The following is a 70,394-nucleotide window of genomic DNA, read 5'->3' on the forward strand; positions in this document are numbered from 1 at the left end:
TGTCAGCACAGCCCATATGGAAAAAATAGACCTTTTCCATGGCATAGCAACATGTTTCTTCATAAAGGGGATTGCACACACATGTAAAATATATGTGCGGATGAGGAAAGCGCGCATGTAATAGATACTGCATCACTGCAGTGCCAGGTAGTTCCAAGATTATGAAAGCTGGGCAATTCAGTGCAGATATTTTATGGACTGTTGCTTCGAATGCCTTAAATATATTGTATAAGAGAAGATAGCCAAGGCAGTAATGTTTGCAGCCAATCTTGTTAAGGTAACGAGGAGGGTAACTGAATCCGCAGTCTTTAAGGGGCAAGTTGTTTGTCAGAGGGTCAGGAAGGGGTGGATTTTCCAGCGATGCCTGGCACGGGCAGCCATGGGAGTTACGGCATGGGAATGGCTGGCTCCAGCAGGGTTGCAGGAGCTGGCCACTGCTGGTGGCAGGCTACCAGAAGCAGTAGTGCAGTGGTCTGACTGGGAAACACAGCAAAACTTGCACTCTTGTCGATATATGGCCTCTGAAGACGCGGTCATCTCCAGCAGAGGTGGGTTATATCCATGGTTTACCGTGGTTCATCTCCAGTGGAAAAATGTCCCACCTGCCAGTCCCCAGCAGCCAGTGGGGATGGATGCTTCGAGCAAACTAAAACTGTGGTGCTCCTGGTCAGCCATCCTATTGCTTGTGCATGGAGAAAAGGGGGAAAAAAAAATCCCTTCCTGAGCCTTTGTGGCATTTGAAGGTGAGTGCCACAGTGTTCGGTCTGCAGGCGGTGCAGGGGCTGTGGGCAGGCTGGTGGGGCTGTGAGGACGCTCAGGGCAGGAGGCACCAGCCGGGCTGATACAGGGCGAGCGACTGCTCCCTGCCAGCAGCCCTTCTAGCAGGTTCCTTGACCCAGGTGACCGCAAGGCAGTGTTCACAACTTCTGGGTTTAATATCCGTATTTATAGTACATGTGCATTTATTTAACAGGTCTGGCCCAAACAGCCAGCATGTGCCAAAAAGAGACAATCATCCTTCATTTCACAGCTGTGACATCATCAAGTCATATTTCACGGATATGATGTCACTACTGCGCAATACAACTTTTTATTTTCAAAAGGTTTTTATTAATGCTGAGGGTTTTTTTTTTTTTTTTTTTTCCTCTGGTCTGGCCAGAACATCTGGAGCTGGGAAACTTCAGAGTCCAGAAATATTCACAAGATGTAGCAGACAGAATTACAACCCACAATATTTCTTTGAGAAAAAGAGAACAGATAAAAATGTGGGGAACCAGTAGTCACAACCAACTGTTAAAAATCAAAGCGCAGCATAGCCTGGGAGGGAGCGGGAGGCAGGAGGTGCGGTGGGCGAGGCAGGGGCGATCCTGCTCCTTTGGATGGGTCCCCAGCCATCGGTGAGCAGGCTGGGCAGGAGCAGGATGGGACTGGGTGCCCAGGTTATCCCTTCAGCCTGGGGGACAAGAGAGGTGTGTTCCTCTTTGTCATAAATAAAGGCATCGATCCTTCCTAGAGAGCAGAGGAACAGGGAAAAGGGAGGGGAAAGGATGCTGGGGAGAGGGGGGTGGAGCGGAGATTGTGCCCTGGGCAGGCAGAAGGGATCAGGGGCGCTTCTGGCAGAGGTGGGACAGGAGCATCCATGAGGCTGGGGCAAGGTTTGGGTGCTCAGCTGCTCCGCAGGGCTTGGAGGAGGTCCCGCAGAGGTGAGGGTGAGGGGTGGCTGGCCCCCGTGGGCACGCACACCTTCCCCCGCAGGACCGCCCATCTGCTGCAGGAGCTCAAGGTGGGAAAAGGGCCTGGGTGACTGTTCATCTGGAATCTCTAATTAATGCAATCCAGCTGCATCCCTTTCGGGTTGCCTTTCCAGCAGTGCTCGTGCAAGCGAGCACAAAGAGTCCCAGACAATAGATTTTAAATGCTTTTTCCATAAGCCTGCACAGCAGAAGCCAGAATGCAAACGCGTTACTGTCAGGGGAAAATACCACGTAAGTGATGTGACCGCACACCGCCCGGCTTCGGCTCCAAGCAGTGGGTCACCTCCCGGGTGCCAGTCCCGATAAATGTCACTGCCTAATTCTGCACGGTGAATAACAGCCTGAAAACAGCAGCCTTTGTGCAGCCAGCTCCGGGCAGGGGGGTGCTCAGCACCCAAGGGAGACACGCTGCTGCCCCATGAGCTGTGGGTGCAGAGCAGGAGGGCTCGGTGCAGCCGCCAGCAGCCCAGGAAGCTCAGGTGGCTCCCGTCCGCCGGGCAGAGGAGAGCAAGGCTGCAGAATTAAGACTGACAAGCTGACGAGATAAACTGGTCAGATAAAAGGATGACAGAAATAATTTTACACGGCATTACTGTGAAAAGCTAATTTATACACAGATGAGTCCATGACAGACTCAGTGGAGGGTGGCAGACGAGCAGGGAATGAAGAGCACTTCATTTATTCCCTGCAACAGGAGGGGGAGTATTAGGAGCTGGCTGCCTGGGACATCTCTCTCCCTCTGTCTTTCTCTTTCCCTTTCTCTTTCTCTTTTCAAAGTTATCAAACTTTGTCTGGTTTCTTTTCTGCAAATTAGCAATGTCAGAAGAAAAAGGAAACCACTGCCTCTGCCAACGTTCCTGCTCTTCCCAGACCCACTGGTGAGAGCTCAGGACAACCTTGCAGAGCAGAGCCCTGATTTTCCTCTACAAAACAAAACAGAAACCAGGCAGAAAGGCAACCATATTTTTGCACCACATGGAGCTTTTGCTTTGCTTTTCAATTGAGCCCCAGTCACCATTTCTCCTTCTTCAGTTTTTTTTTTGTTTGTTTTGTTTTTCTTGGTGGCAGTAGCAGGAGCTGGGTGCCTCTCTTCACCTGGCACTGCCCAGGCTTGGCTTCAGGGCTCGACAAAGAAAAACCTTCCTCCGTTTCTCCATCCTCCTTCCCCTTTCCTCCCTTTCTCTGGCAGTGCAATCCCCAGCAGGCACTGGCTGAGCCCCCAGCCCCTGATCCGGGGCTCCATGTCCCAGCCAGGCTCTGGGGGCTGCGCACCATCACCAGCCACCCCGTGGCCCTGCGGCTGCCTTCGCTCGCCCTTCTCTCGACACGAGCACCCTGCGCTGCTCTCCGTATTTCATGCAGACCTGACAGTTTCAGCCCTCTTGCTTTTCTCCCAGGCAGAAAAGCCGTGCCCAGCCCTCGCCTACCACACAGGCCAGGGAAAGCAGGGGAGATGCGGGGGGGATGCTGTGGTCCCCGTCCCCTCCCGTCGCTGCCCCTGCAGCCGCCTGGCACGGAGAGCGGCTCTGCTGCACCGCGCGCGCTTGCTCGGCCATCGCGAAGCAGGCTGGCTGTTCTGCAGCTGCCAGAACAATGGTAATAATACTAATAAACCCCCTTCACGCTGAATACTGTGGGCTGTTGGCAGGTCCTTCTCACACAATTAGCATTTCTCGTCGAGCAGGGGGCTCACAGATTGCACATGCTGGTTAGTGTTTTGCAGAACAGACTGAAACCAATATGGCCCTCCCTGTACCATCAGCTCAAAGTGGCTTCCCACCAGGACGGGCCCAGCACGGGTTCCCCCAGCACGGCCGGAGGGAGAGGCTGCCCTCCCGGGCTCCTCGGGGAGACGGCGGCTCTCCCAGCTCACCGAAATGCACCCTCGGCGTGGTTACACCTTCCCCCGCACGCAGATGCCAAAACGCTCGGTCTGCATGGTTTCAGCAAGGGACGTTTTGCAGGACTGGCTTCTGCCCTTGCAGGGACAAAGCTGGCCCTGCAGGCAGCAGGACGACTGCTGAGCAGAGGAGAAAACGCTGCTGCTCCTCCAGTTAGGGTCAGGGACTGCCCCTGTCCTTGCTCAGAGGAAAAAGAAGAGCATATTGGTGGGCTGCGGGTGTCGGGAACAGCGCGGCGCTGGTGGAGAGCCGAGGGTTGGGTCCCCCCCCGCGGCTGTCTGGGCTTAGCGAGGGCAGGGCGGATCTCTGCAAGCTACCGCTGCTTATAATCCTGCTGCTCATCAGCTTAGCGATGACAACGAGTCCTGCGTGGGCTCCGAGCCTGCTGCAAAGGCCGGATCAAACAGGTAAGCCACGGGGACGGCCGGTAGCTGTGCCTTTGCGCGGCTGCCATGGGCCCGGCACGTGCACGGCCAGCTAATGCGGCTCGGCGGAGGCTCGGTAACGCCTTAAACCAGAACAACCCCAACTCCATCCTCAAAGTGACACTTGAAAGGAGCCTTAAACTCGTGTCTGCCTGTGTAGGCTGGACCTGTAAATCTCGCAGCAGACGCTGGACTCCTCTCCACGCTGTTAAACCACTGTAAGCCCATCCAGACAGTAGCGTGCACCATGATTAATTGCCTTGCTTTAAAACTCCTATTTATAGACAAGCAGTACAAGCCCTGTGCCAGCGATAACAGGGCTGGCCAGGCTCCTCCTCTGCCGAGCAGCACAGCCCCGCAGCTAATCCCATAGCCTCAGGCCATCCCCGGGGCTCAGAGCAGCTTCACTTCTCCTGGCCCCGAGCCCTTACCTCCCTGCCTTGCCTTTGCTGGCACAGGCTGGGGGACTGGGACACCCCCTGGGCTCAGGGGGACAGCGGGGGGCTTGGGGACCCCAGGGCACTGCGTTAGATCCCAGCGGGGCCAAAGGGCTTCAGCCAGAGCTCCGTGCCTCTGGGGAGCTGGGAGCAGGGCCCGTGGGCACGTGTGAGCTCCGACCTTGCATCACCCAAGGCCATCAGCGTTCGGTTTCTGGGGAGGTTCAAGAACCAGCCCTGGGGGCTGCCTGCAGCCGGTGCAGGGAGACGTGCTCGCGGAGATGCGCCGCAGCCACTGCAGGCCCAGGCTGCGGTAAGCAGCTGGGTGTGCTGCTCGGGGAACAATGTGTTTGGGGAGCAGTGTTCCACATCAAACAGGTTCCTACCCTGCAAACATTTTTCTTTACCCTACATTTTTCTTTATAACCAAAAAAAAAAAAAAAAAGAAGAAGAAGAAAGAAATCCATTCCACCCTCTGCTTTTATTTTCTCGCAAGCCCCAGATCTTATCAACAAAGCCTCCTTCCTTCTCCTTCCTTTCTGGACAGCCTGCGGGCTGTTGAGTGACAGCACAGGGGATGAAAAGGACAGGTCCCTTTGAATGCCAGCAGCTGAAACGCACCACAGTCACTCCCAAGTTGATTCATACAAGATGGGTTTCTTCTTCCTTTTCCACTGGGGCAGATCCTGCTCCCGTGGGTTCTCTGGGAGGGACGGATGGGGCAAGCTGCCGAAGAGCATCCTCTGCCCCACAGATCCGACCACAGCAGTGCCAGCAGGCCTGCCAGGCTGAGGCTTTTTCCACATCAGCTGCCAGCAGCATCCTCCCAGCCCAAGGGGCACCGAGACTCCACCAAAGCTGCATTTCCACCCTGTGGGTTTGTTGCAAATAAATATCTTGTGTTTGTGCTTTTTGTCTTAAGAGGGATGCGAATGTGTTCGGCAGGGAATGGTCCCCCCATACACACACACACACAGAGGCTGGGGAAAGCAGGGGGGAGGGAGGCATTTACACACACACAAAACAATCCCTATTTGTCTCCGAAGACAGACCCCACTGTTGGGTTTCCTGGGGTCACGCAGCTGCACGAACATGTGGAAAAGAAATGTATCTCTCCTAAGCACTGGACATACATGTAATTCAATATATTGCTCCCATGTGCAAGAAATCCACCAAACTGGCCCCATTTCAAGTCACAGGGAAACGCAGAGCGTCAGGGACAGAGGCAAACCCACTCTTAATTCAATTCTTTACTTCATTTTAATTGGCTTGGACTCGGAGCACGGTGTCGGGGGCCGCGCGGGGGTCCCAGGGCACCGCTGCTCGTGGGCTCACCGAGAAGGCAAACCCCAGCTGCCGCCCAGCTCCCGATGGTGTCTGCCCATGGTCAGAAACTGGGGTCCCACCTGGCCTCGGCATCACCTCTGCCGTGAGCGCCGGGAAGCCTCCGGTCCCCGGGGTGCCCTCCCCGCCAGCCCCAGCACCTCGGCTGCGCACCTGCTCCCGCCCCGGCCGGGGTCTGGCCCCTCTGGGCGAGCCGGGAGGAAAACCTATTTGACTTGCACTGACGGCACGGCGAGGAGGCGAGCTGCAGTTACCTCATCTGAGCGTTAAATGGATTTTTCCATTAAGAGGGGATTTTTTTTGTCTTGTTTTATTGAAAAGGAATTTGCAGTAATTAGCTCTTACGGGGGATTTCACTGTTCTCTCTCCTCCTCTAAAGCATAAAACACTTATTACAACACATTGTTTAACATGATATCCACTCCCAGAGATTTTTCTTTCCTCGTGCGATGATCAAGCCCTGCCTTTGGACTTCAAGGCCCTAAATCTTCCCGCAGACTTGAGCCATGCCCTGGTCCCCTCTGGCTGGATCCGCATTTATCTTTCCCTTGCAGTCCTCTGAACTGCAAAAAATGAGTGAGCTTGCAAAATGAGGCTTTTTTATTATTATTATTTCCCTCTGCTTTGTTGGATTATTGTTGGTAGGAACTTTCCGTGTCTGCTTCCACCGTCACCAGGAAAGCAGCCGCCCATGGTGGAGACACAGAGAACGGATTTTCCCTGCAGCCATCTACCCCTCCCGGCGCCTTCACCTTTGATCCACTGCCCTATATTTAGACCGTAGGGCTTCATCCTCCTCCTGGGAGAGCGCAGGGAATGGAGCGATAAATCCCTGCCCGCGGCTGGCGCAGCCCTGCTGCAGAGGGGAGGGATGTGGCTGGCACAGCCTGGGGACAAAAGGACACAATCTGGGGACAGGGCCAGCTGGGGCGGGTGGCCAGGGCATGCTGGTGTCTCTGGAAATACCCCGGGGGGCTGGCGGGATGGCACAGCCCGCTTCTTACCTCTGTGTATATTTCCCTGAATATTCTAGTGCCTTTCTACTCCGCTCAGCTAGTGCAGACTGAAAGGCCTTGGAGACCTGGGGCACCTCCCGAGGAAGGGTTTCCTCTCTGTGCTCCAGCTGTGGTTGCAGTTCGCAAGCCCTCAGCATCTCGCCCATGGTTGCTGTAGCTGGTACCAAAAACCCTCTTTGAGAGGAAGAAGTCGGTTGTGCCGGCTCTGACAGCACCCACAGGCATGAATCCTTCACAGCCCGCAGCCAGGAAGGCAGGAGATCCCCAAACCTCGCCCGTCTCTTTCCAGCAGCCCCCGGCACACCCGTCCTCCTGGAGAGCCACACCACCACCAGCCAGGCTGTCCCTCCTGCTCCGGGACACCACCAGTCCCTGGTCACTGCGCTGCACCAGCAAGAAGTTCCTGATGTTCAGCCTACGTTTTCCTTTTCTCGTTTCCCTGTCTTTGTATCACTCACTGTAGCCCCTTGAGCTAACCTAAACAACTCCCCCCGCCTTGGCATTTGTGCTCCGAGGAGACTTGCAGATGGTTCTCATATCCCTCCTGCTATCGGCTGGCCCGGCTAGATGTAGTTAAGTTGTTAATGCAGTTGGGTGTAGTGTATGTTAGCTTCTTTTGAGTGCAAAGATGAAAAACACTGTGCTGTGAGCGCTTATTATTGTTGCTATTATGCAGCCCTTTTAAACTTGCCATATAAATCATGCCCTCCAGCTCCTTGATTATGTTCCTGGTTCTCCTCTGAACTCTCTCCAATCCATCAGCATCGTTCCAGCCAGGAGCACAATATCGCAGGTGCAGGCGGGGGAGCCTTGCGCCAAGAGCCTCTCGTCCTCCTCGGAGGCCGGCACGAAGCCTCCAGCAGCGGAGCCCGTGCCGAGGGGACCCAGCCCCGAGGTCCCGAGGTGGCTGCAGTGGCACCAGCCCTGCACCACGCCTGCAAACCGCCTGTGTTGCCAGAGCGATCTCAGACAATGCTCTGACGTTAACGGCTTCTCTGGTTGCACTGTCATTTCCCATTAGAGGCCTTGGTAACTAGCACTTCATGAGGCTTTGCAGAATAATTTGTATGTTTAATACACCTCGAAAGCCCATGTTGGGCTGCAATTAAGGCGGGGGGAGGGAGAGGAGAGAAGAGGAAAAGCCTACCTCCCGCTGGTTGCGAGGAACCTGCTGCTTTCTGCAGAGGGCTGCTTCAATTGAGGATGCCAGGGAAGCTGGAATTAGAGGCAAAGGCATAATTTGTCATTTGCAAGTGTAAGCCAAAGTCTGGGCTGCTCAGAAGAGAAACGAGAGACCTGGGAGCTCCTCCTGGGAAATCAGAAGGGGAAATGCCCTGTTTGAAGAGCTGCTCTGTCCACGGGGCCGAGCTGGTGGCCCAGAGCAGGATGGGGACCGCTGGCAGGACGGGGGCTTGGTGCCGGTCCCGGGGGAGGAGAGGCTGCAGCCTGGGCTGAACGCTGCCCCGCTCCGCACCAGGGATGGGAAATTCATCTTTCTGAGCGCTGCTGGGTAGCTCTCCCTCGCTTCATTTCTGCTTCTGTTATATACAAATGTTAGAGAAAATAAACAAAGGCAGAGAGCGGCCCTCCCCCCGCCGGGTCCCGCAGGTGCCGCGTTTCGGCGGCGCGCACCGGCGTTTATTAATTCATCCAGTCGGCAAGTAGAAAAACACCCGGAGACGCAGTCACAGGTAACCCGCACAGTTCTCCTTATTTCAGCAAACGCAAACACTGCTTCACATGAGGAATTATGAACTGCTGGGAGTAGAGAAGTCTCGAGTGAATTATTCAGTGTGAATTATTCTCTTAGCCCTACACCGATGCACTGCCAGTTGAAAGGAGTTTCCACTGATTTCAGCCAGCGCAGGGCTGGTGCCTTGGCCGAAAGGTGACAAATGCTGGGAGCAATCCACGTGTCACCAGAGGCAGAACCAGACCCTCAGCCCCTCCTCGCCTCCCCCGAGGTCCCAGCCCGGGATGCTCCAGTGTGTTTCAGGACACACGGACTGGGTCCGTCAGGAATCCCATCAGCAGCTCTCGTGGCTCCTGAGCAGCAGAGACCTGAGGCCGTTCAAAGCCAGGCTGCCACCAAACCTCACCAAACCACCCAGGCTGTACCACCCCTCCTTCCAGCCTAGGGCTGCTGTGGGTCCTGCACTCCTGATGGTAACACTGCCATCATCCCCTTAATGACTTGTCATGCTAATTAAAGGTAACTCAGGTCCCTGCTGGTGCTACCACCAGGTTGGGTGCAGGATCTGCCCCTGCACTTTGCTCCTGCCTCCTTCTCCAGCCCGGGAGTGCTCACCGGCTCTCTTCTAGGCAATGCTTTCCCTGTGCTCTACTCCTGGCTGTTGCTCCCAGTTAATCTCCCAGGGCTGCCCCACACAAATCCCCCGAGCTGTGATTTATGCCCCTCATATTCTTGTAGATAGTTATCGGATCTTGCCACGGATGTCGGGTAGCCTAGCTAGACAGATTTAGCTCTTTTAATCTCTCTTCATAAGTCAATCCCTTCAGCCGCTTAATCATTTTTGTTGTTCTCCTCCAAATTCCCAACGAGATGGTTTGTCTTGCAAGTGCCTGATGCACGGTCATATATTTACCAAAACTTCAGCAGCTTAACATGGAAACGGCCGCACGGAGCAGGTTGTTTGCTCGCCAGCAAACCCAAGGAGCCACTGAGCTCCCGATGAGATGCCAACGGCTCCACGCACTGCTGGCACGGGTCAGAGCCTCCGGGCAGCCTGCTGGGGAGGGCTCAGCTGCAGGAAAGTGGAAAAAAAAAAAAAACATGCCACTCGTGGCAGTGAGGATGTGCCCTGCGGCATGGTGCACAGGCAGAGGGACAGCCCAGCCCAGCCGGGTGACAGCCCTGCCCCGCTGGGTTTTGTCACCGTGCTCATTTCTGGGACACCCGGTGAGAAGGTGTGACCAGGGACTTGCTTTCTGACGGCTCCCCTGGCCCAGCTTTATTGCATTTCTTCTGGGAGGAGGAGGGCTGCAGATAGCATCTGAGGGCTGGGAAAGCCACCTGGCCGAGGGGCCCGGCTGATAGAAGGGCAGATGGAAAAAGCCGAGGCAGGCTTTGATCCCGGTGGAGCTGCCGGGGGGAGGACAGGCGGGTGGTGGGAGTAGCAAGAGCAGGGAGGGAGCCCGGACTGACTCTGTCCTTTCTCTGAAACCTCCAAAAGCATACTTAAGGGTTCATGAACAAACTCTTCCCCCTGCCCCTGCTGCCCCTGAATTCCCCGGTTAACAAACATGCTCATGCTTGAAATCACAGCCGAGGAGCCCACGGGATGCGGGCTGACCGCACTCGCACCTGCTCTTTTAGTGGAACAGCCTTCACCGTTGTTTTTTTCCAGCCTCTGAAACATGGGAGGGAAGCCACCAACTCCTAAAAGCAGGTCACGAGCACCCAGCCTGTGGAGCTGGGAAGAGCCCGTCCCCGGGCATGGTGCTCAGGGATGGGAAGGAGCATGGCTCAGGACCAAACTGGAGGCCAAGGGTGTCTCAGAAGTGGTTCGGTGCTGTTGAAAGAGAAAAAGGGAGGGCTCCAGCCATACAAAGGGAATTTTGGAGGTGTTTTTTTTTTCCTCACACAGACCCCACATGGCCATCCTGGCAGCTCAAGCCCCATGGAGCTGCAGTGCCCAGAGCCAGCTCACCCAGCCCAGTGCCCGGGGCTCAGCACCCTGATGCTGCCTGCTGGGGCTGGTGTGGGGCTGAACCCACTGAGGGCACGGGCTGGGCCCTGCCAATCCCTGCATCCCACCCCAGGACCCCAAAGCCGAGCGGAATTTGCCTCCGTTTGGGACAGGGGTGATTGTTTCAGCAGAGCAGGGTTAAGGTTTCACCGAGGAGCCCCAACAGCGTGGGGCTGGTGGCTGGCAGAGCTTACATCTTTCAGTAAAATCCCCCTCCCTCTTCCTTCCCTGTTCCCTGATATTTATTATTTCCCCTCATAATGCTTTTTTCATTATGAGATAAAAATCTCTCCCACTCCCCCTAATTGGAAACAACGGCTCCCAGCCTGCCGGCCCACCGCGGCCGGGGCTCGGTGCTGCAGCCGAGGCTCCGCTCCTCTCCCCGCACCATGCCCAGTCGGCGTCCCCAGCCTAGGACACCCATCTGGGCTTTTCACAGCAAAGCTGTAAGGGATGGGTAATTTCCTCTTTTCCAGGAGGCCAGAGCTTATTTAGGATGAGAGCGCTTTGGGGCACGCCCAGGTGTAATCCCCTATCTCGTGTCCCGAGCAGCACCCAGCCCAGCTCCCTGCCCGCCCCAGCAGCCAGCTCCATCCTGCACAGCCAGCCCAGGCCCCCCTCTCATGGAAACCCTATCTCTGCAAACACTTGCTCCCTTTATATCTTCCTCCTTCCTTCTTTCTTTTTTTTTCCTTTTTTTTTTTTTTTTATGGGGAGGCCTCGGAGGAGAGGGAAGCAGAGGGGGCTGGCACGTCCCCCTCCCCCTCGCCTCTCCAAAATAAAGGGATGCAGCTGGTGAGGCAGCGGTCTCTGGAGCAGTATGGATGGGGTGAGAAAGTCATTACCTGCCTTGGGTTTCACTGTGGGAATGGCTGCACCTTTCGCTGGGAAACGCCTGCGTCTGAGGGGGCTTCGGAGGGGCAGGGGGGGCGGGGGGGTGGGGGCACAGGGCAAAAAGAGTCCATCAATAAAAGAGGGAGGAAAGAAAAAGAAGGGGATTGCTTTTTTTTTTTTTTTTTTTTGCATGTAGACATGTAGAGTCTGAAATAAATTACCTGTCTCCAAAAACAGTGCATTAGGAGGAATAATCGATTGAACACGCCACAAACTCTTTTTTATGGTGCTGTAAGGCTGGCTGGTGCTGGGAGCCGCGGGAAGGGAGAAGCTGTTACACGCAGCAGAGGGGATACTTCGGGGAGGAGGAGGGGGTTGGCCTCCTTTTTCTTTTCTTTTCTCTTTCTTTTTGTTCCTCTCCTCGGTTTTATTTATTTATTTATATATTTATTTTATTTAATCTCCCCCTGGGGACTTTCCCCTTTGTTCTGTTGTGGGGGAAGAGAACTGGATTGTGTTTCTCCTGTTCCTGACTAAAAGAAATGACATCAGCCCAACGTGTTTCAGCATCTCTTCCCTTCTGCACTTCTTACCCCTTCCCTGCCCTGAACAGTTCGGTGATTTGGAATTTAAGAAGAGATTTATTCTCCCCCACTCCCTGTTTTAAGTGATCGTGGAAGAGGGAGGCTTGGGGTGGCGGTGGCAGAGAGGACCCAGCAGGATCTCCCATCTGCCTGTTTTTTCTCAGCACCCTGCCGTGGTGCTCGCCGTGGACCCGACCCCTCGCTGTGCCGTGTCCCGGCACCCCCAGCCCAGCAGCAGGGACAGCCTTGGCTCGCCTGCTGCCAGGGGAACACGTCCCTGAGCACCTCGAGCTCTCCCTGGTGAGATGGCAGCAGGACGGAGCCCTCAGGTGGTCCAGGGGCTTGGACTCTGTTCCTCTGGGACCAGGGAACAACAATGAAGGGGGAGGAATTAAAAGATGATTTCCAGAGCCAGAAGTAGATACATGAAAAAGAGCAACAGCACAGCAGTCGGGGGAACGTGAGGGTTTCTGAAAAGTTCCCAGCCTAGGGGTGATATTCGCCAGGAGGGTCATTAACTTCCCCGGTGGGAGGGGAAAATTAGCTTTTTTTGGAAGCCCTTAGGTCGTTTCCTAAGGTTTTTCTGCTTCCCTGATGCTCCTTCGCAGCACCCTGACGGCCTGCAGGGAGGTGGGGCTGACTTTATTCCACCCCGATGCTGTGTGTACGCCACGGCCTCGGTTTCCCTTTGAGCACCAAAGAAGAACCGGCCCTTTTCCTGCGGGTACCCTCTGCACGGGCAGATTTCCAGGCTTTGTTGCCAACTTGCTCGTGAACCTCCAGGTCCTCTAACACTACACAAGGCTGAAGATCTGGAAAAAGTGGTCGTGGAACCTCCGGTTGGCCACTCAGGGGTCACAGATGAGCTGTGTAGCTCACTGCTTAGCTAGAGCCAGCTCTGCCACCCGTAGGTCCATCGGCAGCTCTGGGCAGATCCCGTGCATCACCCAAAAGTGCTCCGCAGGAGACACCATTAGCCTTAGCGATGCAGCCAGCTCAATCCCCGGCTGGTGTTATCCATAATTAAAGTCGCACGGAAAAAATAAATCTTGTTCCCCACTAATATGACGGTGGAGCATGTTAAATTATGGTGCAGTTTATCAAATGATTGCCCGGTGCAGCTACCTTCTTTAATAACTTCTGATAAAACATGTCATAAAATGATTTGGGAATTAATACCTACTGGATGATGCTGTGACAAACGGCTATAATATGTTTCGCTACAGAAAGGTGCAAGTTCTTGTTTTATTTAAGAATCTCCAGCTGGATTTCGTATTCATGTAAATAAGGGGCTGATTGACAGGCGAGGGCTTAGGAGAGCAGGGAGGTGGAAGAAGGGCACTGCTGTTTTGCCAGCATTACCTTCTCCAGCAGCACGCTTCTCCCACACTTCTCCACCAACAGCCGGAGGAGACCGGCACCGTTTTGGTGCTGTTACATCCCTTCCTCCCGTTTTCCCCTTTCCCCCCTCCTGCAATCCAACCTCCGATAACCTCCGGGACTGCAGTACCCAGCCTCCAATATTTTCATGGTGATAAAGAGGTGAGGAAAGCTGGGTTCGGCTCCTTCCCACTGCCTCCCGAAGTCGTGTTACTGACTGCAGTTAGACACCGTGGTTTCCACCTCCTCCTCGCTTGGAAGCGTTTACAAGTGGTTTGAGAATCCTTGTCAAAATACAAGAGCTGGGAACTGCCAAAGATGCCAAACGGAACTCGAGAGAGAGGAGCAAACAAAAAAAAAATAAACAAATAAGAAAAAAAAAAAAAAGGAAGAAGGGAAAACATCCTGTAAAACTATCGCTCTGTTACACAGGTCACATTTGATTATCTCCTCTGAAAATTGAGTTCTCAGCAGGAGATGTAAATTTTTCACAGTGCAAATCTGCTGTCAGACTCTGCAGGGATTTCCCCTGCGGAGCCTTAATCGCGAGCCCACTCCTGCTCCGCGCTGAGCCCATCAGCAGCATCCTCGGGCTCTGTGATGGGCCAGAGGGGCTCCCAACATCCCGCAGACCCACGGCACAGGTCTGCAGCTCTCCTGGGCTTTGCAGCAGCCGTTGCCAGCACTACAACCATTAAACAGGCCCGGGCACAGATCCTGCTGCAGCAACGCAGCTCCCCTTCTCCAAGACGTGGTGCTCACCATCTCTCCTCCCACCCCTGCTGGGGTCTCGAGGGGCTCACAAGGGCACCCCAGTGCCACCAGAGCACCCGCTGCCACCAGGACCCCGCCGTGAGCACCCGGCCCTGCCGGCCCCCAGCTCACAACCGGGCGGCAGCAGCTGCCAGTAGCACCCCTATAAAGTCGCAAAGCAGCTCTCATAATCAGCCCCTGTTTTCCCACCCTCATAAATGTCCAAAGCATTTGCATTTTAGGCTGAAATTCCCCATGTTTAATCTCTGCCCAAAGGAGAAAATCTGCGGGGAAAGCCCGAGCAAATTTCCTTCATCCATTTGCAATTTATCAGCAAAAAACAGGGGAAAACCGACTCTTTTTCAAAAGTAAAAAATAGCCTAACCACATTTTTATAAAAGAAATCATGGCTGAAGCAAAACAGTAAAAGTTTGTAACTGGAATCCCAGATAGAACCACAGGCTTTACAAGGTTGGGGAGGGGAGAGGGGGGAGGAACATGCTTTAAAAAATAAATAAATAAAAAATCCCCACATTGTAAACTAAATTAGATAAATACCACAAAACAAATATTGCATGTACGCAAGTCCTCAAACAATCGGTTCAGACCCTGCCCCGTGTCCTGTTTTGTCTTTGTTACAAGTGAAAACTCTGGCGATTGTGCTCACTGCCAGCAACCTTAGCAGAAACAGCTAGATTTAAGTAAATATTACAGAATATCCATAGGAAACACATTTTGGGTTGATAAGCACACATCTATGCACTACTAACCTCACTCAACAACGTGCGCTCATCCGCAGGCGACAGAGCAGCGCAGCGTGGCTGGCTCGCCCCGCAAGGCTGCCTGAGCCTCAGCCGCCGAGTATTGAGGCAAAATGCTTACAGATGGGCCCCAGGCAGATGAACATTACTCGCTACAATCACTCAGTAAAAAATAAAATAAAATAAACAATTACTTTGATTAAAATCACGCTCCGCAGATGATTCACGGAGGAATGACCGATCCCAAACTTGGGATGCTCCGAGGTCTCCCCACGTCCTGGTGAGCCCTGGGTCCCCCCCGGCCCCATGGGTTACGGGGTGGCCGTGACACAGGGTGCATTGGGGACTGGGGAACAGGGATGTTACCCACCTACTGCTGCTGAAGGACTGGAGTGGAACCACGATGCTGGAAGGAAAAAGGTCCTGCCTGAACTGACACGAGGCTGGGAGCTCCTCCTGTGCTGCAGGGGACAGAGGGTGCACCCGGAGCTCGGTGTGGCTTGCTCAGCTTCCCGTGGGGACGTGGCAATGCGACCCACCAGCCCCTTCCCACCCCTCTGAAGCAGGGCTGGGGGCTCCCTGAGAGCCGGGGCGGGGGGGAAAAGAGGGTCCCGAGGGGGTCAGGCAGCTGTGCTGTGCCTGGCGTGGTGGCAAGCACAAGGAGGGCACCAGCTTCAAAACCTGCTCATGTCACAGGAGGACATTCGAGCGCTGCCTAAGTCCATTTAAACCTGATATGATCCCATAAACTCTGCCTACCTTAACGCGTATTAAATGGAATTGGCTGGGAGTGTGTTGTAATCGAGCTGTAAGTCAGTTCATCTAACTCCTTCCCCGTCTCTCCTAAATGGGGGCTTAGGGGAAAAAGAGCCATCAAGGAGCTCAAACCAGTAATAATGGTGTTATGTTGCAGTAGAGAAAATTAAAGTTAAACATTAGGGAAACCTTTATAACTCTAACTAGAGTTCAGACGTGGAACAGGCTGCTCAGGGAGGTTGTTGAATTGCTCTCCCCAGAGATATTCAAGGATAAGGCTAAGCACACATCTGACAGGGATGGTTTACTGGCCTGATGCAGGGGATAAGAGGGAGCAGGTGAGCTGGTGGAGGTGCCTTCCAGCCACAATAACTCTGTCGTTCGCGATGATCGGTGCAGGGCCCCTCTGCACGGGAACATCATAAAGCATAGCCTCGTTTTTGCATAGCCTCATTTTTCACCATCTCTTGCATAGAAATACGCTCTCTGAGCACTTTCCAGCGCTAAGTGACAGAGAAGCATGGATCAAGCACCACAACCGCTACGAGGCCTGCGCTCAGGAACTCGAGAGGGCTGCAGGAAACGTAAAAGCTCGGAACAAAGAAATCCACAGTAAAATGCATCTAGGGGAATTGCCGGGCAATGGGAACGCCTCCAGGAGGACTTTAAGCCTCTCCATCCAGAAGGCTGCACTGCTGGGGCAGTGAAAACAGAACCGGCAACCCGGCATGCGGAGCGGCTGAAGATTTTCTCCTGAAAGCACTTCAGTGAATATACAGCCCGTCTGCCTTCGCCTCCCTTTGTTTATAAGCTGCAAATACAGGCTGCAGCCGGCGCGCTGCCGGGGCTGCTCCCTGCAAGGAGCCCTCGGGTGCCGCCTGCTTCCTGCACCCACCAGAGCCGCCTTCTGCAGGGGGGGCACTGGGGAGCGAGGCAGGGCCCTATCCTGCTCCCACCCCAGCCCTGGGTGCTGCAGGGGCAGCGCTGGATGCTGCCTGCTCCCTAAAGCACCAGCCCCTGGGGCTGCCTGTGAGTCTGGCTGCGGCACCCAGAAAGTCCTTCTGGCTGAGAGGAAAGGAGAAAAGGGGGCTCTGGGCACTGCGGGGGCCGGGGCTGCACTGGGGGGCCAGCTCCCCACCCCGGGATGAAGCCCCAGCTCCAGCGACTGGTGGGCCAGGCGTGGAGGTGCTGGGGGGAGACTGGAGGCAGCAGGTAATCTCTCCATCGGCCCTAGCTAATTTGTAAGGCATTACTGAAATGTCGACTGTACATATGTTAGTGTTAAGTCAAGTGGAAGGTATGCTCAAAATGTGATAAAGAAGTGGCTCAAGGAAAGAGGAGGAGCACAGGAGATAAGGAGTGGGACCCAGGGCCACGCTGTGCCATGACCACAAGTGCCCGCTGACAACGTGACGGGGGATTTTGCTCAGGGATGTGCCGGGGTGTCCCAAGGTCCCTCTGCCTCTCATTCCTCCGCTGTTCCCAGCACGGACAGACCCCGGCCATCCTTGGGTACCCATCTGTGCCCAGTTTCTCCCAGAGAAGCATAAGAGACAGCTCAGATGTGGGTGAAGCACAGAGCGGGCTGCAAGCAAAGAGGAGTGTGGGTGAGGGCTTATCTTGCACACAGCTTTGGGGTATTTCTTCCGCTGTGACCTCCCCGGCCCCCGCCATCACCACACTGCTGCAGAAATCAGTGCCCTGAGCCCGGGAGCTCCGCGTGGGCTCCCCTTCGCCACGGCGGTACGGCAGACCTCTCCTTGGACTTATCCCAGCGCTGTGGCTTTGAAATGCTGGGAGAGAGAGGAGGGAAGGATTTGCCTGGCCAGCAGATCTCTCCCAGGACTTCAAAGGCTCTTGGATTCGTCCCAAAACAAAATAAGATTTCTTTAATTTTCCAGCAGGATAAGGGGAGAGACCTCCCTGCCAACCTCTGCTGAGCGCCTGTGCAGAGCCAGCGAGCGGGGCAGCTGCGTGCTTCCCTTTCCCTGCGTCTCCGAAGGGGAGAGGACATCGTCTCCTCCTCCCTCGGCTCAGAGCAGACGCAGAAGATTGAGTGCCAGAAAGATTGGCAGCAGGAAACTGGAGTTCTTCTTCATTCCAGCAATTTGATATATACACGTGCAGTCTGACTTCGATTTCGGCAGTGCGGGGATCCAGAGGTGGGTGTGCAGCCCAGCTTCCAGCTGCTCCAGAGGCAGGAGAGTGCTTGTGTTTAATGGCTGTCATATTAGCAGTTGCTATTTAATATTTGATGTTTAGTCTGGTTTGTCTGCTTTTCCCTTTAGATTCGGGTCTATTCCAAACAAACAGAGCCAAAACAGGCTTAGGGAGGAATCAGGTTCAAAGATAGACACAAATTGGTTTCAGGCTGGCCGGGCAGCTCGCGCTCCTTGCCGCCCGGAGCAGGGTGCAGCTTCTGGCTGCTGCCTTCTGCTGCTCTGACCTGTCAGGTGCTGCGGGGCACACGGGACACCAGGACCTGGGGCTGCCCGGCCTCCCCGTCCGAAGGCTCATGACCACAAAGAGGCACCAGATGGAGCCACTGGTGGGGAAGGCCTCGCCTGCCTTGTCCTGCCTGGGGCTGGAGCAACACAGGGAGTGCCCTGCAGCCTGGTCCCAGCTACAGACACACGTGTGATCCTGCAGGAGCATCGCTGGTGTCAGATGGTTCCTCCAACTTCTAGAAACCAGAGTTAAGAAAAAAAAAATAAAAAAGTCCTTGGCATCTCCTTGGCAAGGTGTGGAGGTGTAACATTAGTGTGTGTTTTACAGTTCATGAGCTGCAGACAGCTGGAAAAATAGTTAACGTTCCTGTTTTACATGCTCCAGCCTGGCTTTCACAGGGAGCAGGTCTAGCAGCTGAGCTCTGCCAAAACAGGCAACTGCAGGTATTTAACTTAGGGACGCGACTTGGACCGTGATGCACCAAGGTCTCTGGGGTTTCTTGGCACAGTGGAAATCAGAGAGCAGGTCTGGTCTCGGTAGGCTCAGCTTTAGGGAACAGATGAATGTAGTGCCTTGTGGTTTGGAGTAAGGCATAGGCATAGCACAAGTAGCAGCAAATGCATCAGTTTTAGGGGCCCTGGACTGGGAAGGTAACGCTGAGCCTGAGCCCCGCGTGTCCTGCTGCGTGTGGGACATCCCGTCCTGGAAGAGGCAGCAGCCGTTTGCAGGCCCACGTTGCCCAGCCCCTCTCCCCTACCCCTGCCTCCCGGGAGCTCAGGGGAGGAGAGAGGCAGACTTATTTTTTCTCGCCTAAACGAAGAGCTGGGTAACCCTACGTTGACCCCAGATGCCTGCGCTGACCTCCTCACCCAGCCAGCCTTCCCGAGCTGCGTTAAGCACCGGCCCTGCAGCCACAGCCAGACACCCAGGAGCCGGAGGTGGCTGGGGGAGGATTAGGAGCAGAAACGTCCCCAGTTGCTGCGGGGGCAAGGACGTGGTCAAGCAGCCCCTCGCCTGCAGTGTAGTGCCATGGAAGAAGGTACAGAGCCCGAGGCACAAGGCTCATCCTCACCTCTCCGTGCACACACAGGATTTGTGCTTCTGGGCATGATGCCTAAAGCCAGGCAGGATGGAAGCTCTGCACTTTGGGCAGCTCCATGTGGTCTCCTTAAGATGACAGACCCACCGTGGTGGCACTGCAGTCTCAGCTGCTTGTCCCAGTGTTCCTGATCCACCTGGAAATTGCCCTGTAAAAAAAAAAAAAAAAACAAAGATTCGATCAGCTGAAACCCCTGAAGCTCACCTGTGCTTTGCACAGCAAAGGAGAAGGCACATGGGGGGTGCCTTTGTTATTAGTACCAAGCATGGAGACAAACAATGTTCCTCAAGCAGTATCACAGGACAAATCAAACCCACAACAAGGAAAGCACTGCAAAGAGCCCTACAAGGCTTCAAAAGCTGGTTTAAAATAAAAATTAAACTAGGAAGCAACAGCATGAATCATGGCGCATTTCAAACAAGGAAAGGATATATTTAATTTCCAGTTTATGAAGCCAGTTTTATTTATTTATGATTATGCTCCAGTGTTTAGCTTATGTACAAAGTAATGACTCATTCCTGAGGCAGCTACAAGTCATATTCGGAATAGTACATTTCCTCCATGAGGAAATTAAAAAAACAGTAGTCCTTTCGGCCCCATCATCTGAGCATCACAGGGGAAAGGCTTGACATTTGCATCAGAAGATTTCCCTTGCCTCGTCCCTCCTTGGTGCGGAAACCGCCTGTCCTCCGGGGTAGGAAACTCCTGTGTTGTTAACCAACTGCACCAGGGAGCGACGTGTCAGCACTGAAGTGGGGCTTCTGAATGTTCTCCATTATGGAAAATAACATTTAATGATAAGAAATAGCTCCTGTCACAAATATGAATTTTTTCCTTCCAGTGAGGTGGCAGGGCGGTGGGATTCACCAGCCCCTCACTTCTCAGCCTTGTTCCTGCTCTTCTGCTGGCTCCTTGCTGCCCGTAAGCAGAGCCTTTCACAGCTTTTGCCCTTTGTCAGGGTGAAGTTTTCTGTCTGTTTCTGGAGATGCACATGGGAATATCGATGTGGGAGCCATGGATCCCACCCCAAGGGCTCGCAGATGCTGGGGGGGCTGCAGGAGCCTTTGCTGTGCGAGGCGGCACGGGGCAGCAGCACGTCCCCACCACCCTCCCCATCGGGGCACCCCAGGGCAGAGCGCTGGGCTCAGGGACCCCTCTGTACACCCCAGGGCATCGCCAGGAGGCTGCAGAAGTGTCCGTGGTCCCACCTCACCTGGGCCTTTCCCCCAGGATCGGTCCCACCCTGGGGTCCCGGTGGCCCCCCAGCCCTGGGAGCTGCTGCAGACCCCTGGAGGAAGCGCCATCAGGCTGCTATTTAAGGCTCGTTATCTCAGCTCTGCTACAGGCTTCCTGATAATTCCCTGAATTAGCCAGGCAGCTTTGTTCTCGAGTGTTTTTGTCAGATATCTTGGACTACACCTCGGGGAGGGGGCGGGATGGGACAGGGAAGGGGGGGTGACAGCACCACTGCTGCGTGTTTACAAGTTCCCAGGCAGGAACTACAACGCTAATTAATTTCTCATTAAGGAAGAAGTTGAAGGATAAAGAAGCATAAAACCAGAGCTCTGGGACATGCTGTGGAGTCCAAAGACACGCACACACTTTTTTGCCTTTCATCCCTGAGAATGAGGTTCCTTTCATAGCGCAAACACCTTGCTTTCTGCTTCTCCCTTTTATCGCCCGTGCTGCTTTCCCAGAGACCTCCTCTTCCTTACCACACGTTTTAGGGGCTGTGGCGCAAGGCACATGGTGAATCGGCACAGCCCCGTGGGTCAGCAGAAACAGGGGATTTCTGGCAAAATCTCGACCTTAGCCCAGGGTGACGCAGTGACAGTAACTGGGAGCAATGACTTGGGTGCAGCTGCAGCTGCTTCCTGCGAGCAGAGCGGGGCTTCAGCCAGCCCCGTCCTCCCCTGCTGCAACCCGAGGGGAAACGTGGGTGTAGCTGCTCCCTGCAGAGAGCCGGGACACGCCGGGGACGCCTTCCCAGCCTGGCTGACCCCTGTCCCTGCTGCTCCATGAGCCTTGCAATGAGAAATACATGCTTGGGTTTGCGCCTGAGTGCCCGCACTGTGCTGCTCTCTGGCTGCTTCATGGGTCAACCCCGGGAGTTTTCCTTCAGCGAGCAGGGGGCGAGCCAAGGGCACCAGCAAATGGGGTGGGAAATGGCTCCGAGCAGAGGCAGCTACAGCCTCACTGCCAGACGGGGAAGGTTTGGGTGCTCAGACAGCACCCAGAGGTCTTTGAGTCTGGTTCTTGCTTTATGGGAGATCGTTTCATGGCCTCACGGGAAGATCAGAGCCCAGGGGCCCAGTCCAGCTGCCGCGAGGGACAGGCACCAGCACCCTACTCATCCAGCCGAGCAGAAACTCCGTCCCAAGGCTTTTAGGGTTTTCTTTTTATTATTATTATTGTCTTCCCTCCTTCCTGTTACAAATCTCCCCCAGACAGTGTGGGATCGCACGGCCTCTCAGAGCCGTGGGGCGACACAAGCGGCCCAGCCACGCGTCCTTCTTCTAGATGGGATTTGCCTCGTGCCATAGCTTTTAAGTGCTATGAAAACTGGTCCATTTTATGGTGTTCAGCGGACTGTGTTTTATATTTTGTCTCAAACATTAATTATGCAAACAATAAGTTTTATCAGGCAAATAATGAATGTGAGGATATTGGGTATGAATTTCCTCCTCTTCTCGGCACGGGAATGGGGGAGCAAATGTTTCCTGTGTAGTCACAAAGATGCTGAAGGCAGCAGGGGTGTGAGGAGCTGTGGGTGGCAGGGCTCTGCCAGGGCCACAGCGGGGACAGTGGCCATAGGAGCACCGTGATGATGGGTAGGGAGCATGGGGTGGCACACGGGAGGGTCGCATAACCCGTTGTCCTGGAGAGCCCCTGCTGTCCCCAGGGGAAGGAGCACCGTCCCGCTGCACGGCTAGGTGGGTGCAGCCAGCAGCAGCCAGCGGGAAGGACTGGGAGCTCTCCTCCTCCCCACCACCCCCAGCCTGGAGCTCGTGAGCGCATATGCAGAGCTCATGGAACAATTTCTCCTCTCATTTACAGAAGGTTTTTCCCAGCTTGGAATTCAGTTAGCTGCAGTTTTCGTGCACAGCGTGCCTGAGTTGGCTGGAGTTCGGGGAGGTGCAGCCCTTCCCTGCTCCCCCAGGTGCGGAGGGAAATCACACAGTTCATTTTTTCTGGCTGCAGAATGCCTTTTCCTTTGCATTCTTCATCTCTCAGGTACTTAATCACCATGCTTCCTATTCACATGTCTGGTCATTTCACTTGTGTCAGGGCTCCTTAACTAGGAAATATCAAGATGTTTTCACCCTAGAAAGCTGAGAAGCGTATAATTAGCCACCCAGGTAATAAATTACCTGCACTGGCGACAGCCCACTGGGGGAACCTTTATTCTCCATCTCATCCTATTATGCTGAGCCAATTTAGCACATCTGTAGTTGTTTTAAAACAGTAATTTAGATGGAATCATAGCAAAAGGAAGCTTATTAACAACTTAGCTGCCAAGAGAAAGATGGAAGGGACAGAGGCTGCGGCGGAGGGCGAGGCTCGTTCCTGGCTGGAGGACAGCACAAACGGTGCCGCCAGCCACGCGCTGGGAGCGCAGCGCAGGAGCCGGGGAGTTCCCTCGCCAGCTTGGCACGTGGGTGAGTGCACGGCGGTGACATTGAGCTGGTGAGGCTCCCCGGGTCCCCAGCTGGCAGAGCCGAACCCCCACGGCCACCAGCTGCACGGCCCCGGGCACTGCTCCTTTGGCACCTCCTGAGCCCGGCACCGCAGCGAGGGGCGCTGGGCTCCGCAGGTGACAACGCAGCGGACAGCTGAGGCCACCGGCCACGTACAAATCACCAAGAGCAGCTGCTGGGAAGGAAAGAGCAGCTCCAGCTTGGAGGTAGAAGAGAGAAATAATATCAGTGCATGTATAAATAAAACAGTTTCTTTCTGCCTCCGTGGTGCCGCGCTGTAATCCCAGTGCAACCATCCAGGCCGGTGTTTGTCGTGAGAACTGCGCTCTCCAGGCTCCTCCCGCAGCCTCAGACACAGAATCACTGAAGCGCATTCAGCAGGAGAGCCAGCATTTGCTCTGGTGGGCATTTTGTCAGCCAGCAGCCTTACCTAATGCACCATGTGCAGCATTCGGGTGAGAATTGTTTAGAGTGCTCCATCATGATCAACAGGAGGCTTTACTTGGCAGCAGCCGAGGTTCCCAGCACTGGCCACCGATGCCAAGTGCAAACCCAAGGGCTCCATGCCTTGGCACTGGCTCCTGAATAGACAAACTGTTCATTTCACCAAGCAAGCTTTTCCTCCTTCCTCCTTGTTCTCGCTATCCACCATATGAGATCTGTTAGGCACTTTCCTTTGTTACAATGGCCAGGGCTGTGTCAAGAGCCATGCAAGATCCTTCCGCCCCGGACACGAACAAGCTAGCTGCTGTGAAACCTCCCCAACCCAATCCTGCCTGAAATTCAGTTCCTCCCCACACTGCTGTGGGGCATTTCATGATTATGGCAGGGTGAGAGGGAACACAAACCAGTTTGTAGCCTGGAATAAGGGATAGGAGAGCCCTCAGCTTCACTTTGAATTCAAAGCAGACGCTCATCTGGACATCACCACCCTCCAGCAGCAAACAAAGAGGGCTCAAGACCTTTTTTTTTTGTCTCTGAGGCCCCTGGCACCGCTCAGCCCATGCACACCCAGCCAAGCTCTCGCCTTCCAGAGCAGGGCAGCTGCACCCAGCCCGTGGGGAGCTGCAGAGCCTGGGGCTTCCTTGCAGCTGGGGTGGGCTGCCCAGGGGGCCAGCAGCCCCCCGGAGGGTGGCCACAGGCAGTGGGTGCAGCTGGGCTGCTTGGAGGCTTCGGAAGTGCCTGTGCCCTCTCCAAGGAGGGGGCTGCAGCTTGCCGTGGCACTGCCAAGGCTCTGGGTTTGGTCAAGGGCTGGGAGGCGGCAGGACGTGGAAAATCAGGGTCTGGCATGCAGGGGCACTGGGCAGCACGCCTGAATCTCCATCCCACCCCTCTGCCTACCCATACACTGCCAGCTCCAGCCAGGCCCCCCGGTAGGAGAGCCCGGGCACCCCCAGGAGGCTGCTCTCAGGGCTCTTACCCAACGGGACACTTAATCCTACCCCAACTCCTCACAACAAGGACCTAAACCCACATGAAAGACATTATTTTTCCAAATTCCTTCGTCATCTGGCAGCCCGGGGAGCACATCTACCTTGAACAAAGCATCCTGGCACTTCCTCTGCCATCACCTAACCGCTGACTGCTGCTTCAGCTCCCTCCGTGCCTCTTCTTGCTGCTGACGGAAGCCTGGCTGTGCAGGAGACCTGGCCTGGCACAGCAAAAGCCCCTCCAAATAAATGGGCTGTCAGTAACTGCTCCAAGCAGGCAGGGCCCTGAACATGGGGCACCCTCCCGAGGCCACGTACTGTTGTTTTTCTTCCTCCAAACACAATGCTTAACATATCTTTCTGATTATGTAAATAAACAAAAAGAATATGCAAAATATTTCACTGCAGACCTCTTCAGAGTACTGCTATAAGGTGGTGGAGCCCAACCACTGCTGCAGGTTGCCTTCAAAGTGGGTCCCCATGCCGTGAAACTGCATCGTCCCCAGGTGGTCGCCTGAGCACAGGGGGCTCCCGGCGCACTGGGACCCCACAGCTCGGGGAGAGCTTGGAGGCGGCACGGGCCAGCAGCAGATTTGCCTAAAAAAGGCAGAGCAAAGCATGTGAGGGGAAGCTGTTCCCTGCGGTTTTATTTTTCCTTTCTTATTTCTTATTTACACAGGTTTTTCGAGGTCTGCTCTCATATTTTTGCTCTTTGCAAATGGAAAAGAGCGACACAACATACCAAAGTCCTGACCCCGAATGGCTGCAATAACCCTCTGCTTCAGCCCACCGAGCTCACATCCAGCTAATCAGCTCCCAGAAAACCAGGCCATACATGAACATCCCCCCTCTAGATTCCAAAGAAGATTTTTCTTTCATTTGGAGGCCAGCAAAGGCACCTCTTCCATGTAACCCCAATGCCTCGGCTGCGTGCGTGCCCGTGTCGAGCAGCCGGCAGTGCCTGCAGCCCCAGAAGCCCACCCGCGGTGCCCGTCTCGCACCCCGGCACTCGCACCCTGCCTCCTGCCCAGATGGCTCAGTGCGGGCCGTTGTCAAATCACCGCTCTCCGGAGCTGCTCAATATATCATTTGCCTTATGCTTTCATTGAACGGATCGTTGACCCCACTTCTCCTCATTGTCTTTGATTATCTGAGGACATCCCATTCGCTGCCTCATGCATAGCTCCCAGGAGGATTCCAGTCCCTTCCACGTAGAAAACCAAAGCAAATGCCCTCTCATTTTTTGGAAGGCTGGCTGCGTCCCTCTGATGAATCACCCATCCCTCTGCGCCCACATTTCACTGAAGGGCAGGGAGTGGAGGAATGGCTGTGGGTTTAGTCAACTGTAGATTGAGGAAAACAGGAAAAAAATCTAGTTGACTCAAGCATTAGTTAGCAAATCAGATTACTCTCCACTTCATCTATATTATTTAGGCTTAATTGTATTACTGGGGCTGTAATACAGTGAAAATACAATTATTGGCAGAGAGATTGCAAGAATGGCATCTTTAGGAAGGCAGGAAGAAAGGGCACGTGGTTGCTATTGATGAAGAAGAGGCTGAGACCTACCCTGTGCTGAGACAAAGACTCCTCTCCTTCAGGGATTCCAGCTCATATCCTAAATTAGGTTGGAGCTGAAGCGAGCTGAAGGCTTTCCCCCAGTCGCCAGATTGCACCGGATATCACTGAGCTGCCGTGTGGCCACTGGTAGCCGGGACTCTGCAGAGGACCAGAGCAGGACAGAGTTTGCCTTGCCTGACGAAGGGAGACCCTATCAAACACCTTGGCTGCAGTGCCAATAAACATCCCACTCCATTACAGCCTGCCAAGGACCACGAAACACGCCGATCACTCTTCCACGTACAGGTATTGAACGTGCCATTGATTTTGCCATCCTAAGCACCATCGCACAAACCTTTCCGTTGTGCAGTCATTACCACAGGACGCAGCTTCGGTACTTACCGCTACTCAGGAGGCAGCACACCGGGGGCTGTTTTCCCCTCTTGCCCTCACCTAGGGACCAGCAAATCCCACCCCATCTTAACAAAAAAGCCTTCTTCCTAGGAGCGACACTGGTTTCCAGTGGAAAGGGGCTTGGCCCTTGGACCTGCCCTAGTCAACGCTTGCGCCAGCACCTGCGAGACTGTTACAGTCAGGGGAGAATTTCGTCTTCGGAAGTTTAAAGACAAGTAAGACTCAGAATAATTAAAATCCCTTCTGCAATGCCATTAAATATAAATACAAATGGTGTTAATATCTCTGGTTACTACGAGAGCATTCCCAAGCACCCTCTAATTGTCTAATTAAATCACTAAGGGCTTAGGTTAGTGACAAGGTAATCCTTAATGGTGCCTTGCTTGTACATTTATATAAGGTACAGTACAAGATTGTTGTTTATCTAATTAATCCCCAAGGTCAGATTCAGAGCTGGTGTGCAAGGTAATGTAATTTAGGTCCCTTGTATTTTGTCAGGCTTGCTCAGACCTACTTACACCCAATTGCTGCACAGAAGGAGATGAAGCGACGCAGCTCGCGTGCCGCGGAGCAGGAAGGCAGCCCCAGAGCGCGCACACCGAGCTGTCACCTTCTCTGCCCCACTCTTGGCCAGGCCCTCCATTTCTCCTGCTTGTTGCTGTCCTTGCACTGGGGTGATGTAGGGGGCAGGGGGAGCAGCACACGCCGCAGTTTGGGATGCCTGTCTCAAGCCAAAGGAGGAGGTGAGGAGCAACATACTAAGGAATCTGCATCCCCCTGCCTTGCTGCATGGGCAGGATGTGCCACACTGGATTGCTCCTGTACATGGAGAGGGGCAGATGGAGAACCTCTCTCCTGCAAGGCAGATAATTACAGGAGCAGATATTTTCTTCCAGAATGAGCTGCAGAGGCTGAACCTACTCCTGCCCACCTCCCCTCCCATGGCAGGGCCAGCTTTGAAGCGTACCAGCTCCTGTTGCTCATGCTCCAAACACCCCCTCTTGCCAGATAAAGGGAGTCTCTAGTGCTACTCATCACAAGTGCCAATGGAAAAAGAAAAAAAGGAAAAAAAATAGGCAACTTCTATTTCCCTCTCTTTGAAATAACGAACCCCTCCCTCCCCGCTTCTAATGTTGGATCAGACAACGCTGATGGCTTTGGATAGTAACCGCTCGGTCTGAATTCCTGGGCAGGCTGTCAAGTTGTCACAGACCGTACATGTGCAGCGAGTGGATGGTGCTCCATTGTCCACAAATCAGGAACAGATGTGAACATCCTGACAGCCACGGGCTCCCGCGGCAGCCTGCCTTGGAGGAAATAAAAGAGCAGCCGAACTCCCAGAGATGCGGCGACTGCTTCCCCCCTTCCCGCCCCATTTCTCACAATGAAATATGCAAAATGTTAAGAACAATGGGCACGTTATGAATAAAGATGTGCAGCTGGGCAAATAATAACCCCTTCCCCATCGATGCCAGCCTTGACCCCCAAATCATCCCCAAACCATGCTGGCAGCGCTGCTGGAAAATCCATCCCTGCGAAAGGAAGGGATGGATTCCTTCCCCTTCCCCTCGCACCCTGACAAGGCCTGGGAGCCCCCCGAGGCTAAGGACAGCATTCCCAGCACACGCGTATAGCACCAAATTCAGCACGGTCCCGATCCTGACAATGCTGAGAGCTGCTACAACAAACAAGCACGGCCCAAAGCCGCTGGCCTTGCTCAGGAGAAGCAGCTCACGGCCCTCACAGCCCCACGGGGAGACCTTTCCGACCACCAGATCCAGGGCTGGCCTCAGCCCACCCGAGTCAGAGTCACAGCTTGGCCCGCTATGAATGCGGCTCAGCCGGTGCTTTCAGAGCCACGGAGCCAGGGCTGCGTCTTCATTTCCATGGTCAGGGTGTATAATTCCCTCTTACATTCCTGGGCTTTCTGCTTTCTTTTCATTTGCACCGTTGTAAATTAGTATTCGCTCCACTGGAATCTGTGGCAATGTAAACACTCTGTTTGCAAGAAGAGGGCTGGCCTTTTTAAAAACTTCAACTGGTATCTTTTACCGGGACGCATAAAGCAGAGAGCAGATTTCCGCTTATATTTGTTGTATTTCAAACAGAAGCAAATGTTTATAGCCGGGCTGTAAACCATGATAATGTGGGACAGATACTTTACAGAAGCTGCACTTGTAGACAAAGGAAAAGGAGAACCCGTGGGTTAACTTGGAAGTTTGGCTTGCCTCTGCAACGCTTCTCCCGCCTTAGACGCATTTACCAAGCATCAGTCACATCCTACACATTTATAAAATTACACACACACTGAAGTCATGCACCGACAAAAATACACATACACTGAGTCACACTCCTGTGAAATTTAATTTGTGTCCGGTCCCACATTTATGCAATTTCACACACTCGTGAATGGATATCCTGGCAGCACAAAAGCCACCGACACGGCCCCTCAGCCCCCTCGAGCAGGAGCCTGCACACCGTGTGCTTACAGCACGGAGCCGCAAGCCTCGACACCGACATCTGGCAGGCGATGTGAGAGCAAGTGGACAACAAGGCGAGATATCACTGTCATCCCATGCAGCAGGGCAACTGCATTCCTGGGAGACAGATGCGATTCTCCAGGATCTCATCAGAGAGCCACAAAGCGCTAGGACCCTCGCACGCCTATGATATTTGAGCCAGCGCATCCCCAAGTCCGGCTGTCTCTTCGAGACGCTCCCTGACAAACAGTTTCGGTGACCCAGGAATATTATCTTAGCAAATCAAAAACGTAAACATTTGGGTTCAGGACTGTGCTGAATGGATTTGAAAATGAGTTATGGTAGGAACCCGGCGAGGAGTCTGAGTTTGGTTTGGCAGTTGCCTCCTTTGCCTGGAACCTGCTTTTCAAGATTAAATACGATACTCTGCAATACATCCAAAATGTCAATTACTCCAAGTCTCTCAGGTTTGCAATTACAGAATGCAAGTCATGTTCAGCATTTTATGAAACTGCTTTTTTTGGCATGGACCATCTTTCTCTTATTGTAAAAAATAACTCTCAAATCAAAGCATTAAATCAAGGCAAATACACTAGAAAAGGACGCTGGGCTGTAAACCCTTATAACGCCGTAACTGGAAGGGGGCTGAGCGAGACGATTTCTGTTCATGGAAGGAGAGCACCGAGTGGTAAATCAGGGAGAAAGAATGTGAAACCATCTTTGTTGAGGAACGCCTAATCCCCCCATCACGGAGCTAAATCCCACAGTCACCCTGTTGGACACCCCCATGGGACAGGGGAAGCAAGCCTCCAGAAAACACCTCTCCCACTCCCCTGCAATCCAAGAAGTACTGTCATGTCTCGCATTTCATCATGCTGCAGAAGCAGCTGCAGGCAATTTCTTTCAGGCTTTTCCAAGCTTTAGGTCTCTGCTGCCAGAGGCGCTCTGCCCCCTTTCTTCCTCCACATCTGTAGGGCGAGTGCAGTGGATTTGGGAACGCCGCCTGACCTCGTTCTCACAGCACTGGGGAGGACTCTGGCTTGGAAGTGGCTGCAACACCAGAGTGCTCCACATCCCTCTGAAGGTCAGGCTCTGCTTTGTGTGGACGCTGCCTGCACTGCAAAGGAAAGGTGAAGCTCCTGGCAAAGCAGTGATTACAGGGGAGTGTATTCGTCTCTGAACCAGCGAGCCTGGCTGACAGGGAATCACCTTCCTTCCGCTGTGAGTTCAGCTGCAGCTTCCCAGCCTTTCAAGTCCTGTCAGATCCTCCGAGGTCAGGGGAAACCTTCAGCGCCGGATCTTTAAAGACACTTTAATTCGTGTCACTCCCGAAGGGAAGAGCCAGCAGACCTGGTAGGACCTGTGCTTCGGGAGGCACCTCAGCTGGGTGACACCTCACCTGCACATAATGCGTGCGGGTGCTGACACCCACCCGCCTCGCAGCAGCCCGACCGGATTCCTGGCCGGGCAGGAGATCTGTCCCACTGGTTTCGGTCCCGTTGACATTCCCATCCCGGCTGATGGCGTCTGGCTAAGCCGGGGCGGCTCCACACAGGGCTGGCCGCAGCCGTCCCAGCCTCGGGATAAGCACATTTTCATCCGTGCGCACGTTTTGTTATTTCCGATGAGGAGCTTTGGCAGGGGATAGCCGGGAGCTGTGAGCTCACCGTGTTGATGGTTCCAGGTCAGACCCGGCTGCTGAAAGCCCTCAGCAACATCGCTGTCCCCATGCACCAGCATTGCACGAAGCACGCCGGTGCTGCTGTGCCAGGCAGCCAGGCACCGCCAGCCCCCAGCTCCCAGAGCTGCCACCTCGGTGCTTTTCTGCAGCACAGAAATCCTTTACTGCAGGAGAGGGAAAGGGAGCGTGCATCTGGCAGAGGCGCAAGGCAGGAACCAGAAGCTGAGCGAGGACTGGAGCTGGCCAAGGAGTCTTAAAAATCCCTGCCATTGGACTCGAGAGCGCCATTCCTCTGGACCCTGCTGCGGGCTTGGGCCCCTTTTGGATGTTATTCCTGGAGATGCAGGTGCACAGCGTTAAGAGATCATTTCCTGTTTGCGCTGCAGCTTCAGGGGATGGATTTACCACTGGGCTCAGCCTGCCCTCCTTTGCTCTCCATCCCCCTTTGTGCTCACCTCCGCCTCTGATCCCCGCAAGCACCTAAGAGCCGGGCAGATCTGCTGCACAGCTGGAGATGTCCTGTTCTGCAGGGAAAACCCAGCCGCTCTCCCAAAAGGCACGCTTCCCATCAGGGGAAGAGGCAAACAGCTCCTCGGTGGGGCCTGTGCAATAGATAAGGACCCGAGCGAATATTAGAAAATGAAAAAGGCAGAGCAAGCTGAAGGAGGGAGATACAAGCTGAAAGTCAGGCAGTAGTTCTCCCTCAGCTGAAAAGGGTTTTAATTGCCAATCACACAAAGGTGATCTGTAAAACCAGCCTGAAGTGGGGAGTTCATTTGAAACACATGCAGGGACTGCTTAAGTTGCCAATGGAAGTGCAATTAAGCACAGGAGCTGCGGAACAGGACCTGCTGGAGCCAATACAGATGGCCCCACATTACCAGCACTCAGAATAAAAACCTCCCTAATTGCAGAAGTTGATGGAGAGGGAGAGACTTGCCTCCTCTCCCCAGATCAACACAAATCTTCCAAAAAAAAAAAAAAGCCACTCTGAAAACTTTGGTTACTAAGTGAGCAATTTGACTCAGAAGTTAACTGAGTTTTGTCTGCCCTTAGCAGCCTGTTTCCATGTGTTTCACCTGCTACACATGTATGAAAGGGGCAAGAATTTGTTACTCCAAAAGAAAGATTTGAGAGAGAAATAGACGGGTTTGTCTGTGTCAGATGAACAAAGGCAGTACAGTCACACCCTCAGATCTCTCCTTCCCTCTCCACCCTTTGGTTCATCTCCCTCCTCATGGGGCAGTTCTCCTGCTGGGCCCGTTTTCTTTTCAGATTATCCAGACTTTTGAAATGCTTGGGACTGGTCACTCATCTGCAATAATGCCTTTGCATTGCAAAAGCAACGAAGGTTAATATCTGATTAAGAAAAAATGAGTAGTATAATAAAAACAGATAGTATCTGTCATTTAGATCACACTCTAATTTAGGGCAAAGTTTAAGAACTGTGTTAACAAGGAATGCCATATAAAAAGGCATTTCTTACAGCAAAAACTCACCTGAGAGCTCTTTGTACGTGCTAAAGGAGGAAGGAGTCACCTCAAGCTCCCAGTCCTCAGTGTGAAAACCTGAGTGATGTAAAGTCACAGAGCATCTCCTGGGATTTCAGAGATGCTGGCCTGTTGGAACAGCGCTGCTGTCCTGGAAAAGTCATTGACCACAGCTGCCCCCTGCAAACAGGATGCTCTGCTGGGGTCCCTGCCTCGCTGTGCTCCATGCAGGACACCTTGCAGAAGCAGGAGCAGGCCCCGCTGATGATAAGTGCAAGGCACAGAGGAGGCTCTCCAATTACCTTCTGGAAACTTTATATTCTTGTGAGCTCAGCCTTCCTTTATCAGCAGAGATTCAGGTCTTAACAGCAAAGTGAGTTACGCTTGGAGGAAACTGAAACCCTTGGTAAAAAACAATGTTATCTCAGTGAAGAACAGCCCTCCAGCAGGGCACGCACCAGCAAATCCCAGCATTTGCAAGCACCTGACACCAGGGATATTTCCCCTGTGCTGCTCTTCCCCTCCCTCCGCCAGGAAGCCAGTGCTGGTGGAAGGGGCAGGCTGGCAGCCCTGGGACAAGCCCATCCCGAGGTCACTTCCAAAGGACCATTCGCTCCTCGGGCTCCGGGGTGTTCCTGGCCCACCAGCACCAAGAAGTGACACTTTTGAGCTGCATTTCCCTCTGACAGAGGATGGATGCCCAGTGTGGGAGGGCCTGGCAGGCTCCACAGCCCGTCTCCCCACACTGGTTGATGGCAAGGTTGTACCAGCGAGCTCGGCTTCTTCGTCCTTCATGGCAGGATGTCAGCACTCACCAGCACTGGCCATGAGAAAACGGGGGCAGCCCTCAAGGACCAGCACCGCCCCACAGCAAGGATCAGGCATCATTAACCTCCTCATGGATGCTTGTCTTCATTTGTGCTGAAATGGCGAGAACTGGTGGTCTTCAGACACCGGGCCCCCAGGTCCCCTGGTACAGGGGAGCAGCAGTGCCTCGTCAGCCCGTGGTCACAGGGAGATGCTGGGAGAACTTTTTTCCTTTGGTATAAGTTCCTACAGTGCATTTAGACTATTAAACCAAAAATCAATTCCCATTTGATGTTGCGTCCCCAGAAAGGCTGCTCTGACAATCTCCAACCACCGAGGGCTCAGACAGGGAGGCGAGCCGGGCTCGCTGCCCCGCGTCCTTCCACCACCGTCGCTGCCATTAGCTGTTGAACGCGGTCCAACAGCGCTCTAAGAGACGCCGAGAGCCTGTCAGTCGCAGCATGTGCTCTTTCTCATTCACTCCCCAAGAGAGATAGCTGTGGATGGAGTGGAAAGCTTTCCGAGTAAGGCTTTTGGTTTGTTTTCTGTATACAAGTTGCTGTGTGTTTATACTGGGCTGGAGAGGGTGTATTAAAACCGGGGCTATTGCATGCTCTTTAAGCATGTAATTACTAGAAAAGATATTGATACACTGAGAAGAGTTTAAGGGGAGGCTATAATGATCCAGAGGCTGGAGGAATCCAGACAGAAGTATTTTAAGTGCAGCATCTGCCTACTTTAAGCAAGCAGCAACCAAAGGGCGAGATGACAACATCCTGCAAATAGCTAAAGTGCATAAACACTGCAGGGAAAAAGGCTCCTGGTACACGCTGCTGAGAGCCAGGGATCACGGTAATAAAGAGAGCCGCGGCTGAATATTGTTAAGCTCCCTGAAGTGAAGGTGTGTTGAGATGGCAGCTCCTCAGGGAAAGCCTCAGAAAGGACGGGGGTTCCCTGGGCAGCAGGCTGCTCCTCCAGCACAGCTGCCAGCCACCACGGCCGTGGGGCAGGGAGAGGGGAGCTGAAGGGTCACAGGCACGATCCTGGCCTGCAGCAGTCCTGCTGCTGCCATCGGAGGTGGTTTTCTTGGCTGCAGAAACAACCTAGGGAGAGGGCATCAGGTGAGAACATGCCATTGCAGCAAAGGAGGGTGCCCCATCTCTGAAAACTCACTGTAATTCCACGGTAGCCCCCACCCCTCAGGGCCAGACTGTCTACAAAGGTCTTGCATTTGGCATGGGAGAACAAAATTAACCCTTGAAATGAACCTTTGCTTCTGGCTAGGCCTTTGTAACATCCATCTCCTCCACAGCTTCTAAGGAAGAGCCAGGTCCCAGCTTTAATTAGCTGCTAAGAGCTCACTTGCTCTCTTCACCCCAACTACCCCTGTTCACAGAACTTGTAAAAGTCTAATTATCTTCAAATCTTTTAGGCTGTTAAAGGTTTTGTTCCAAATCTGCCACCAACTCATGTGATGTCAGTGGGTCTGTTTTCTCCTGGCCTTTTCTCCCTGGAAATCAGGGCAGGAAAGGTGCCTGTCCCACAGGAAACCAGACGTAATGAGCACTGCAGGTGTCTGAAGGTGGCCACCTCACCTTCGGAACCTTCTTTTTTGCTGACTTTCATTTTCAGCCCCAAATCATTTTAATAAAGTAAGAGTTCAGTTTGAAGAACAATGGAAGGGAAGATTTTGCACATTTGAATTAAAGAATTTTATCACTTCCCAGAGGTGATCAGTGGAAGTCTGCAACGCAATCGCATGCACAGAGCCACACCAACCACCACCCCCAGCTGCTCGCCCTCCCAGCCCTGCTGCCGGAGTCCTCCACTGGGCAATCTTTTTGCTTTGTAATCCTACTTGAACACTTTAAACGCTATTAAGTGCGGACACCAATACTGATACAGCACTGCTGATTGCACCAAGGAGGGATTCATGGCTATTTAGGACCCTATTAAGTAAATACAGTGAAAGCAGGCAGTCATAACCAGGTAATAAAAAAAGCATCAAATTATTTTTATAGTTAGAGCTACCAGAAAGTTCCTGTTCATCCCAGTACAAGTATTGTTCCCTGATGGTAAAAAGATTGTTTGGAGAGGAGGGACAGCTGCTGCCTTTCACACTGTTAATTATGAAGATGGGCTAAGAATTAATCAGGTAAGGGGAGGGATAAAAAACCAGGATGAGGAACTACTGAATTTGTCCTTTAAAGTAAGTTAACCACCTATTGAAACTTGTCAGGGACCCAACATATACATCCCCACATACGTCCTCCGCTTCCAAAAATGTTAATCTACAGCTCGTTTTCTAACCCTATGCAAGTATATAGGGTGCATTACATTGAAATTCGGCTGGACACCCAGGAAGGGAGAGGTGCAAGGCAGAAGGCTGGTGCCCACTCACCACCTGCCCTGCGGAGCGGTGGGAGGCGGTGCCTGCAGATCCCTGCAGATCCCCTCCGCCCTCGTACACCGAGCACAGGAGCTGCCAGCTGCAGTGTGAAAACTGCTCTTCCCCAGCCAGAGTGCCAGAAAGCCAAGCAAAATCTCAATCATCAGAAGCGAAGAATCAAAACCCATCTAGCTGGCAGCCGAGCTTCGGAGCTGCTGGTCTCGGAGATGGGATTGATAAGATCCCTGGGAGGCGCTGCAAGATGGGAAGTCTGCGTGCCAAACACAGCCAATTAATGTCAGCCCTTTTCCATGCCAACCAATTAAGCTGTGTATACTTGTCACCAGCAATTGAGAAGGGGGTGGAGGGCAGAGAGGACACGATTCCAGAGGAGCCTTGAAGATATAAAACCTGCTTAATTTATGGAGGGGAGGGTGAGGGCGTAGACACCCAGCACTAATCCAAATGGGACCTGATTAATGTCTTCACTAATTTAGGAGCTGCTTGGCTCTCATGACCTGGTGAGGCTTCATTTAACAGAAACCAGGCTGGCATGGGAAGCAAAGAGCAGCTTAACAATGTAAGAAGCAACAGATGGGGTCTCCAGCCGCCTTGCCAAGCACCAAAACTGTTTTCTGAATGCTTTCTCTTAAACCTCCAAAAGGGAGAGAGGAACACAGAGCGATAATCACAAACATAAAAACGTGTGGCTTACCCACTAAGTGGGCAGCCAAGGGCTCTTTTGGCCGGGGAAACAAAGCTGTGGCAGCAGGAGCTGGTGCTGAGCCCTGTTCCCCACATCTCCAAGAACAGTGGACAGCAGCAGGGGCACAGAAGAAAGGCAGCTTTTGACCTGCCTAGCCCAGTAAAAGCCGTGGGCTGCTGCGAGGCAGAGGAGGGTGAAGCCCCCGGGGAGCTCACAGCACTGCTGGGAGGTCAGAGGGGTGCTCTTGGCCAGGCAATGCCTTCCTGGCACATATAAGCCAAGCTGCTGTCCTGGAAAACAGGCAGCCTCCCTCCTGACATAACCAGTGCTTCAAGCTGCAAGGAGCTATTTTGGAACGTCTTGCAGCAGAGAACATCGCTGTTTTGGAGGTGTCCCCAGCACCCAGCAAGCCCCCTTCTCAGGGCGAGCCACCTCCGGCTGCCTCCCCAGACACCCTGCCTTGGCTCTGTTAATTGCATGGCAAGGAGCCTTCGGGCACGGGTTAGCAGCGGGCAACCACCAGCGTGTGGTGGCAAGTTACCTGGCTGACTGCAAGAGAGATTGAAAGATTAAAGCCATGGAAAAAATGCATGGAAGCAGGGAAGTCAAACGGAGCACCCAGTTCAAGCCTCAGACAATCCATTTATCAGACGGGGGAGCAGAGGCACCAATAAAGCACGGAACAAAGCAAGCCTGCCTGCGTCTGGAGCTTTTTAATAAAGAAACAGTAAAAAACAAATAACAGAGCAGCCCCACTAGCTCTTGCCAAGGGGTTTCAGGAATTGCACCTGGCAGAGGAGAACGGCTCAGACAGTTGTATCTCCTCGAAGCCAACGCTGTGAGGAGTGAAAGGTGTCGTTCTTGTACACGCCATATGCCAGCATGTAGATGCTAAAAAAATACTGATGTAGGGGTTTTGTGGTTTTTTTTTTTTTTTTAGGATTTCTTATTCTTTCCACCCAGGAAATAATATCCGTTTCCACAGATCCTGGTTGTACTTTGTCTCTGGAATACTTAGTCTGCAAGCAAACAAAAATAAGGAATGACCACTGACCTCCTCCTCCCTTTTTGTTTGCATTTAAGAAGGCATGTACATTAAAAACAGAGGATATTTATTGCAATTTCTTGCAAAGCCTTCATAAAACACCACATAGCCTGAGGAGCACAATAACAAAAGCAGTGTTCAAAGTCAAGTCAGATAGTCTCGCCTCTATTTGAACAGGGTTTTTTCACCTTTTCATACAAATGCTCCAGGATAGACAGAACAATGCCTGACATTTCCGAAGCCTGCATCAGGTCCATTTAAAAGCCTGGCGTGCACAAACCACGTTGTTGATCCCCCAGTCTAAGCCAAGTATGAAGACAAAAAATAAAGAAAAAGTTTTCCTTCTTTTCCCCCTGGATACAATAGGCACCAGAAGGCCAGGCTTTCTCCTGAGCTTTCTGATGCAGCAGGCACCGTGACCCTGCCGCAGCCGTGCTCACCTCCACCAGCATCCAGCCAGGTTTTGGGGGCGTTTCTGGGACTGAGCTGCAGCCACACTGCTGCTCAGCACGGGAACAGAGCTGCTGAAACCCACCAGAGGAGCTGGATCCAGTGACCCACACCTTCATAAACCCAGCAGGCAGCATCCCGCCTCCAGCACCCCCAGCAGCCCCCTCCTCCTGAGTCCGAACACGCCTTTTGGCTCGCTGGAGTCCACCCCTGGTATTTACCTCTTCCCTCCACAAATGCCAGTCCTTTGGCCAGCCGTGCCCTGCCGCAGCTCGAGCTGCTGTGCTTCAAAGGCTTGGAAAAAGTGACAAGCAGCAGCTGCCTCTGCTGGATATGCTAAAAGCAGGGAGTGCCATTACCTAATCCTAAATGAGATGTGTGTTTTAGAGCAACAGCTAAAGTACGTGGCTGCCTGATACACTCCCTTTAAAAGGGCTTCGTCTCAGCTGGCTCGATGGGAGATAAGGTGGTTGTGGAAAAACAGGGGAGTGTCAGCAAGGAATGAGCTACCCCTTCCTGCTCCGCTTTTAATTGATGAGGAGCAGCTCCTGGCAGAGATGCCCTCCCCAGGAGTTGCAGACCTAAGATTTACACACAGTCTCAGCGTGCACAAACGCAGACGTACCTGGCAAGCAATTCACAGCGGGGAACAGTCAGAGCACACCAACAAGCCCCACAAATGAATTTCTGTTAAGTGTTGCCTGTTCCATCATGAATGGCTTATTAAAGAAGTCCATGGTGTTGCTCTCTGCACGTAAAGTAGTTTATTGCAAGTGATTTATTAAACTGCTCTAACTTGTCAGCAGCCACTTGAAACATCCACTTTCTTTTCTTCCTTCACGTTTGCTAATGTCTTTATAAATAGCTGAATAAATAAATCTCCAACACTTGTGTCTGACTGTCACATACCCAAAACTCAATCGATATCAGCCCAGATTAGGAATGAGGTGAGACTGAGCCCTCCCCACTTATAACCAGCCCCATCTGTTGAGGTAAATGGATGGTAGCACACTTCCAAAAGACGTATTTTGTGCCTTCTCGCAGAAGAGCTGGGCTTGACAGTACCTAATTCTCCCCGTTTCTGGCCTGGCCAGTAGGTGCCGGATCCCTGGGTGAGATGAATGGCACTGCTGCAGGACTCCTCTCCCGCATCCTTCCAGCAGAGCTGCTCATGGGCAGACCCTGCTGGCTTTATAATCTACGGAGCTAATAGAGTTCAGATGCTTTCAGCTCAGTTCCCACTAGACAAATCTTTCCAGGACAGGACTCCTTCCTATCATTAGTTTTACCAGTCTCAGCTCATCAGCCTTAATTTATTTGCTGCAGAATCACTGTTATTTTAATGATTTGCTCTGAGTTGAAATTCTGCCCGTTCCCTCCTAAAGTTTATCCCTGTTTTGAAAGAGCCCAAGTGCTGCTTCTGCTGGTCCCAGCCCACAGAGCCCCCTGTGCCACTCCAGAAGTGTCTCTACAGCACACAGAAGCCAGGCTAAGGGTGGGTTTCCCCCCGCCCAGATAAATGCTTGAACATAACACACCACCACCATGCATTTGCTGCTCCCAGCTCAGGTGCCATGGGCAGAGCAGGCACCAGAGCCGCTGCAGCCTCTGCAGCCCAGCCGCGGGTGCCGGCCTGGCTCTCCATCCATCCTCCTGTCCCGGTAATTTAGCTCGAAGCTGCAAACCATATGCTCTGGATGCGCCTCTCTCCTCTTGCTCTGGCTGTTGCCGCTGAAGTCCAGGGAGATTCTCTGGAAGAAGCCACTTTTAATTTGTAATCTGATTAAGCCATTAGAGGCGAATAGAGCAGTAACTAACACAAATTGCCAATCGTTTCCATCAGCAAATCCCCCCAATTAATCCTGAGATTAACCCTGATTACACGCAGTAATGGTGATCAATGCACCCTAATGGGGTAAATCCGCCCACTCCACTTTCTTCCACATCCCAGAACGATCAATTTTAAATCAGCATGATTTATCTGGCAGGATCCGAGCGAGGCAGGGAGTGGAGATGGGGCACCGCCTGCATCTCCAGAAACAATCAGAGGAACGCTACCTCATTAAGCTAACTGCCTCCCTTGGGGAAAAGAAAGCCAAACTCGGAAAAAGAGCTGGATACAGAGAAACAAAGTGCAGGGGAACGCGAGACATTTCATCCACCTGCCTACTACACGCCTGCCCGTTTGAATCCTCCCGGCACTAAAAAGCTCCTGCGAGGTGATGAGACCAAATGGCTCAGAGCAAGGCTGCACTTCTCAGGGATTCCTCTGTCAAAGCGAGGAAGTCAGGCTGCAGAAGAGCTGAAAAGGAAAAAGCCTTCCCACTTTGTGATCCAAGCCTCTGTTCTTCCCTTTGCTGCCGAAATCAGAAGTTACCCAGGACCATCCATTCCCGAGGATCCCCAAGCACTTCGCAAGCTTCAGAGCCTGGCTTAGTTCTCACTTACTTCTGTGTTATTTATAGAGCAGCTGATATCCAAATTCTTGCTTCAATGGGGATTTTGCCTTTGTACAGACTAAGAAAGGACTAAGTCAGAAGCTCAGGATTTGACCTTTGGTATACAGAAATCAATTCATCCTGCACTGAAATGCAACCATCTCCAGGGTGAAATGCAGCAGTAGTTTAACAGTGCATGGCAATAAAGCAGGTTGATTTATACAGCCTTCTCCTCCAGTACTACTTCCCCTACTTTGGCAAAGTAGAAGAGGAGCAGAGAAAAACTGCTGGGAGATGTGCTAGGCTCCATGCAGCATCGCGCTGCAGCCCCTGGGGCAAAAGAAACTCCAGCGGCTCAGGGCAGTGTTGTACCCAAAGGCTGGGGCCTGGGCAGAAGTCACATCAGTAATGGATTTTGCTGTCCCCAGCAGCATGTTTTGCAGGTTTTGTGATATGGGAGGGAGCACCTCAAGGATTACAGTTCCTCCTGCTTTAACCCGAACTCTGACCAGGTATATTCCAGGTGGACCCTTTCCATTATTCCCCCACCAGCAGCTTGCCCTGTGCTGAGTCAGCTTTCTTCCACCAGCACCATTAACACTCAAAGTGGCATAAGCCCTGGGTTCACACCCTGCCTCACACCTCATTAGGATGATGGGGCAACATGTCCTGGCAGAAGTGAGAATCCTTTCCCATCCTTCATCTGATGGGTGAGGGGAGAGAGGCAGAGGGACACCAGAGGGACTGCAGAGCTTCCACACCCCCTGCTCAGCTCTTCCCATTAGGATTTAGGGAAATGCGATGGGAGCTGCACTAGATGTACCCCTAACACTGTCATCTCTAGATCCAGCCATGCAAAAACTGAGCTACGTGCTCCATAAAAGCAGAGGGTCTTTTCCATCCCATTGCACCTAGGTCCTGAGGTGCTGAAGCCACCAGAAATCCAGTCCCTGTGCAAGTATCACAGCACATCCTGACCCACCTAAATGCTGAGGAGGGGGTTACACAGCCCCTGTGGCTCCATGCCCATTGCAGGACTCACACTTTGCTGCACAGACCCAGCTTCTCCTTCCCCCAGGAGGGAAAACCAGTCCCCTCCTGTCCAAAACACAGCAGGGGTTCCTGTGCCAGGACTGGAGTTCAGGGAAAGCAGCCGTTCTGTGTAGCAGCTCCTCTGCCCGCACTGCCTGCTCCAGGAAGGCTGTCAGAGAGGAGAAAAACGCACAGCAAGAGGCTGCCTAAGTATCAATCAGCCTTACAGTCCCCCAGGGAGGAAAGGTTTAGTTCCCCTGCAGAAGCAGCGGTCAATAAACACGGCACGTGCTTTATCGCCTGTCACAGCTGCCCTCTCCCATCAGCAGACCTGACACCAGCCCAAGGCAGGAGAGGAGGCAGGAGCCCAAGAGCCCGGCCACCTCCTTTCAGCCCCTGCCTCCTGCAGGGCCACAGAGGATGGCAGAGGAGATGTGCTGTCCTGCACACCGCAATGGAAAACAGAGCAGATCCCTGTGCTGACACAATACAAGGATGTCCTGGGATAAGGAGCATCTCACAACCCAGACACAGCTTTAGGCCGGCAAGCTCTACACAATCCAGGGGATTTTTGTAGTATTTTTCCCCCAGTTAAGCTAAAAAGCCTGGGACACTTGAGTTCTGCCCACACAGCACATAGAGAAACTGTAGCTCTGCTGCTCAATAATTCACTTTAACATATATGGGATCAGTGACCCCTCAGCCAGGCTGTGTCCAGCCCAGCCATGCCCCAAGCCCCCATCAATCTACACGACCCCGTGAATCAAGCTGGCAATACACAACCCCGTTCCCCAGGGCAAGATCCTGCAGCTCTCCCCCTGGAGGCACTTCCCAGCTCAGGGGCAGGCAGAGGAGCTCGTCCTGCTGTCATTGCTGGGACACCTCCAAGGCAGGAGGACACAGGTGGCTGTGCTCCCGCTGAGCTGCTCGTGGAGCAGGAGACACTCACGGCAAGTACCAAAACTGGGGAAAGCCTAAGGGAAGTACTCTGGCAATTCAAAGGCTGCGAGAAAGCAGGCCAGGGCCATTTCTCCAGAGCCCTGCCTTTGCAGCCAGCAGGCTGGGTTTGCACCTTTGCACGCACAGCCCCAGGTGAGCACTGTACAAAGCACACCAATGCTGTCAACATTTCCAGCTAGCACTACAATATCATCTGCCATCATTTGAGACATGGATCAGACCCCAGACACACATAGGCACATCCTGCAGGTGATGTTTTCCACTGCTGGCTACGAGGGGTTTCAAAGCACTTTGTTTCGGGATGAGGTGCAGGGCCCCAGTGCCTCAGCTGCCCCCTCTCCCCCCCGACTCCTACAGCCTCTCTCAGAGGGGCTTTTTCTCTCCTTTGATGTTCAGATGAATCAAGCCTCAGCCGTGAGAAGCCCCACGGATTTATGAACTCCTCCTCTATGATGTCTTTCCAATAGCATCCCCCAGCAGAGCATTTGCTCTCCCTTCCTCCCTCGCTGTGCTGAGCCAAGCATTCCTTTCTCCTCCTCCGTCCCCTCTCCGCCGGCCGAGAGCTGCTCTGCTCGACCAGAGCACAGGCTCCGAGCAGAGAGCTCTGCAAAGCGGGCCACTGTCAGCTCATTTTCCTGATTACAGCAGGTTTGATGCCTCCTTGCTGTCAGCCCCACAGAAGGTAATGCAGGCTCACTTGACAGCCAGAGATGAAATACTGCAATTCAATCTACTCCCACCCCAAATCATGCCAGGTCTGCAATTCTATAGAAGTTGCCACAGACTTGAAGAGAGAGGGACAAATAACTGTGATGGAAACCATTCACTGGAGACTTCTAGGGGAAATTATACACCCGCAGGGGGAAAAAGGATCATTAGGAGGTGACAGGAGAAAGCATTTGCATTGCAAGTCAAACCAGCTGGAGGCTTGGAGGGAAGCATTGTGGTCACTGCCCTCCCCAGTCCAATTCAATCAACTCTAACAATTGGGAAAGCCTGGAAGACAGCCCCACTAGCTATTTGACCCACATCCCCCAAATATAGAAGTCAACCTTTACCTATAAACAGAAGTGGAGTGTTGCAAAGGTCCCACAAAGTTCACCTCCTGCATTAAACCCAAACACAAAAAAAGATCTGTGCCTGTCTCCTTTTTAGCAGTCACCTCCACCTCGACAGCTTCTGAGAGCCATAACTGCATGGGGAGATTGCTTTGCTTGGCAAACAAACGGAGATTAAAGCGAGTTCACCAGGAACATCTCTATTTAGTTTCTGGGCTGAGCATGCTGATAATGTGATGGCACATTTAACTTTCGCTGCTTGAAACAAGGCACAAAGAGGTGGAGGAGACGTAAAAATGAAGGAGAGTTTATCCCCAGCATGAGCATCACACCAAAAACCCTGTCCCCAGATGCAGCCCAGGCCATGCAAACGTACACAGGTGGGCTCCTGAGCCACTAAGGCAGAAGCAGCAGGCAGGGAGAGGGGCTGAGCCCACCTCCAGCAGCAAGCACACAGCAGATCCAGAGGGGTGGAACAAACCCCCCAGGACAGAAAGGCTTCACACCCCACCCCTCGTTTCTCTGCCAGAGCATTAGCACAGTTCTCCAAAACCCAGGAGAGGAGGTTCAAGGAAGGGGAGTGATGAAAGAGGGGCTGAGAGGGGCCGCTTTCCAGCCAGCTGGAGCAAGGGCTCCTCATCATCCCCTGTGGATCCACGGGCCTCTCGCTGCATCCACGCTCAGGATGTGCAGAGAAGCCTGCCCTGACATTTGCACGCAGGCTCAAGCCAAAAGCACTGGATTTGCAGCTCTGCCTTGGCTACAAGTACAGCATGGAGGTTTGCAAGGCGGCCTCCAGCACGTCCTCAGATGGCCGGCGCAGCATTAGCAGTCTCAGCACAGCCTGGCAGAGGCAGCTCTCCCCGGTGGGCAGAGCAGGCGGGGAAGGAGGTGATATACTCAAGTGACATTTGCGCCTGGGCGCGACGGCGTGTCACTCAGCACAGCCAGACCACGCGGCATCTCTGGGGCACCAAAATTACACAGCCGAGTAAAGCCTACAAAATCCATCTGCCCTTTTCAATATTTGGAGATAATTAACTCCTCCAAGCTGAGATATTACAAAAGAAAGCTGTTAGTGAATCTGTTCAGCCACAGGCCTGGCTGGATATGGAGCTTGCAGGCACCTGGGACACTAAAAGGGCGAGGAGGACATTTCATATTGCCACGCATTCCTGATTCCCTTGTAGATAGCCCACAGGGGGACACACACACCACAATAGGCCAGAAGAAAAAGACCAAGAGCAGACAGACTTACCAGGAGAGAGAGATGTCATTGCCACCCCCTCCGCTGGTACCATCTGAACCACAGACATCTCTGGATTATTCTGGCTCCAACAACCCACCTGCAGCTGACCAGCACCCAAACCAGCCAGAGCCCCCTCCCTGCGGTATTTATATGGCCTGCAGCTGGCCCAGCCCTGCCACCAGCAAATCCCAGTCAGACCAGTTGATTGCAGCTGCTGGAGGGGGGCAGTTAACATTTTCCCTTCCATCCTCACCCCGGAGCTATACACCCACCGTGGGGTGATGTCAGGGAAAGTGAATTCAAGGGCAGTTCTGCTCTCGTGTCTGCTCTGTTCTTCACACCCATCCCGTTCATGTTTACCCCAAGGGTGGGAGAAGCTCGGCGGCATGGGGTGCCTGTGGGGTTTGGGAGCCTGGCACTGCTCTGGGTGGGCACCCGGAGCTGCAGGCTCCCCGTGCATCTGAGCAGATGTGCAGGCTTATCTTTGAATAAAAAGCAAGCCAGCGGCCAGCAAACAGGGCAGGAGGGGAGGCACATGCCCAGAGTGACTGGGAGAGACACAAACTGAGCAAGCAAGGGAGAGAGATGTGCAGAGCCCTGGGTGAAACCAAGAGCCTCCCGGACAGAGAATTCAGCAGGCATCTCCTCCTGTGAGCCGTTATACTGGTTTTGACAGACTTTTCTCACCCTACAGCACGAGGGATGTGAATCATTCACAGGTACAACGTTTCGGCTGCCTGGAGAGCTAACACGCTTTACTAGCTCCCCAGGCCGCAGGTTTCCCAGCCCTGAGTGCTGCATGTGCTGCTCGTAAAACCTCGGGAAAGCCTGGGGAGAGGATGAGTAGGATGCGTGCTGCTGCTCACCTCCCCACCCCGCACCTCTGCCGCCGGCCCTGGGAAAGCACAGCATAAGGCCATTAAGAAAGAACCTGACGAACTCAGGATGAGGTCCTCAAGCAGCTGGCAAGGTTTTAAGACTCTGCTAATTGCTGGAGCGGTGCAAAGGCTGCCAGTCCCCGGAGCAGGGCAGACGCTTCCCGCAGCAGCGACCCCGTGCAGAGCCGCCGCTTCCCGTCCCCATCCCCGGCCGCTGCTGCCTCTGCGGGTCATGGGGGCAGTAAATATTTGCACAGGGCTGGACAAGGAGAAAGCAAACAGGGTTCTTTTATTTATGGGGCTTGGCAGCCCGCTCCCCGGGCAGCTCCACGGCGCTTCCGTCCTCACCAGCCCCTGCACACCCCGGCTGCTCCATGGGAGAGGCGAAGAAGTGAGAGATGTGAGGCCAAATCGGGGAGGACAGGGAGGAAGCGTGTGTGACAGAGAGAGGGAGAGTGTCAGAGCCGGGATTTGCAGAAGCAAGTAAAGTGGTGTTGCACGGGTGTTTTTGAAGCTGTGTTTATTTTACCTGCAGGCTGGAAGGAGGGAAGATGGATGCATCTGCTGCTCTGGCTCCCTCCCACTCCCAGGGCCCCTCTCGTGCAGCCAGACCCACTGCGCTGGGTCCCCAGCAGGATTAAACACTTTTTCTGTGCCTTTTCCTCCTGCAGAGGGTGGTTCCTGAGCCCAAGGGTCTTCCAAGAGGGACAGCAGGAGCCTGGACCCTTCCTGCATGGACACAGGTTTGTGCCGGGACACGCACACGCCCGCACACGTGTGTACATGTAGGTGACCCTTGCACAGGGCAGGGCTCATTCCCCTCCCCGGGGCACCCCCCTGAGATGCTCCCCAGCCTCCAGCACGTGCTCCAGAGACACAAGCCATGGAAATACCTTCAGAGCAGCTGGGTGTCCCAGGAGAGCCTCATCTGCTTCGTATCATCCACCCGGAGACTGATGGCAGGAGGCCGAGGGGAAGGAGCTCGGGGTTCACTGACCCCTCTTCGTGCTGAGTGTCTGGGTTTAGGAAGGATTCAGACTTATTACAAACCTCCGGAGTTGTTGATTTCTTGGATTTCTGTCATGTCATGAGGAGCTCTCTCCGGGCTGGAAAGGGCAAGGGCATGTATCTCATTCCATAAACTCCTCTGAGATGAAGGTAAGCCCATGAGGCCAGGGGTTAAAAAGACCCAGACCAGGCTGGAACTAATAATGTGGAGGAATACGTGAACAACAGGATCCTGGTGGCTCTTCGGGAGAGGTCAAGATGGTTTGCTGGTGATGGACAATGTTTGTTATTACATTGGTGCCCGGCGTGAGGGGCTGTGCCGAGACAAGCCCCATCCCTAAACCTACTAATAGCTCGGAGGGATAATCTGTCCTGGCCTGTCAAGCCTGGCGCTGCCCATCGGTTCCTTCAGCATGGTTGACAAAGTGCTTTATTTATGCACCATGACCAACACGGGGACTGGTCAGTCCATCGCTCACTCCAGCAGCACAAGCAGGAGAGTTCCTTCTGACAGAGGGATTGATGGCCTCCAGCTGGAGGTCTCCGCAAGCTGCAGGATTGATCTCCCTCTCCCAGGTAAACCACAGTGCTTCTCTTTCAGGCGGTCGTTTCTCGAGCCAACAAATGCACAGTAGCAGGAGTGGGGGAGATCACAGCGAGCAGGGGCTGTGCTCCAGAGGTGGAAAGGGGGAGTCAAAGCAGCACCCCTCTTGCTGCACCCACGGAGCGCACCTCTTCCGAACCTGCCTGCCTGCTGCCACCCGCCAGCTCCAGCCCCCAGCAAGGGTTGGGCTGCACCCTTGGGTGTCTGTAGGAGGACAAGGCTGGCATTCCTCAGGGCTAGGGGAGGTAACGTCCCTGGAACAGCAGAAGCAGGCTGTCACACAGGGTGTGAACAAGTTTTGGGCCAGAACTGGTTGATTTTCAAAATCTCCAAACCGGCAGCCCTGGCTGGGTCTGACTCTCTGCCTTGCTTCTTCTGCCATAATTCATCCTGCAGCAAAGTGAGGCTAAACGGTTACCATATGGGTTCGATAGCACGCCGCACCTGTTTTCCCCCGTAGATAACCACATGTGGTACAGCATGATGGAGAGCCCGGGCTGTGCACACACATCAGCCCCAAGGCAAGCCTTGTCGTGCCGCGGGGTGCTGCTGCCTGCAGCGGGGACTCCTGGAGCCGCTCATCTCCCTCGTGGGTCTGCTGGGCTGGGTTTGGGGCCCCAGGGAGCAAGCCCTAAGCCATGAAGACGTCCCCAGCTCCAGACACCACTGGATCCTGCCCAAAGGTGCCACAGGTGATGCTGCAGCCTGCGCCCCCAAGCCAAACAGCGATGGGAGGGCGCAGAGAACAAAACGCCCCGTCTCCATCAGGGGAAAAGGAAAGGAAGTCAGGGGCATCTTCCTCTTGCTATCCATGCATTTTCTTTCAGGGAATGTAAATTTCCACGAGGAAACAAACCATCGCTGACCTACAGAAGCCATCTGACTGGAGGCTGGGAATCTCTGGGACGAGTTTACAGAGCTCCGCATAAACACGGCAGACGAGGCGCAGGCCTGTCGCAGAGGCGTTGCAGCTCACACGTACGCATGTTTGCAGATGCCACTGTTCAGAGCACATCTCTGTGGCACAGAGGGGCTGCTGGCCACGGGCAGAGCGATGCCGCCCACCCCGCCGGTGGCTGCGTGCAGGCAGAGCCTCCCTAACCCTGCCGTGCCTGGCAAGGAGCTGCCGAGGCTCACACTTTGGCTGACTTTTTGCAGTCAGAGGTCGTTCTGTTTTAAAGGTCTTGCAGAAATAATGAGCCAAACTGATTTGCTTAATGCTGAAGGCAAGCCAGCACGTATCAGCTCTGCTGCGAGCTCACAGCACTGACAGAGATGGAGCACCCGGCCAGGCAGAGCGCAGCAGCACCAGGGTGCTGGCCCCAGCACCGGCAGCCCTCGGGCTGTGGTGGGGGGCTCTCAGCAGCACCCCCTCCCCAGGAGCTGTCTGCAATGCCTGCCATCCCCCAGAGGCAGGGATCATCCCCCTGTGCCGTGTCCTGGGAGGTGCAGCAAGTGATGGCATGGATGAGGTGCTGCCAGCAGTATATGCTCGGTTTAACCCACCCTAGACATCACTCAAGAGGGGTTCGTGCCCTGTGTTTCTCTGGTGCTGGTTCAGAAGCAGCCCGGGACAAAACAGAGCTCTGTGCCCACACTGATGGGTGCTTCCCGGGCTCGGAGCAGCTGGTGACATCCTGCAGGTCCATGGCCGGGTTTGGAAATCCTCACTGTATTCTTGGTCAGTCCTCGCTCCCTAAGCAGTGCTGCACCTTAGGCTGGAGCCTCCTCAGACAACCCAGAAGCCGGGCACGTTCCCTGCTTCCCACTCCCTTCCCCACGGTGCCCTGCAGCCGATGCAGCACCCAAACACTGGCAGGGGAGCTGCACACCAGCCCCAGCTCCAAGAGGGGCTGCGGGGCCAGCCACAGCCTGGGTATCTGCCGGTCACGGGGGGCACAGAGGTGGCTGCTCGCGCTCTGCAGCCCGAGGGGAAGCCCCGGGTATCTCTAACCTGCTTCCACTTTTTCCCTCCCGGACTGCTAAAATATTTATGTCAAAGGTAGACATTAAAATTTAAGGAAAGCTAAATAGAATTTAAACTTGTGTATTTTGAGAGGAAATGAGTCCCGTAAGGTGATCATGCTGCTATGCACAGATGATTGATGTCGGTTTATTTATCTGCTACCGCTAAATGCTTGCAAAGGAGACAAGAAAAGGATACAGCCGAGCTCTGCGGGGTGGGGGCAGCTCCTGCCACTGTGGCAGCTCCGAGCTGGGAAGCGCCGAGCGGCTGTGCCGGGCCAGCCTGGGCACCACAGCCCCAAACAGAGCTTTGGGCTTGCACAGTGCAGGTCTGGGCTTCTCCCGTCCTTGCTGTGAAACCACCAGTGAGCACGGGGATGGAAGAGCAGAGAGAAACTGGGGCCTGTCGCTTCTGCTCAAGCACCAAAGTCTTTTCCTTTTTATCCTTTCCCTTTTCCTTTCCTTTTCCCTTATTCCTTTTCCTTTTTTCCTTTTTTCCTTTTCTTTTTTTTCCTTTTTCTTCTCTTTTTCCTTTTTTCCTTTTCTTTTTTTTTCCTTTTTCTTCTCTTTTTCCTTTCTTTCTTCCTTTCCTTTTCCTTTCCTTTCCTTTCCTTTCCTTTCCTTTCCTTTCCTTTCCTTTCCTTTCCTTTCCTTTCCTTTCCTTTCCTTTCCTTTCCTTTCCTTTCCTTTCCTTTCCTTTCCTTTCCTTTCCTTTCCTTTCCTTTCCTTTCCTTTCCTTTCCTTTCCTTTCCTTTCCTTTCCTTTCCTTTCCTTTCCTTTCCTTTCCTTTCCTTTCCTTTCCTTTCCTTTCCTTTCCTTTCCTTTCCTTTCCTTTCCTTTCCTTTCCTTTCCTTTCCTTTCCTTTCTTTCCTTTCCTTTCCTTTCCTTTCCTTTCCTTTCCTTTCCTCTTTCTTCTCTTTTTCCCTTTCTTCTCTTTCATTTTCTTTCGTCTTTTTCCCACCACTGTCAGGAAACCACTCGAACACATGAGAAGTGCCTTGATAGCTTCTTTCATGGTTCCCACCCCTCGTGTGGATAGCACCACACCACTCACCAGTGGTGTTATTACATGGGTAATATCTTGCTCTCCCCTGCCTGGAGATCCCAGAGCTGCTTTTGCTGGCTCTATTTCCTTTTCCTTATGAGGCCGCTTTGTTGGCCTGGCTACTATTTGCATAATGGTGCCCATAATCACTTGAGAAGGAAATTCATTTCCTTTCACTGGAACTGGGGACCTTTTCATTGCATTTATTTATATATATACATTCCTGAAAGCCGTGCACTGACAGATGCTGGAAGCGGCCGCCCCCTGCTCTGCAATCAGACACCCCTCCACCCCGGCCTTGCGGCTTCCTTTTAACATTCTTTTTTTTCCGCAGAAAACAAGGTTTGTTGATTGAACGGTGGTGCTTTTGCAAACGTTGTTCGCTGGGTCCCAGCCATCTGTTAATGCGTTCAAGGTTACCCGGGGGCTGACTCATGCTCACGTCTCTCTCCTCAAATCCTGCTCTTCCCCGTTTTATACTTCCTTGGAAAGAGACGCGTGCCTTGGTATGTTCGACACCCAGGGAAGCATTGGTGGCTGATTGCCAGCTGCCAGGTGGCCGTGTCCTCCAGCAGGGTGCCAGGCAGGCCCTGAGGGTGCCACCCCTCTCCGTGGGGCTCCCGCGGGCTGGGGGTCCCAGCCGGGAGGAAGGAGCTGTTACTTATCATCGGCCTCTTCCAAAGTCGTTGCTCAGGTTTCCTCGCTTTGCGGGTAGATAAATATGTGTATGTAAATAAAGCCCTGGGACAGGGAACAGGGAACGAAAGCTCTTGCTCCAGGAATGCAGTCAGGAAGAGGGGGCTGGGGGAGAGGAAGAAGAGAGATGGAGCAGGGGTGCACGGAGCAGTCCCAGCGAGGTGCAAGGAGGAAAACAACGAGGCTGCTTCCAGTGAAAACATGAGGGCCTGGGGAGAGGAAGGTGCCCGCGTGATCTGCTGGCTGTGTGCAGCACGGGCTGCTGCCTCCCCCAGGGCTGAGGCACGGGTGGTCTGTGAGGGTCCTGCCCTGTGCTGCTGAATCCACCCCTGCAGGGTCCGTCCCTCCAGGATCCGTCCCATGGACGAGCTGTTGCTGCCTCTTGCTACCCCCAAAAGCCCAGAGCAGAAGCGGGGCTGGACGTTTGCAACCAAGCGCAGAAGGTTGGGGTTGGTTTTGTTGTTTTTATTTTTATTTTTTTATTTTTTTTATGGAAAAAATGCTGATGTGTCAAAACAAAGTCTCTTTGCGGGAATGTGCTAGTTTCGGTTTAACTCTTTTCAGGAACTTCTGGTCAAAACTGAGAAGCTGAAGAGTGCTCCCATCCCGTCCGGTCACATCCTGTCCTGTGCTGTCCGTTGCCATCCCTGCTGCCCCATGCCCACGAGCTGCAGTCCCACAGGGGCATGGGACACCCAGCTTGGTGCCCACCCAGCTCCACCAGAGCCCTGCTGCCCAGGCACGGGCTGGGGGCAAGCAAAGGGTTTCTGCCTCCAGATGTGGTTTTGATTAGACATTTTTGGAATAAAAATGAGCAAGTAAAGCACAGAACAGCTTGGTTGACATCGCTGTACGCTTCCCGTAAAAGTTTCCATTTTGATTAATCAACATTCCTCGTGAAAAGCATCTCCTGCCCCCCCGCTGTCACAAAATCTGTGGTGGGAGCTGCTCACCACGACCCTCACGGCACGCAGGGTGGGCGCTTTGCCTCTGCACATCCCCACGGCCCCTCGGGGCACGGGCTGACCGCCGGGACCCCCGTGCCATGGTGCCAGGCGGGGGGCGATCAGAGGCGATCTGCAGCCCTTCCAGCTCCACTTCAGGGACTCCAGTCCCGCTTAATGAATGATCATTAACTGGGGACATTTCAGATGAGAAAATTGTTTTAGGAATGAGCAATTAAATCCTAACGCTTAGATCACGTAACTCATTTCTAATTAAACTCACTGTAAATTATAGCAACGGTATTTATTTTTAATGAGGAATAAAACTGAAAAGAAATTGAGGCCCTTCAAAAAAATGAAATGAGTGGGAGGGAGGGAGCAGGAGGGCGATGGAGGGGAAGAGAGCAGAGTGGTGAGAGTTCAGAACCAGGCAGAAGAAGGCTATTAAAACTCTCCCCGGCAGACCCGGCTGCAGCCGAGCAGCGATCTCCATTCCTGCTCTGCGCCCGAGGACCTCCTGGCAACAGCTCTTTATATTCTGACCTTTCCCAAAGGTGGGGAAACCTCCGGGGCCGTGCCTCTTCGGCGTTTGGCCACTGGGAAGCGGGCTTGCTTCCCTCTCCCTCCAGATACAGCTGCGGCGTGACAAGGAAAAATGGTGCCCATATGGAGGCATTAATGATCAGAGGTTGAAAGCAAGCACGGAAGGATCGACTGCTCTCCAAGCATATATTAATCGCATCCATCACGGCTCGGGCAGCGGCAGGGGAGGGCAGGGGCAGCAGGCAGGGAAGCCTGGCGAAGGGGACGGGGCAGGAGCAGGTGGTGAGAGGGATGCAGCACTGCAGGAGTGGGTTCGATGCAAGCCGGGCGAGAAAATCTGGGGGTCTCCTGGTGGGTCCGCACCCCCTACCACAGCCCCCCCAGCAGGTGCTGCAGGGCTGCGTGCATGGGGCACAAGGAGAGCAAGCCCCTGCCCAGGGCACTGGTGGTGGCACGGCCACGGCAGGTGGAATCTGCAGCAGACAAAACACATTCCACGCGATCACTGCGGCTCAGCGAGGATGTGTAGCTGTGTAATGAGCCCTCACGTGCAGGCGTGCATCTGTTGCTAACTCCAGTCAGTAATCCCTTCCTATCCGACACACCAAAGCCCTCCGGGCCGATTGCACAGTGCCATTACAATTACGCTCTGCTGGTGCCTTCCACCCAAGGACCTCAAAGCACTTTGCAAACAGTAATTAAGTCAAATCACCACCTTTCCAGTATCTCTTTTATCCTTAATTTTCAGATGGGGAAACTGAGGTGCAGGGCTGGGGCCAGACCCAGCCACCATCACTGCAGAGCCCCAGAGCTGTCTCTAGCACGGCAGCCCCACTGTCATCCAACAGCCCCCCAGACATCCCAGGGCACCCTGGCAGTCCCAGCAGGACACCCTCCAGCGATGTACCATGGTTTCACAAGCTGTGCATAGGAATTGTCCTGTTCCTTTGGGCCAGGGGGTTATTTTAGTGGAAAGCATGCTCATTTGGATCCAATAATGATGGGCTTGAGCCCGCGAGGCTGTATTCACACCAAGCCTGCTTGGAGAGAAGTTCAGAAAGTGTCAGGGTTGAGCGATGCCCACCCAAACCGCAGCCCCAGCCCTTGGGCAATGACAGCAGCGTGTCCTTTGCTGGGAAAAGAGGCAGGTCTGGGCTCAGAAGCAGCAGCCTCTACCCTGCGCAGGTCCTCTCCGCCTGCAGCAGGTCTGCACGGCAGCGCCGGGAAGGCAGCGGGGGCTTGGAGCAGAGGCACCTCCCTCGGCTTCCCGGAAACCTTCCCACGGGGCCCCCGGGGAGCTTTTCCTTTTGCGCTGGCTCTGTTTAAACAAGCTCGGTGCCTTGACACTGCGGTGCACGCTCCTTCCCTGAAAGCCTCACTAATGACTTTTTCGAAGGGGCCCTCTCAGGCTGCTAAGCCCACGGCGGCCGGAGCGTGTGTGGTGTGGCTCGCCAGCTGTCTGCACGCGGATTTCCATCTGATCGGCGTGCAACGGCAGCAGCCACGGCGCTGGGCTTTGGACAAAAGTAATGATTATTCACCTCCTCCCGGCAGCCCCGGCTGTGTCCAAATGCTTCCTGGCGGTCGCATGCTGCAGCACGGGCACTATCCTCTCCAGCCCCTGGGCACTGTAGTGAAATAGCTGCACACGGATGCTTAAATTGCAAATGTTTTTCCCCATGGCTATATTCCCATCACACCGAGCTGTGACCAAAATGCAGGCACCAGTGGTGGCTGCGTTGGAGAGGACAGAGATGTGCAGCTGGGGAGAAGGGGAGTGATGGGGACGTCTGTCCTGCCTGCACCTGCCCGGGTCCCTCATGGGGAACAAACAGAAACCCTCGATATCCAGGGCATGCATGCAGCATCCCCCTCCTGCAGGAAGCAGTCAGGGAGCAGACTGGGAGCAGAGGCCTTGTCCCTGCCTCTGCCACTCATTTTTTATTTTTTGTCACCCCTGAAGAATCACATTGGGGCGCCCAGCTCAGGGCTGCGCTGGGCTGCACTGGGGTTTGTGGTCAGATGCTTGCTTGGGTGGCCAGGGGGACAGGTTCTGTTCGTGTCTTTCTCCTTGGTTTATTTGCATTTGCAGAGATGATTGGAAAAAAAGTCCCCTTCTGGCTAGGGGATAAATAAAGCAGTGAGAGATGAGCACTTGAGGGAAATGGCATTAATGGGAAATGACACGCTGCCCTGCAGCAGGTGGCACCCAGGTCTCTGCAATAGGCTGGCACCCGGGCAGGGAGAAATGCATCACGGCAGAGTGCAAGAGAAAAGGAACCAGCCTGGCAATGCAGGCGTGTTGCTCTCTCTGCTTTTGTGGATTTCTTTTCCTTAAGCCCCACACCCACCTGCAGGAACATTTGGCAGGTGACCTGGGGAGCAGAGCTGCAGGGCTGGCCCCAGGTGGCAGGGAGCAGTGTGAGCACCGGGGCCGGGGAGGGTACAAGGGCAAGCGCTGTGGGTCGGCTTCCCCCTGCCCTGCACGGGGTCTGCGGGGGGAAGAGCATCGCAGGAGCATCCCAGCAGGAGCTGGGCTCCCCCCGCAGAAGGCAGACTCACAGGGTCCTTCCAGCTCCCCTCCAAACCCTGAAAGTCTCGTATGGTTTTAGCACCTGGAGATTATTACAATTATTAATAGCAATTATTGTCCGACTGCTCTTTACACCATGCCAGGAGATTGCCAGTAAGCAGGATTAATCTCGCTGCTGCTCCTCCTGCCGCTCCACCACGGACGGAGGCAGCGGGAGGCAGGGCCCGGCCGCTGCAAGGTAGCCGAGTCAGCACTCCGGCTGCCCAGTTTAGCCCCGCTGTTCCTGTCTGAAATGGCATGTGCATATGGGAGAGGCCCGGCTGCGGGCTGAGTAACCAGGTCAATGTTAAACACATGCCCCTTCAGAAAGATTATACGGAGCGTGTTTTCCATGGCCTCGGACAGCTGTGCTCTGGCAGTATCATCTGTCTTTTAATGGTGCCCTGCAGAGCTCCGGGGTTGCCACTATTTAGGCAGGAGAGAAAGAAGCAAAGTGAGAAAAGGAGCGGGGAGGCAGTGGGAGGGAGCGATCCCTTCCGTGGTGACCGCACGCATCCTGCCGGCGGGGGCGGCGAGCGGGGGCAGCAGGAGGGCTGATAGCCAGGGAACAGCAGTGGTCCTGCCCTTCCCTGGTGTGCAGCCCCGGCCGAGGCAGGACAGCCAGCACCCTGACCTCTTCCAGCTCCTGCACTAAGGGAAGGGCACCCAGAGGGCTCCTTGCTGCGCGGCGGGGACACCTTTGGCTCCCAAACTGCTCAGCCCCCTGCCTGGGAAGCAAGAAAAGGTGCTGGGGCTGTGCTGGGTTACGTGCAGATCCCAGCACCAGCCTCCTCCCGTCTGAGGGTACCGGTCCTCTGGGCTCTTCCTCCGGTGGCTGGGATGCTGAGGAGGGGCGGGATGCAGAGGTAGAGTGATGGGATGTGGGCTGCTGGAGGTGGTGGGAGGGGAGTTGCTCCCAGAATGGATGATCCTATTAGATCCAGATCAACCCGGGAGCTAAAACCACCGAGCCTGCGGTTAGGACTGTAGGAGCTGGAGCATTAACGCCCACGGCACCTTCCTGCTCCGTGAGCCTGCCCATCCGCCTGGCTCCCTGCAAGGAGGCACAAGCGCCTTCCCCAGCTGTGCCGAGCTGCCCCAGATAAATACCCGACAGCTGGAACAGAGAAAAATGGAGCTGGTTCTCTAACTGCCAGCATGAGCCGATCCATCACGCTGGTCCTGGCACCTCTTTTCGGAAGGGAATCAAAGGGCTTCTTAGTGAGAAGGGATGAAATGACAGGTAGAAAGGCCAGAGGATAAATCCTGCTGCCTACTGGGACTGTTAAATATTAGGAGAGATTAGTGTCTGACAGGGGAGAGTAGGGCAGCAGCTCTGCTAAACAGCCAAAGAAATGCGTGGAATTCCTGCTCCTTTGTCAGTGGTAAAGCACAACACTCAGGGTGGAATAAGAGGGAGAAGAAAAAGTACCTTTCCCTGATAAAATATAAAAATAAATAAATAAATAAATATGATAAAATAAAAAAAGGAGCCCATACAGAAGCCTGTCTCGCTCAGCCCTTCCCGGAGCTGCCTGGGATGGGGCAGCAGTGCTGCTGGAGGGGGGAGCAGTGCCCTGGCATTTCACCCAGCATCGTTCCTGCTTCTGCACATCACCTGCCTGCATCCCAGCCCTTCCACGGGGGACGAGCTGTGAGCGAACAGCAGCGAAGGGGGGATGGTTGAGTAAAGCATAGCAAAAAAAGGGCTGGCCAGAGACATCTGCTGTTCTGTCCCCGCTCCTCCCCTGCCTCTCTCCAGTGCCTTTTGCACCCCGCTGTAGGAGTCCTGCCAGGAAGGACCTGCTTCCTCTGCTTACAGAAATACAAGCGGGCTGCACTCACAGGCTGCACATCAGCCACTGCACCCCGAGCAGCTTCAAGGACCCCTGGCCAGCCCCATTTCTGCACTACTCACCAGGTCAGGGGCTCCCTGGCTCCCGACCCCTGCCCATCCCTTCATTCCTTCAACCCCCAACCTCCTGCCGGGCAAGACACTGGCCAGCTCGGTGGCAGCACCCCCGGTGTCACCGCTGCAGCCATCAGGGATCAGGGGTCAATCCAGCTCAGGTAGATTATACCCAGTGATAGTTTCCATTTCCTTGCTAAGGCGTCATAAAGCGCTTTGCTCAGACCTGTAAAGCACATGTGATGGGATTAAAAATATTAAAAAATTGGCCAATTTTCATTCTTTCAATGTCTGGCATGCCACAGCTTATTAACCAGCAGAGAGGCTTCTGTGCTGGGGACAGGTGAGTCAGGGGGTGTGTGTGCACGGGGCTGCACGTGGTCGGTGTGCCACTGGGCAGGGAGGAGGAGGCTGGTCTGCCGTGGGGGAGGCAGCAGGGCGCAGTGTGAGAGTGTCTGTGGGTGCAAGTGTCTGTGGGTGCAAGTATCCATGTGTGCATGAGCATCCGTGTGCACGAGCATCCGTGTGCTCTGGAGAGGAGCAGCAGAGAAGGGATCGGCCAGCAAGGAGGGCCTGGGACCCGCAGCAGGCTGCAGGACAGGACCAAGCCCCCATTCACACGTGCAGCGGGTCGCAGGCTGGAGAGGGACCTAGTCGGGGGGCTGGGCTGTCAAATTCGGCTCCATCCCAAAGTGAAATTCTGAAATGTGTCAGGCTCCCATCTTGAACCAGTTACATTTCTTCCCTCAATTACCCCTTTGGAAAGCTATTTTATAAGCTCCCTCAACTGATGATTAGGAGAAACCTTTAATTTTTAGCTGACATTTACTCATGACAGGTTTCTACCAATTTAGCTTTATGCTGACGGTGTCCTCTCGCTTAAAGAGTTCCTTGCATTCCCGGGTGTTTCCTCCCCAGCGTACAAACCTCTTAGCCTCTGTATTTTTCTAGACTACACAAGCAAAACTCTTAGAACCAGCTCTCCTGCCTGTGCCCACTAAACCGCATTTGCTGCTCTGTTGGGGAAAAAGAAATCCACTGATGCCTTGTATCCACCTCAACTCAGTAAATCTCATCCCACCTCCTCGTTTTCAATAAAAATCCCAAATGAATTGGCAAACCGTGATATCTTCTATCCTTGTCGAATGCATTGGATGCAAGATGGGTGCTGAAGAGATCGGATGGAAGGAAGAGAGCCTGGCTCCAGCCAGAGCCCAGGGGCGAGCAGGCATTCAGCCCCTCCGCACGGGGGTCACCGTGCCCGGCAGAAGGAAGGCTTCGGAAATCCCAGCAGAAAGCAGGCTTCTCCCCACCACGCTGGGGCTATCACAGGACAGGAGCCTGCTGAGATCCCAGCCAAAGGATGGGAGTCCTCCGAGGCTTCAGACCCAGCTGGACGCTGCCTGGGCAGCACGTGGTGGTTGCTGCGGGTACTTACAGAGGCCACGCTGAGGACCACGAAGGCATTTGTCACGGGCAGTCCTGAGAAAACCCAAAAGCGTTTCCTCTGTGGTCCTCACGCTGTCAGAAGCTGCTCCAAGGCTGGTCTCTGGACGGCTGTGCTTTGGGATCTGAAATTCTTGGCAGTGCCAGAGCCTCAGGCAGGGCCACCAGCGGCCAAAGAGCGGCTTCTCCAAGGCCTCGCTTCTGCTGGCTGTGCACCGATGGCTCCGGCTGCGGCAGGTTGTGTCACATCTGAGAGAGCAGGTAAAACAAACAGCGGCGCTCGCTGCAGCTGGTGGCAGCCCCTGCGGGGAGCACAATACCCACAGTAGCTGCGGGCTGGCAGGTGCCCCATTGCTGCCACTGGCATTGCCAGTGTTATCTTTGGATGCAAAACCCGGGGAAAATTGAGTGCTTGGAAGAAGACAGGCCCTCCTGGGCCATATTAGTCATTCCTCGTTAGAAAAGCCCTGCTGGTTTCTTTGTTTCTCTTGCTCTCCAGTGTACCTAGATAAATACATTTTCTAATTCTCCAAGTCCCGCTGAATAGGAGAACGGCAAGGTGAGAATATGAAAGCAGCAGATTATCAAGTGCTTCCTGAGACTGGGAGCTCCAGCAGAGGAGCCACGGGGAGGGGGCTGGGGGCAAGCGGCAGAGGGAGGGAGGGCGGGGGGCAGAGGAAGAGGAGGAGGCAGAGAGGGAAGGAGGAAGAGACGGAGAGAGAGGAGAGGAGAGAGCACATGGAGAAAACAGAGGGAGAGGCGGCTGGTGGAGGAGAGCAGAAGGGGGAGAGCTGGGCTGTGGAGAGGTTTGGCAGCCGCTGAAAGTGTTACGCATTTCAATTTTTAATGATTCAAAAATACAACCATTAACATGTCAGAGGCAGAGGTAAATGGCAGAGCTTTTTTACAAGCCCTTATGTCTTTGAAGAACAAATGCCATATAAAAGGGAGGTTTTTAAAGCATTTTGGCTCTGCCACGCTGCCTGCCTGCCTCCCTTTGAGGGGAGCGCTCCCCTTCCAACACTGCCGCTGTTTGCGACCTTTTGTTTGTCTCTTTTTTCCTCCTATTTGTTTATTATTACCCCGTGTCTGGGCTCTTCCTGTGTGTGACACAAACCTGTGATATTGGGAGCAATGCTTTGCTCTGCCGGCGAGCAGATTTGCATCAGGCGCAGACAGGGACGAACTCTGAGCCCTCCTTCCCAATTTCAGCGGAGAAATCCCCCTCCTGCCCCTGCGACTTGACTTGCTGCTCTCTGCCTGCTTCTCTCCGTGTCCCCTTTGTCTCTGCCTTCTCTTCCCCGTGCTTCGGCCACGCAGGCACCTGCGAGACAGGAGGTGAAGGTCCGGCCGTGTGTGCAGGAGGGGCTGTAAGCGAGGGGGGGGAAGGTGTCGGGTATTTCCCCAGCACACTACGTGGCCTTCCTACCTGACCTGGCCGACCAGGTGAGTCGATCCCAGGGAGGAGGAACCGCAGGAGCTGTGGCATTTCCTTTTTGTCTCTTAGGAGGTGGCAACAAGAGGGGGCGGTGGTCAAACGGAGACTCTTTTGTTGCCACTGTCACCATCGGTTCTGGCACAACTGCTAGCAGCAGGGCATGCCGAGCGCAGCTGGTGCTCCTGCCGGCTCCAGGGCACATACTTCCATACAATATAAATGACCTAGCTCAAAAATAAATGAGAACTCGAGGAGTGTAAAACAAGAAAGGAGACGTTGCGTGCCAATTGGGCATGCGAGGTTCAGGTCACTTGCATTTATCCCATGAACGAAGCAACAGAGTTTAAAAAGCCAAGTTATGGCAATGGGAATAAAATAGCACCCTTTGGGGTGGGGGGAGGAAGGTGTTAGATCCCACAGATGGTCTCACTGAGACTCTGAGGCAGGAGTGACGGGAGTCAAGAAGCTGCCGTGCCTGTGCATGGCATCAGACCTCCTGCATCCCTCCGGAGCCACCTCCTGGTGCAGCCCCCGTGTGCCAGCAGCAGACTCGCCCTGCCCTGCAGGCTGCCAGCACCGGCTCTGGGGTAGGCAGCCCAGGCACCCCGCTGCCCGTGTGCCCCCAGGCGGGCTGCAGGACATCGGGAACAGTGTGTTCCCAGGGCCCAGGACCCAGCCAGGAGAACACAGTGCCGTGACAGCCCGAGCAGCTCTCTGCTCCGGGTGGGCAAGGGGGAGCGGGGCCCCTCGCGGAGGGCAGAGAGCAGCGCTCGCTCCTCCCCACCGCCAGCTCTTCCACCTCCCCTTCTGCTGACCCTACGCTTTCTCCTCCAGCTGGAAGCGCGAGTCTCCAAACAGCTCCTGAGGGGTTGTTCTCACAGCATTCCTGCCCTGCTCCGACACGGGAAGTGAAAGGAGCCTTGGGAGAGAAAACTTCCTGGCCTGAGCCCTGCACAATGCTGCCGGCCCCGAGGCTTTCCGAGAGCCGCGCAGCCTCCACGAGAGCTGGCAGGCATCAGGGACAGGCAGAGAGCTGGATCCTTGCACCTCTGAGAGGATTTCATCACTCAGTCTTAGGCTGAATACATATCCATCATTTACAGATCTCTTTTTAATGGATAAAATATCTTCTTTTTAAAGAGAAACCCCGCTGCTGATGGCACGAACAGCTGTGCAGAGAAATATCATCAGAGCAAACCCAGTCAATAACCCTCCCTGGGCATCCTGGGGAAACTAACAGCTTTTGACTTTCAGAATGACTCCGAATGCAAAGGAATTTCAAAGAGATGACAGCAAGCCTGCTCTGTGTGCTCGAACACATCCTCTGCTGGGCCCTGTCTGCCCGGCCCCTTCGGGTAGCCCTGGGACAGGGTCAGACCCTCGCACCCCCTCTCCCTGGGGAGATGCCACGGAAGCCCCCATGTACCAGGGAGAGGTGTCCCATTGTCAGACCCCATTCACTTGGGGCTAGGCTGCCCAGCTGCACCCAGGAAGAAGCTCCTGCAGCCCCCACCGCCCCTCCTGAGATGTTATTGAGTCGGACACGCGTTGTTCTGCTCCTGATGGATCCCGGCACTGGAATACCCATCTGATAATCAAATAAAATAGCCCAGCCCCCTGCGTGCTGCATATTTTATGTGCTGCTCCCTGACTTCCATTGCTCCACATTGTTTAGACTATTAGTCAGAACAATTTGTCACCCTGCCCCTGCTGCCTAGCGGGATTAGCTTGTTGCGGGGAAAGCGAGCGCGGTCGCCGCTGCCGGAGCTGCGGGCGGCAGGGACGCGGTGCTGAGGCGCACGCTGAGATCCACCCGAGCTGAACCCCTGCACCACGGGGTGGCTTCGTGGAGCCTGGGGGGAGGCTCATCCCCTGCCCCGAAGGTCTTGCAGGCTGGGGAAAACAGGCAGAGAGAGCTTCGGGGTAGGAAGGGGGGGACAAAGAGGATGAGGAGAACGGGCAGGAGTCGGAGCTGGGCCCGCAGAGATGAGGCACTTGCCTGACAGGCGAGGAGAGGCTTTTCTGGCACGGCAGCACAGGCTGCAGGCGCTGCTGAGCCGCAGGAGCTGCTGCCAGCCCCGCTCCCCCTGCCCCGGGCGGTGCGGGCAGAGCGGCCGCGCTGGCTGGGCTCCACGCTCCGGCTCGCAGGCAGGAGCTCAGCCCAAGCAAAAGAGCTTCTGTTCCCCTTCCTGCTCAGATCCCTTCAGGGGTTCCTCGCATTATAAACACCTCCTCGGGAGACAGCGATTGCTCTGGCTGCTGTTATTTTGTCTGTCAAGTCTCCCTGTCAGCTCCACTTTGGTGTCAGGAGCTTGGAGGGGGTCTGTGGGCAGAGCCGCAGCAGGAGCAGGCAGCCTGCAGTTCAGGAGGGACGCAGCTCGAGGAGCTGTCGCTGTCCCGTCGCTGCCTGCCCCGCTCCCAGGAGCCAGGTAGATGTCTCCACGTCTGTGCCAGCCCCAGCAGGCCAGCCGGCGGGTCACCCTGGGGGGCGCAGGGTGCTGTGGGAGCTTAGCGAGCCAGGGCAGTCGCGGTGGCAGAAATATCAGTCTTTTTGAGCAGCCCCTAAAGCCTTGCAAAGGTGCCATAAAGGCTGGCAGGACGGTAGGAGTTGTTAGGGGCTGTCTTCTTTGCAAGGGTGTTACCCAAACATCCGTCTTCAAGCAAAAATGTGCTAGCCAGATCGACGGCGTGCGGCTGAGCCCTCTCTGCTAGGCAGCGGCTGGCCTCCCCTTCTCACCCCTTATCTCCGCGCTGCTCCTCAGAAGCCAAGCGCAGCATCCCCTGCAGCTGTGTCCCAAAGCAAACTGCAAATTCAGGCCTTGCCTAGGAGGCAGAGCAAATCCCCATAAAACCTCTGAATGGAAACAGAAGTGCGTGTTATTAAAAAAGGAAAAAAAAAAGAGAGAGAGAGAGAGAGAAAAAAAAAGAAAGAGAGGGAGGAACCCACCTCGCCATCCATGCATGCCGCGTGTCCCTGCGAAGCCAATGCCCTTTGCACTTGGTGCCCAGGCGCCCTGCAGCACACGGGGGGAGTCCCAGCGTGCACCCCCGGCACTGGACCCCCCCACGGCCACGCTCAGGCCCGACATCCGCTCCTCCTGCCCTGCTTCTCGCAGCCCAGAAGGGGTTAACTCCCAGCAGCTGCTCCCCAGATGCCGGTTCTGGAATTCACATTTGTGTAATAATAAACCTCGGGGTAAGCGGTGGTGATGGGGGGAGCTGCTGCCCCCCGCCCCCCCCCCCCCCCCGCTCCCCCCGCCCAGCGAGGGGCTGCTGCCAAGCGGGCGGCCGGGGGCCGAGCAGCAGCCCAGGTGCGGTGGGATCCCTCCCGTGGGATCCCTCCCGACGGACTCCCAGGGAGATGAATTGGGGGCCGCCGGGACAGCCTGATGCATTTCCATGCCCATCGCCAACCCCCCCCCACCCCGCAGCCCCGGGATGTCCCGGGGGGGCAAACGGAGCGGGTCTCCCCGAACGGGGCAGGAGCGCGGCGTAATGTGTTTCAGGAGAGAGGGGTGAGGAGAGACGGGCATAAATTTTATTTAGAGGCTTTCTCTTTAATGGCTCCCATCGCGTGGCGGGGCAGCACACCTGCTTCCAATAGCCGGCCCCCGGATTCGGATTCGGCTGCCCGCGGGTGCGGGAGGAGAAACCTCTTCTGCCACCGCCTCTGCCCAAACACCGCCTTTGCCCCTCATCCTAGGGCATGCCCGTGCTCCCCTCGCTCTCCCCCTTCCTGCTGGGTGTGGATTTCCCCCCTCGCCCCTCTCCCAGGGGCTGGGTGAGCTCCCGGCCACCCTCATCCCATAAGGGTGCTGTGGGGCCGCGGTCATGGTCCCGGCAAGCCTCGAGCAGGGCAGGCAGGAGGCTGCAAAGCCCTGCCGCCCCCGGAGTGGCTTCACGGTCCCGGCTCAGACCCGCAACGGCCCCCAGCGCTATGCAGGGAATTGGAGAGAGATCAGAGGTTTCGCTCAGATGGGCGGCAGGGGCAGGAAGAGGGTTCGGGGAGCCTGATTTGAGCCTATCTGTCGCTCCATTTGTCCTGAAACCCTAAACCGGGTCGTCGTCTTTCAAGTGAGGATTGCTGCTGCCAGCCAGGATGCCTTTCTTCTCGTGCCGGTGCCGTATTTCACACCGCGGGGAGTCACCAGAGCCTCCCGCTGACCACAGCTCGTCCCCTGCAGCACCAGGCTGGCAGACACCAGCACAACCCCTGGTGTGGGGGGCTCCCAGCTCAGCCCCTGCCCGCAGCCCCCCAGAAACCCACGGGATGGCGAGGACACAGCCTCAGAGGCCATGGGTGGAGGAGCAGGAGGCTGGGGGGATTTCACACCCGTCCCACAGGGCTGTACTCGCGGCGGGGGGGCACCCAGTCTCACCGAAGGACGGGCGTCAGCTGCAGCGGCCCCGGCGCCGTGGGTGGGTTCGCAGCCCTCCCGTGGTCCCTCTGATCTCCGGAGCTCTGCAGCATCTCCGCTTCCTCCCGTGCAGATGGGGGGCCAGGGGGCGGGGGGGGGGGGGGCATCCCGCTTCTAGGGACCATGTCTCATCTGCTCCTGCTGCTCGGCAGCCCCGCAGGCAGCACGCCCCAAGGAGAGGGGTGCTGGGGAGCAGACAGGGAAGGTGATGGGTGTGGGGGAGCCTGTGAAAGGTGAAGGGCCAGCTGTTGGGGTACCAGGGGTGGGGGGCGGGCTGTTGCTCCCTCAGAGCAGGAACCCTGGCTCTCCAGTGCTGTGGGCACAGAGAGCATCCTGCTTTCCTTCCCAAGGAGCTGAGCGGGCTTGCAGTGAGCTCGCCGTGCTGCACCAGGGAGAAGCCACCGCAGCTGCATGTGACAGTCCCCATCCTGCTCCTTGTCAGATAACATTGAGGACAGCAGGGGTGAAGAGCACGCAAGTGCAGCCAGAAGACACAGACACCCCCATCAACACAGCCCCGCTGCAAACCTCTCTTCCTGGCCTCGAGCTGCCCTGGGCCAAACCCCGGCCGATGCCCCGAGAGGGATTTGAATCAAGCTGTTTACGAAGCTGTGGAGCCTCCTTGGGAAGACCTTCAGCGTGAGCTCCGTCCTGCTCAGCCAGGTGAGGACGACCCACAGCATCACCCGTTGGAGTGGGGTCGTGCCATGGAGCTGGGGCCAGAAATCCCTGCCCATGGCCAGCCTCTGTGCTACCCCTGTGCCAGCTGGCATCTGTGTCCCGCTTGAAAAACATCTTCCTGACAGCATCTGCGGATGGCCCCAAGTCACCAAGGACAGCACCACGCTCGGTCCTGGGCAGAAAGGCTTGCACAACAAAGGCACGGCCAGCACGCCTGCCTGGGGAGAGCAGTACAACCCTGCGAACCTCGCAGCTCCTGGGAAGGGGGTATTTCTGAAATCACCACCTTTGAAGGATTTCGGAGCATCCCTGGGGATGTCCCCATAATTAATTTTGGGGGTGTTGGAGCAGGAGCAAGGCTCCTGCAGCCACTGGAGTGCACCGGCTGCTGGGGGGACAAAATGCGCTTTTGGGGAGCCTGCAGCGTGATGCTGCTTGCGGTCTGCTGCTGCTTCCCCTGGGCCAAGTGCTTTCTCTAACACCAAAAAAAAAAAAAAAGAAAGAAAACCAAGCCTCCAAACTTATCTCAAACGGCCTCGTTATGACTATTTTATTTGCTGGCTTCAGCCCAGCCGCTCACTGGCCAAAGAGCCTTGATTTCTCCCTCCAGCTCCAGCTCTTCGGGGGGAGCAGCCTGGCCGCGGTCCCGTGCTCTGGATTCAGACGAGCCTGGGTTTCCTTTGGAAAGCACCGTTAATTGACATGAGAAAATAATCCAAGCTTCTTTCTCTCTCGAGCAGCAATGGTTCTCCTCAGAGGGCATCCTGAAAAGCCGCGCTGCTTTTTTGGGACCGTGCAAATGCACCAGTCAAAATAACACTCCCCAGGCCAAAACCTCTTCCCTGGGGCAAGGCTGACGGCTTCAAAAGCCTTGCTCCGGAGATGCCTGCGGCCGCTTGCTTTGCAGGCTGGCCGTGGGCCGGCTCCAGCCCCGTGTCCCTTTCTGCTTCCCTTCCGCATCCCCTCTGCTCGCTCCGTGTCCCCTGGGAGGGCACAGGGACCTGCTGCTTCTCTGCTCTGCCTCCGCCACGGACCTCCAGGTCTGGCCAGCCTCCCTTGCAGAACCCCTGGAGGTGCCCAGCAGCACCCTGGGGACAGCTCGTTGTCACCTCTGCCTGCCCTGCCCAGGTCATCCTGCCCTGGGAGTCACTGGGAAAAAAATGGGGCGGAGGGACAGACAAAGCAGCCAGCAGTGGGCAGGAGCTGGGGTGCCTGGGGACCCCAGGGTGGTTCCATAACGCACTCGCTTGTTTGTTGGTTGCCTGGTGTTTGTTAGTTTTAGAAATAGTCTTATCTTACTGATCTAAAAGCAATAAGGACATTTTATGGGAAAAATAAATCCTACCTTACTTCTCCCCAGTGGTGCATTATTGCATCCCAAAAACAGCACCGACGGAACATTTGGGTCACCACAATGAGCAAGCACATTTTCAAGTGGCAGGCTTGCTGCGAGCACATAGCACTGCCCTCCGCTGCTGTGGGCAGGGGCACCAGGAGGAAGACGATGGGCGAGGAAGCCAAGGGTGTTTTCAGAGCCCTTGGGGCCCAGCGTGACCCCACTGGACAGGCTGAAACCTCAGCCTGGGGAAGAGGAGGTGATGGAGGGAGGGTGATGGAGCTTCTCAACCCAGTGCACAGGCTGCTTGCAGTTTTCATGCACCCCAAGGAAGGGGGAAGCAGAGGGCAAGGGCATGGACGAGCCAGCAGCAAAGCTAGGAGCTTTTTTGCTCCTGCTCGCTCCAGACATCACCCACGGAGCAGAAGCCACCGGTGGTAGGACGGAAACTTGGGACTCAGTGAAAACTTGCGGCTCAGGGAAACTTCTGTGGGTGCGGCTCCTCCCTGGGCCTCAGAGGCAGGCAAAGGATTCTGCCATTATTGCTGTGAGACAGTAATTTCCACCAGCCATAAAACTTGCTTTTACATTTGTATAAAATACACTTAAGTGCATGCTAAATGCGGACCAAATGAGACAAGAATTGCAAATGGAACGAATGCCATATTGATTATCGAGGATTTATTCCCTGAGGTTTAGCAGGTTTGCCATAGACACAGATCTCCTTGCACATGGCTGTCGTTAACACTCATGAAACCAGCCATTAATAGTTAATGGCTAATTTAATAATTAATCAGTATTTAACAAATGTGAAGGGGAGCAGCCTGAGAGCCTCCAGAATCAAAAAGAGAAAAAGTTTGCAGCGGTGGCGTCCGAGCGAGTTTGGCTTGGTTTGCTGGGCTCCGAGGCCGTAATTTGGGCAGTACCAAAGGTCAGCTCCGCAGGGCCAAGCCCCAGGACCCTGCCCAGGACCCCGCCGCCAGCCCCCATGAATACTGCATGCTTACAAATGGCTGCAGCGCCGCTGCTGCCTGCTCCCTAATTGCTTCAATCGCGCATTAAACAGGCGCTAATCTTTTCATAAATATTGATACTTGCACTGGAAGGCGGTGCCCAGGAGGGGCGACTCCTGGCCAGCGGCAGAAGCCATGCCACCACGTGGAGGCCACCAAGGGCCCCCACCCCACGGGGCCCCCGGCACCCTTTGGCAGCACCCCCGTGCCATGCGAGAGCTGCGGTGGCCGCGCTCCCGGGGGGCCGAGGACGGGTGCAGAGCCCCCGCCCCCGCCACGGGACGCAGAGGCTTTGAGTCAGCCCTGGGCATTTGTAAATTAAAGGCTTATTATTAGCAGTACTTGAGATGTACATGTTCCGTCTCCCTCGGGACGTTCATTTCGTGCCGATTATCATATTTTTTAAAATGTAATGAATTTATGGAGATAATTCAATCCCACTGACTAGGAGGGTGTCTTACTCCTGCCACAAGTAAAGCTGCTGCGTGTGTGAAAATGGAAATTGCTGCGGCACTTTCCATGTCTTTTGCCTGTCTTCCCCTACCAAAGGATCCCAAAATGCTTTGCAGACCCTATCTGCTGGTGAGATCGACCAGAATCACAGCACTTCACAGGAACACAGCCACCTCTGGGCTGGAACACAGAAACTCTTTAACTAGAAGCAGAAATGTAATCAGATTAATTAAGTAAGTACAATTCCAAGGCAAGAAAGTCAATTAAATGAATCATACGTCAATATGTAAATAAAAGGAGCTGGCTTTGAAGCAGGATTAGAGATAGGAGTGACAATCAAGAGCGCTGCTTCTTGCAGAGCTTGTTCAAACGCCTTCCAAGAGCCACTTCTCGGGGCCAGCTCCAGCACCGCATGGGGCTGCTTGCCACCGGGATGGGGACGGGGACAGGGACGGGGATGGGGATGGCGACAGGGACAGCTCTGAGCAGGATCCATGCACCAAAAGTGCTCCAGCAGCTCCAGCTTCTCCAAGACATCTGCAGAGCCAAGCGTGTTTGGAGGCACACAAGCGTGTCTGTGCTCCCTCTGCGTGCTTCTGCCCACACACTGGCAACACCAAAAGCTTTCCATAGCCATGCCCATGAGCGTGTGTTACAGTGCATATTTTTTTTCCCAGCCAAACCCGATCCTCAGTGATTTGCCCCCATGGTGCCTAGCTGCTCTCCTCTCAACGGTCCAGATACCCTCTGCTTTTCCAGCACGTTTTCTCTCCTTTCCCTCCTTCCTTTCTGCCTGCCAGTGAAGACTCCCTGCCACGGATGTCTTCCTGCACCCATAAATCTTTTGCATGGGCTGAAATAGTGTCATTGAAAAAAGATCTTTTTTGTGCAAATTTCAATAAATGCCACTGGAACAACACAGTAAATGATCCTGAAAATACAAGAGCAAAAAGGAGAGAAAGAAATGGCAGCCGAGGGGGAAAGAGAGTGAAACGCCTGGATTTAAGGCTGCCAAACAATGCATTTAAATAATTCAATTTGCAAAAGCAGAGAAAAAAGAGAAAAGAAAAGAGGAGAAAAAGCTCAGCTTGTGTAGCAACCCAATAAATAAACTCAGAGAGCACGAGGCTGGGAATGCAGGACTGGGGTAGGCCTTCTGTTTAGAGGGTTTTCATTATAATGCTGGCAAAAATAAGAAATATTTTGATAGATTAAGGCCGTAATTTCACTTTTGGTTCCTGAAGTGCCCCGCCTGTAACCAGTGGGGTTTTGTGGGCGCAGGGACATGCATAGAGCTGCAGCTCCAGCGGGTTTGAAGCAGGACACCTGAGGGGTGCAGGGATCCCACTGCCCCTCCGACCACACCAGGGCTTGTGCTTCTTCTGAGGCTGATCGTCTTTTTTGCTTTTGCCTGTTATTGCCCCTTAATTACCACGGCTGGGGTTAACAAGCTAACTTTGATTTGCATATGTCTCTGAGAGAGCCTGTTCATCCTGCCAATTCCTGGCTATAAATCCCTATTCATGTCGACCTTGTTGGGAAAATGAATCAAAATAATGATCACTCGTTGCCTTTTACCCGCGCAGCCCCAGCCAGGTACTTCACAAAGGCATCGAACTCTGAAGAGGAAAACCAAGCAGGAGCATCACGAAGTTTGTTAGCGATTCCTGCAGCATGGTAACCCCTGCAGCCACCCTGGTGAGGGTCACTGAGCATCACCCCAGGGAAGCGCTGGACAGCACAGCAAGAGCCGGGCACCCCTGCGGCGGAAGCGTGGGCACTACGATCTCTGCTGGACCCCACTGCTGTCCCCCGATGCTCTGGTGTGATGCCTCCTGCTGACTGTTCTGGACTCAGGTCTCTCTACTCCACGCTAGGTCGGGGAATCCACGGCTCGCTCTTAAAACCAGGGCCAAGCAGGACAGGAGCAGGGACACACCAAGGGACAGGCAGCGGCCGGCCCCCGGCACCTCCCCAAGGCGCATCCCTGTGCCTGGTGCCGGGGGTGGCTGTGCCCAGCCTCCTGCCGAGCGCTCCCTGAAGAGACCAAAAGGCTTTTAAACTTAGAAAAGCCACATTTTATGTGAATAAAGACGAGAGGCCTCCCTTTTCAAAGGGAGAGAACTCAAAGCAACTAGGGAACAGAAAAGAAATAAAAAGCTCTTTCCCTGCCCGCCGCACCCGCGAGGGCAGAGCCCTGCTTGCACACTTGGATTCAATTAGCTCAGGGACTTGCAGAGCTGCAGCAAACTCTGCTGAAGCCCCCCTGGCTGCCAGGATGTCCCCTCTGCCTGCGGAGGTTCCCGGTCCCCATGCTGGCTGTGCTGCAGTGAGTGCACCCAGTGCATGGGCACCCTACGCCCTCACCCCGCTGTCAGCCCTGGCAGCACCTCGCATCTCGCCCAGGCTCCTCACCAGCACATAAAATTGAACAGCTCAGCCCAACAACATATTGGCAGCAATCCCAGGGCTTTACCAGGAGGTTGCTGCTGAAAACCAGGCGGGATTACCTGCACAGGGTGGGCTGGGGCGTGCTGCCCACCCTCCAGGCGAGGCAGGGGCTGCTGCACACCAGTAAGGACGCACGTGCAGGGCACTTGCTGGTGGCATGGCACAGGGAGCAGCTGCCACCTCTGCTCACGCTGCCTGGCTGTTATTAGCACCGATGCTCCCACCTGCCAACACAGGGGCTGCTGTTGTGCCCAGAAACCTTCCCCATGCCCCTGCAAAACCCTGGCACTCAGGAGCAACCTCAGCAGCCCCAGCCCACAGAGGTGCTGTGACACCCAGACATGGCCACCGCCACCACCCCGACCCCCAGGGCTGCAGCCCTGCACACGCTGCTGCCTCCAACACCCCACGCCCCTTGCAGAGGTAACTCTGGGTCGTGTATTTGAGATATATTAAACTGTGAGGGAATGTTTAATTATCTGTTTAATGATGCTTAAAACATGTTGGAAATATTGTTCTGCAGAGGAGAAAAGTGCACGGCATCCTCTACTCCCAGAGGCCGTTCATTACCCCGGATGGTTTTGTGTTAGTCACAGAGTTTAGGTTCTCATTTTATTCCCATTCACACCCTGCTGCCTCGCTGGTCCCTGAGCTGCAGAAAGAGGCCCATAAACAGGGGCAGAAGAAATACCTGCAGCAGATGGGTCTCAGCAGCAAGGACTCAGCGCCTGGGGAACCCAGCACCTTCGTGGAGTTGTGTGGGTGGGGATGTCCGAGGGATGCTCTGCACAAAGGACCAGACCTCATCTCAGCCAGGAGCCAAGTGTCACTGTAGGAACACCAGCGTCTTGTTCTGGGTGCCAGCAGGGGACATGAACAAAGCCCTGTATGACCCCCCCAGGAAA

At 54.5% G+C, this 70,394-nt stretch overlaps 1 long non-coding RNA gene across 3 annotated transcripts; it reads right to left on the minus strand.

Annotated features, from left to right (window-relative positions):
• Positions 1-27,702: 27,702 nt before the first annotated feature.
• On the minus strand, positions 27,703-49,055 carry LOC308177012. Of its 3 annotated transcripts, none has more exons than XR_013938786.1 (3): positions 44,099-49,055; positions 31,965-32,135; positions 27,703-31,067 (listed from the first exon to the last, which is right to left on the minus strand). It is a non-coding gene; the product is annotated as an uncharacterized lncRNA (long non-coding RNA). The 3 variants fall into 3 exon arrangements; XR_013938787.1 differs by lacking the exon at positions 31,965-32,135 and having other exon boundaries at positions 27,703-30,799; positions 30,921-31,067; positions 44,099-48,703; XR_013938785.1 differs by lacking the exon at positions 31,965-32,135.
• Positions 49,056-70,394: the final 21,339 nt, after the last annotated feature.

This window comes from Anser brachyrhynchus, assembly GCF_964034855.1.
Source record: "Anser brachyrhynchus genome assembly, chromosome: 13".
NCBI lineage: Eukaryota > Metazoa > Chordata > Aves > Anseriformes > Anatidae > Anser > Anser brachyrhynchus.